Source organism: Musa acuminata, chromosome BXJ2-11 (assembly GCF_036884655.1).
Source record: "Musa acuminata AAA Group cultivar baxijiao chromosome BXJ2-11, Cavendish_Baxijiao_AAA, whole genome shotgun sequence".
Classification (NCBI taxonomy): Eukaryota; Viridiplantae; Streptophyta; class Magnoliopsida; order Zingiberales; family Musaceae; genus Musa; species Musa acuminata.
This window is the reverse complement of record NC_088348.1, coordinates 24,482,036-24,554,124: the sequence shown is the minus strand read 5'-3', so window position 1 is coordinate 24,554,124 and position 72,089 is coordinate 24,482,036. Positions and strand designations below refer to the sequence as shown.

Sequence of the window (72,089 nt, the reverse complement as noted above, 5' to 3'; positions counted from 1 at the left end):
TAAGATGGTTGATATGAATTATACATCTTATATTATTAACATTGAGTGATTCAAGGATAGACCTCAATGATTGTGAAGATTATCTTAGAAATGATTTATCAATCGAGTCTTAAAAAGATCTAATATACAGCTTTGTTTAGTAAATCATAAAAGCAAAATTTTAATCAATAGTAAATGCTTTAAAATGACTTAAAAAGAATCAGATAAAGAAAATATTCTTTGTATATATGTAGTTGGAAGTCAATGCTCAAGCATATGTCGGAACATATATCAGTTTTATAATTAAAATATTGGGTATATATTGGAGTTAACCAAAAATAAAAACACTAAAGGATTACAAAGAAAGTAATAAGATATCCGGAAGGGATAATGGATCATATGCTCACATGTATGAAATTATATCAGCTTGAAATGATGGTATTTTTCATATACTAATTATATAAATTACCTCGATAATAGGAAGTCCACCTTACGATTAATATCTATATTGAAGGGTAATTTATTATTATTATTAATAGAAGTTAATTTGTGGCATACTTTGAGGCCACTGATCAAACTTTTTGACTGTGAAAGTTTATCTCAGGACTTGGTATAGTCAGACTCAATTGCCAAGTCGTTGAAGATATTTTATGATATTGCAGTAGTTTTATTCTCTAAGAATGACAAGTACTATTGCATCTCTATGCATTATGGTATAAAGTACTTGATGGTTAGAGAAGAGGAGTCCAAAAGTATCCAATATCAATTAATTACTTGAGTTCCATTGTATTGATTGCTGATCCATTAACTTAGGACTTACAGCCTAAAGTATTTTGAAAGAACATATTCTTATGATTGGATTTATGAGCAACCCATAAAGGATTTGGTGATGTATGTTTGAGTGGATACTATAATTGACATTCTTGCTTACGTACTTAAAGTTATTTGTTTCTGTTATCCTGTTCACAATTATGTATGTACATATTATGATTGAATGTGATGACATGATTGTCTTAACATGACAAATTATAGGGGTCATTTTGGACTGCATTAGAAAAGACTAACAATATTGTAGTACATAGAAGGAAGTGTGACACTGATGACATACAACCGCTATGATTCGTATTGTTAGTCAGACTTAATGTAGTATTATTATATTTATTAGACTTATTGGCCTATTTTTAAAAACTCGTGTGCGTATATAGTTTTTCTAAAATTTCAAAATCCAATTGGGTCAAATTATTTTAAAATAAATTTTATTTATTTATTTTAATTTTAAGTCTTTTTATCTTACCAATTAATGGGTCAAATGGAAAATTGTTATATTATTTGACCTTATTTAATTAGGTAAGATATGTTATAGATATGATTGAATTCTGATTATAGTTATTGGTCAATAGAAAAGAAGTTTATATTATAGTAGGATTCCTTAGGGGATGCCCTTGATGGGAGGAACTCTCCTAATAATTTATCCTAGACCCTCTGCTCTCGCCTATAAATAGACATGACCTCTAGAGGCTAAAAATACACATCTCAATGCAGTTGAGAGATTAAATTTTTTCTTTCAATCTCCCTAATCCATCAATCTATGTGGTCCTATGAAAAGATAGGAAGAGAAAAGAAGAAATGTCTAGTTCTCCTTGTAGATTGTTCTCTTTGCAGATTGATATCTCAGATCTAATGATGGTACGCCTATAGGTTTTTTCTTTTGAACAATAATAAAATGTACGCATCGTAATATATTATTAGATATAATTTTATTTGATTTCAATCCTAGCATAAAAGTTTTTTCACATTACAAATAGCATAATTATAAATTTTATGCTAACAAATATAACTCCAATTTAATCTCTCAAACTAGTAATAAAAATTAAAATATATGAGATAATTGATAGGATGATCGGCTTCCCAATATGAAACGAAGAAAGCCACATTAAGAAAATGAGTGCACATACTATGCTTGGATGAATAGAAAAGATTTGTGCTTGAGAATATTAGTATTTTCGTATACATCTTATCCAATAAAGAATATTATTATTGAAATCATATGCATGAAACTCATATGAGAAAGTATCTGACCGTATAAATAAACTCTTACATTAGTTGACTTCTTTTTTCATGTTTACATAAATAATACCATCATAATTAAAATACCCAGAGATTATGTATTTTAAATATGATAAATACCCAAAGATTCTGTATTTTAAATATGATAATGTCAAAAGTCCATCCTTCTCGTAGTAGCCATTTTGCCAACTTCTCTTTAACATTCGCTATTTATTGTTTACCATCTTTGTTTGTGCTCTATCTCTCATTGTTCTCTTATCCTTCTTCTCACTCAAACACTCCAATACCCTCAACCGTGCCTCGAAATAATTTTTCTCTCTCAGGGCTTGATGACATTCTTGATGATGGCATGGGAAAGGTCGCTAATGTCCCTAATGATTCATACGTCGATATAGTGACAACTAAAACAGGTAGTTCCCGAGAGAGAGAATTTATTCTTCAAGGAAGAGAACAAGGAGAATCTTCATGCGTGCCTCCCCACATCTCTTATCCCACCTGAACTCGATGATATTTTTGAAGATATCATCGATGATGACCTATAAGAAGTTGACTATAAAGGATCATATGTGCCGGACATCACTATCGAAGAAGTTGTTAGATTTTGTACCCCTTTATAATTGGATATGATATATAATGTAACTAATTGGATTCTGATGATATATATTAGCCAATAAAAAAAAATTATATTAAAATAGAATTCCTTACGGGATACCCTTGATGGGAGGAACTATCTTGATAACTTATCCTAGACCCTCTGCTCTCGCCTTTAAATAAATAGAACCTCTAGGGACTAGACAAAAGATGTTATGCATCTCATAGAGGATTCAGTTGAAGGATCGCAGTCTCTCTCTCAACTCTCATCTTCCTAACCATCAATCTAAGTGGTCTTATGAAAGGATAGGAAGAGAGGAGAATAATCTAGTTCTTTTTGCAAATTAATAGTGATCTTGGATCTAAAGGTGTCTTTGCAGATCACACAGAGATCTCTTTTTCAGATGGCATCAAAAGGTATGCATCGTAAAACCAAATCTAATTTTATTTGATTTCAATCCTAATATAAAAGATTGTTTCCTCATTTAATATAGCATATTATAGATTTTATGTTAATAATTGGTATCAGAGCCTAGGTTTTTAAGATCAAATATATTAGATATATTATTTTTATTAACGAAGCTTGAGTGATCCATATTTCATTGATCTGTACTCCTATCTATTCTGTTTTGTTGCTTGCTTGCTGGCAATGTTAGATTTGTTGTAAACACGATCTCCATGACCGCAAAGCAACAATGGTCAACCGCCGACCTTGCTGTGTACGACCAGTGAATCTGTTGGCGACAGCGACTATGCCAAGTAGCGTGCGCACCGCAGCAGCCGTCACAGCAGGCGGCAACCGCGTCTAAGCGGCACACGCACGTGAAAATCACAACGCCCATGCGATGACCGCACACGGGCAGAGCTCACATCCATGTAGTGGCTGTATGAGGGCAGACAACCGCCCAGGTGGTGGCAGCGCGTAGGTAGGCTACGCCCAAGTGGCAGCCACGCATGGGCACAAGCCACACTTAAGCAACGGTTGCGTGCGGGTAGGCCGTGCCCAAGCGACGACCACACATGTGCAAAGGCAACGTCGCGGCATGGGAACCGTGAATGCGCAAGCGACGGCGGCACAGTTAGTAGGATTTTTGACATATTTATAATTTTGCCCTCGAGGCTATTTTTATCAAATTACAGTTTTGCCCTTTATAAATTTCATAATTCCAATTTATGTCTTGTCAATATATTTACAGTTTTACCCTTATAAAATTGGAAATTCTAATTTATATCCTTAATTATAAAATTGATAAATGTGATTTATTATAATTATGATTGAATTTGATCATGATTATATTTTTTTATTCTTTGATTGGATTTAATTTTTGATTAAAAAACTATAAATTATGGTTTACTTTTATAGCTTTCTCATATGAAATTATTGATTATATTTTTACATGTGATAAATAAAATATAATTATTATTCTTGGATATTCATTTGGTTATTCACATGTATATATTTGAAATTATGAAATAATGTTTATCCTTCACATAAAGGCATGATTTATATATTATCACGATTATCATATAAGTTTTTTTTTTACTGATTAATGTTCAATAATTATTATGATTATTATTCTATTATTAAACTAATTAGCATAAATTAAATTAAAAAAATTTGATGAATATTATTTGTAACTCATCTCCCTAAGTTTTATCTGACTTGTAACTACCAAAGTGACTTGGGATGATAGGCTTTTAGGATGTGAATTACAATAAATATTTTATCATTTATATGATATTTTAAATTATATTTTATATTATTGTATTGGTCTTATAGCCACCAAAATGACTTAGACCAATAACTTATAAAATAACACTAAGGAATCAGTCCTAAATGACATCAAATAAATAATATTCACAATTGTACATATAATTAGGAGATTTAGATAATCCTAAAAGAGAATCTATTTCAAATAATTATGTGATAAGGTAGGATGATATTATTTTAGATATCCTTATAATTTAGGGTTGTATACTCAAAGATAACAATACTATTACATAAGGATGGTATCAGTCCTCTATAGATGATCTTGAGTTAACACTAGATATATCAATATTTACCCAAAGGTGTAATATAGATGATATCAATAGTTCATCAAATTTTGAAAAACTTAAAGCATTAATGTTATTTTATATTTTGTAATGATACTTCCGTCCATACATTCTTATGCTTTTAGTATCCATGTACTATTTGGATCAAATTATTCAGAATGGTTAGAGCATGTGTCATTTACATTGGGCATATTAGATCTTAACTTAGTATTATTTGTTAAAAAGCCCACAGATTTGACTGATGAAAGTACTATAGAATAAGTTAATAAAATAAAGGCTTGGGAAAGATATGATAGGCTTAATTTAATGTTCATAAGAATGATGATTGCAAATAACATAAAGACTTCACTACCGATTGCAACTAGTGCACGAGAATATTTAAAGGTTATTGAAGACAGATTTAAATCTGCTGATAAGTCATTGGTTGACACACTAATAAAACAACTGACTATGGCTTGTTATGATGACACTTGAGGATTCAGGATCACATCCTCAATATGGCAGATAAAGCTTCAAAACTTAAAGCATTAGACATGAATGTTGATGAGTTTTTCCTTGTGCAGTTCATTCTCAATCCCCTTCCTTCTTAGTTTGGCCCATTCAAGATTTACTATAATACAAATAAGGATAAGTAGGACTTGAATGAGTTAACTAGTATGTGTGTTCAGGAAAAATTGAAATTAAAGTAGGAAAGTTCATATAATGTCATGACTAATACTCAAGGAGTTGATAACAAGAAAAAAAAATTGAAGCATCATCCATCAAAGAAATTTACTAAGTCTAGAAATGTTAAACAAATAAAAGTTTTTATGGTAAAGTGTTTCTTTTATGGCAAGAAAGGACGTGTGAAGAAGAATTGCATTAAACACAAGACTTGGCTTAAAAAGAAATATATTAACTCGATCTTTGTATGTTTCAAATCAAACATTATAGAAGTTCCTTCTAATACTTGGTGGATTGATTCTGATGATTCAACTCATATTACTAATAATATATAGAAATTTTTTTCAATCCAGAAATCAAAAGAACATGAAAGATTCATTATTATAGGAAATCGTCTCAAACTAAAAGTCATATCAGTGGGGACTTATCTTCTACGCTTAGAGACGGGTCATCTAATGGACCTTGTTGACACATATTATGTTCCTACTATTTCTAAAAATTTAGTTTCTCTATCTGGAATTGATGAGTTAGGATATTGTCTTTCTTTTGGTAATAGTAAACTCAATATATTTTGTGATTCAATAAAAGTTGATTCTGGAATTCTATGTGATGGTTTATATAGAATTAATTTGAATATTGAGTTTACAAAGACATTATTGACCATACAATTAAATGTTAGATTAAAATATAGTTTTAATAATGAAATATCTTCTATATTGTGGTATAGACGATTGGGGTATATCTCCAAGAAAAGAATTAAAAATTAGTGAGATAATATTTTGAAACATTTAGACTTCACTTATTTTGATGTTTGTATAGATTACAGTAAAGAACTCCTTGAGATTATTCATACTGATATCTACGGACCACTTTATATTCCTTGTTTTAGTGGAGAAAGGTATTTCATCATATTTATAGATGACCTATCTAGATATGACTATGTTTATCTAATACATGAAAAGTCTCAAGGCTGTTGACACTTTTGAAGTGTACATAAATGAGGTCGAGAAACAATTAGATAGAAAAGTTAAAATTGTTAGATTTGATAGGGGTGATGAATTTTATGGCGGATATAATGAATCTAGTCAAAATATTGATTCTTTTGATATATTCTTAGAACAATTGGGTATTTGTGCTCAATATGTATTATCAGGTGTGCCATAGCAGAATGGTGTTACTGAAAGGTGAAATCATACTCTTATGGATATGGTTAGAAGCATGACGAGTTATTCCTCTGTACTTGAGTCAATGTGGGGTGAAACTCTTAGGATAGCTATGTATATCTTGAATAGGTTTCCTAGTAAGTCAGTTCCATTAACTTCATTCGAGTTATGGATGGGTAGGAAGCCCAGTTTGAGATATTTATATATTTGAGGGTCTCCTGAAGAGATAAAAGTATTCAATTCACATGAAAAGTCTCAAGTCGTTAACACTTTTGAAATGTACATAAATGAGGTTGAGAGATAATTAGATAGAATAGTTAAAATTGTCAAATCTGATAGGGGTGATGAATTTTATGGCAGATATGATGAATCTTGTTAGAATATTAGTCATTTTGCTATATTCTTATAACAATGGGGTATTTGTGCTCAATATGCATTACCAAGTATGCCATAATAGAACGGTATTGCTAAAAGGTGAAATCGTACTCTTATGGATATGGTTAGGAGCATGACGAGTTATTCCTCTGTACTTGAGTCAATGTGGGGTGAAACTCTTAGAATAGCTATGTATATCTTGAACAGGTTTCCTAGTAAGTTAGTTCCATCAAATTTATTCGAGTTATGGATGGGTAGGAAGCCCAGTCTGAGATATTTACATATTTGGAGGTGTCCTGAAAAGATAAAAGTATTCAATCCACATGAAAAGAAATTGGATCCAAGAACTATTTTTGAATAGTTTATTGGTTATTTAGAAAAATCCAAGGGATACATATTTTATTATCTTAATCATAGTATGATGATAGTAGAATCTAGTAATGCAAGATTCCTAGAAAATGATGAAATAAGTGAGAGTGAAAAATCTCGAAGGATCAATTTTGATATTGAGGATATTCAGGTTAATTCTCTCATATCATCTTCTATTCGAGAAATTATTATTTCTCAAATCAATAAAAGTATTGACGAGGGTGAACAACAAAATAACATCGAAGAACTCTCACATGATGTTGATGTCACCACTGATGATCTTGTAGAACAATAACAATTTGCAACTTTGAGAAGATCAAATAAAATGAAACATGTAATTTCTGATGATTATATGGTATATCTATAAGAATCAGTTTATGATATAGAAATAAAAATAGACCCCTTATTGTTTTCACAAGCCATAGAAAGTAACGATTTTGAAAAATAATATGATGTAATGAAAGAAGAGTTAAAATTAATGGTCTAGAACGGTGTTTGGGAACTCATTGAATTACCTAATAATTGTAAAAGAGTCGGTTGTCAATTGGTTTTTAGGACAAAATATGACTTAATAGGCAATATCAAATGATATAAAGTCATACTTGTGGCTAAAGGTTTTTCTCATAAAGAATGCATCGACTATAACGAGACTTTTTCTCTAGTTTCTAGAAAGGACTCGTTAAGAATCGTTATGGCATTAGTAGCTCAATATGATCTTAAGTTACATCAAATGGATGTGAAAATAGTATTTCTGAACAGGGATCTGGATGAGAAAATCTATATGGAACAACCTGAATGATTCATAGAAAAGGAAAAAGAAAGTTGGGCTTGTAAATTTAAGAAATCAATTTATGGCCTTAAACAAGCTTCTAGACAATGGTATATAAAGTTTCATAATACCATTACTTCCTTCGGATTTAAAAAAAAATACCATTGATAAGTGCATATATCTGAAGGTAAGTGGGAGCAAGTTTATTATATTAATCTTATATGTGAATGATATTTTACTTATCAGTAGTGATATTAGTTTATTGCACAAAACCAAGATATTTCTCAATAAGAACTTTAAGATGGTTGATATGAATGAGGTAGCCTATGTTATTAGCATTGAGATATTCAGGGATAGATCTCAATGATTATTAGGATTGTCTCAGAAAGAATATATTAATCATATCTTGGAGAGATTTAATATGCAGTTTTGCTCAACCAATATATATATGAAAATTTTAGTCAAAACCAATGCCCGAAAAATGATTTAGAAAAAAATCAAATGAAGAATATTCCTTATGGGTGCATAGTTGGAAGTCTATTATATGCTCAAACCTATATAAGACCAGATATCAGTTTTATAGTTGCAACGCTGAGATGATGCCAAAGCAATCCAGGAATGGAATATTAGAAAGCTGCAAAGAAAGTAATGAGATAACTATAGGGGACGAATGATTATATGCTCACATATAAGAGATCAGATCAGCTTGAAGTGATAGGATATTTAGAAGCTGATTTTGTAAATTGCCTTAACAATAGGAAGTCCACTTCAAGATTTATATTTATGTTAGCTAGTGGGGTAATTTCTTGAAAAAGTATAAAGCAATCGCTCATTGCATCATCAACAATGGAAGCTAAATTTGTGGCATCTTTTGAAGCCACAAATCAAGCTTTATGGTTATGAAATTTTATCTTAGGACTTGGTGTGGTTAACTCAATTATCATGCCCTTAAATATATTTTATGATAATACTACAGTAGTTTTCTTCTCTAAGAATGACAAGTACTCTAGTGGTTCTAAGCACATCGAGATAAAGTACTTGGTGGTTAGAGAAAAGTCTAGAAACAACAAGTGTCAATTAAGAACCTGAGCACCACTACAATGATTGTTGATCTATTACTAAAGCTTTATAATATAAAATATTTATAGAATGTATTGTTAGAATAGAGCTTGTGAGCAAACTATAAAAGATATAGTGATACATGTTTAAGTGGATGCTATTATTGATATTTTTCTTCCTTAATTAAAATTATTTGTTTTTGCTATCCTGTTTATATTTATGTTTATACATATTATAGTTGAATATAATAATAAGATTATCTTGACAAGATAAATTATAAAGGTCATTATAAATTATATTAGGAAAGACTAACAATGTTATGATACATAGAATGAAGTATGATATACAACCGCTGTAACTTGCATTAATAGTTATACTTAATATAGTATGTATTATGTTTATTGGACTTATTGGCTTATTTTAAAATTTATGGTCATGTATAAAATGCTTTTCAAAATTCTTTGAAATCCAATTAGATAAAATTATTTTCAAATAAATTTTATTTTGTTTTGAATATCTTTTATATCTTACTAGGCTAAGTGAGAGAATATTAGATTTTGTGGTCCTTTATAATTGGATAAGATATATAATATAATTAATTGGATTCTGATGACATGCATTGGCCAATAGAAAAGAAGTCAATATTAAAGTAAGATTCCAGACCTCTAAGGACTGGACGAGAGATGTTACGCATCTCATAAAGGATTCAGTTGAGAGATTATAGTCTCTCTCTTAACTTTCGGTCAAAGGATAGAAATAGAAGAGAAAGAATTAGTTTTGTTTACATCTTGATAGTGATCTTGGATCTAAAGACGGTGTCTTTGCAGATCACACAAAAATCTCTTTTTCAAATGACATCAAAATGTACTAGCATTATTTTTAAACGGTGATCCGTGGCACAATACACTGACGACTCATGAACAAGACAAGATCAAGGAGGACCTTTTGAAGATTTTATTTGGAAGAGGCTGCCTAAGAGGCAAAGTCAATTTTTTTTGGCAAAAGGTCATGGTCTCGCACCCTCCAATGAGGTTCCTCAAGACGAAGAAGAAGTGCATGCGTTGTGGGGCATTCAAGACTCCAAGATGGAAGAAAGGACCCATCGGACCGATGCAACGCTTGTGGGATTCGCTTCGAGTATGGTCGCCTATGGCCTTAAATGTCATTTTGATGTCTTTGTAAAGCGTCTACAAAACAATCAAGAAGTTTAGTTCTATTCAATTTGATGTCCGTCTCTTATACTATTCTAAACAAATTGTCATAGTATTTATGCTTTATCATGACTGAGTTTTCTAAGTGGGGATGTCTTTAAGTTGACTACTATCTTTATGCACTATCTCTTATGGTAACATCTTTGTTTCACATTTTCTTAATATAACATTTATATGTCTGGTTGATATGTCACCATACTATCTTAAACTATTCCTTCATATTTTATTTTCTATGAAAATTATACCTGATTATTCACCAGTGAGATTATTTCTTATCTTATATTTTCTAGTAATTTCATACATCCACTCAATGTTTTCATTTTAGTGACACAATTTGTTTTTAGATATTATTTCTTGAATATCCAACACAATGATCTTATAAAATTATTATTTTAATCTAAAAGATATAGAATAAAACTCATAATACTCCTCTTCATTTTAATCATGTCATTTTTTTACTTTATCAATAATATCTCCAATATTTTTTCTATTTTTTGAATAATTGATCTAAGATACTTAATACTTTTTCTAAATAAAAATTTGTATTCATTCAACTTAACAGCACTAATACTTGGTGTTATTAAAATTACATCTTATATGTTCAATTTTAGTCTTACTTAATTTAAGATGTTTTTAATTTTCAAGACTTGTCTCCATAACTAAAGTTTAGAACTAATTTTATTTAAACCCATCTACTAAAATAATATTATCAATAAATAAAATACATCAAGGAGGTTTATCCTATATATTCTTTAGTAAAATCATCCATTAGCAATGTGAAGTTGAGGACTTAATATGAGCTATTAATATGGTCATATACTAATAGAAAACTCATTAAATATATTGTATATAGTTTTATTATTAACATCTAAACTATCAAACATATTTTATATAACACTAATATGATTAATAGATATATTTTTTTCTAATGATAAGATTGCTTCTTTATAACTTGAGAAACTAACGTTCTAATGGGAATAATATTTTTAAGTATTTAAAAATAAGACTATATACATTGACTCTTCTCAAATCCTGCATTGGTGGAAGCTTCTGGATGCATCTTTTTATCTGTTTTTCCGCAAAGCTCACCATAATCACTAAAAATTATATATCTTTATTAAATCAATAAAATGATATGCATATCTTTCTTCTTTCTGTATGTAGATTTTCAGTCATTGGCTTAATAAATAACATCAATTGTTAATCTTTAGGACAAAAACCTAAATTTATTTTCAAAAGTATTTGCTTTACACCAAATACGGCTTTTAGTCACAATATGAGGATTTCATAGTATGGTTTATAATCTCAATTCCAGTATAATTAGAATAGTTTTAGATATCTTCCTTATTTTTTATCAATTGAAAGTTCTTCCAATATTTATTAGGTATTTTTCTAAATATTATGTTTTAAAAAAGGAAACTAATCAATCAAATTATTCCTTGATTTTCTAAACTCTTTCAGGAACCAATCGATGATTACTAAACCTACCACTGTTATCAATTTTTAGGTCTTAGTTATTTGTCAAATTTTCACTATATATTTTAGAAACTTAATTTCTCCATCTTTCCTTAGTTTTGTTATGTATCTGATATTACCTAATCGTTGCTCTTTCTTTTTATAGCCTTAGCAATTTGAAATGTATACTTCTCTCCATGCCTAACTTATATAAAAGTCATTATATGTTTTATGTCTTGTTATATTGACAGTTTTCCTTTTTTTTTTTGGGTCTCCAATTCAGATGTTATATTCACACACGCACACACACAGCCCTCCTGACCAGTTTGTTCATAGGCTCAATGATTTGTGCGTTTCCGGACGTTGCATCTGTTATTTAGACTTGTCTATTTGAGGTGGCATGAATTCCATGTTATATATTTGTCTAAGAAAACATATATGGTAAATAATAACAACGATCAGAGTGGCGCAGCGGAAGCGTGGTGGGCCCATAACCCACAGGTCCCAGGATCGAAACCTGGCTCTGATATGAGACTGAGATATATAAGACTTTTGGAGAAAACATTTTACAAGTGTCGGTGCTTTTGACGAGCCCAGAGAGTACTTTTGACTCCGAATGGCTTGCGAATCTCCCGATCACATCCAAGTCGGATGTGTATAGCTTCCGACTGTTATAGATCGTGAACGGGCGGCGCAACTTCGATGTTTCGGATGACACTGGCCGGAAGAAGCGGCCCTCGCAGAGACCGTCGATGGGGAAGGCTGTGCAGATGCTAGAAGTCGTTTTGGGCATACCACCGGCTCCGAAGGCAACACCAGCATCACAGTTTTCAATTGGTAGTGACAAATGATATTAATGGTGACAAATGACGATACTATTAGGGGTCATGGGTGGCTGTTATTGATAAGTAGAGCAACTACGAGAGATGAGAACCACTCGACAACTGTATCGAAAATGAGTACGATAATATATTCAGCGTCAAATTCATAGACCCATATTTTTCTACCATCATCAAATACATCCATTAGGATTTGAACACTTGTTAACCTTCCAAAACTCCCCTTCCTTTTATGAGCCCTCCATCTCTTCCTTTTCATGCCCATGTTAGAATTGACGTGAAGTAAGGAGAGTGACAAGAGCTCTAACAACTTCAATTTTGGATTGAGCAATCCATCCAATGGGTCAATAATGAAACGATCATCATCTTTGTCATAAATGTCATAGCGACCACCACCACATGCATTGATGCCAATATAAATGCAAAATGGCAAAAGGGCTCCTCGATAATTGTGTCCAAGTCGACATAGATATAAAGTTTCCCTCATCTCTTATCGTTGTTGTTTTCATCCATAACAGTCACTCGCGGATCTAATGATGTCAGTATCCGTCATCCTCAATTGAAATATTAAAATTATTATTTTATTTTTTATTTTTATATTTTTATTATAAAATTGATGTCTTCAAATAAATTGATCTAAATGTTTCACTTTTATAACTATATAGATGTTGATAAAACTTTTTAAAGTATAAAATGCTAAAGATAACTAACTATATGAGATAATATATAATTAGTCTATTTTATATAATATTAAATTTATAGTCATATAATATAATATGATGTGATTCTCATCATATTAATCAAATTTATTTGATATAATTGAAGCTGATTGCTATATTTGTAAGAATAGCATGAATGTAGAAACATGAATGATCTAAGAACTGTTAGTATAAAATCTATAATCATGCTAAAAAAATTTTATGCTAAGATTGAAATCAAATAAAATTAGATCTAACAATATATTACGATGCATACCTTTCTTGTTGTTCAGAAGAATAAACCTTATCTGATCTACAAGCGCTCCATCGTCGGATCTGAGATATCAATCTGCAAGGAGAACTAGATCCTTCTCCTCTCTTCCTATCTTTTTACAGGACCACTTAAATTGATGGATTAATTTGATGCTTCAATATATGTTACCAATAATATATATTCATTAAAATAAAAAGAAAAATAAAGAGGGATAAAACCAAAAGAGAATGAGATATTTATCATTATAGAGAATCATCTTGAAGTGAAAGCGATATTAGTTTGTATTTATCACTTATATCTAAAAATAATTCAATTTAATAAATCTTGAGAATCCTATTCTTATAATTCTGAGAATTTGAGTTTTTTACCTAGAATTGTTAGAATATTATTTCCCTTTTGGTGTTGTAAACTTATTGTGATTCAATAAAATTAACCTTTGAATTATGTATAATAGTCTTTACAGAATTAATATTAATCTTAAGTTTACCATGATCCTATAATTAAATATTAAAATAAAATATAGTTTTACAAACTCCTTGATGTTATGTTTACCACTCTATACTTTCGTCTCATTAAAGAAAGACATTTTATCACCATATAAATAAACTGTTGAGATATGATTATATATATCTAATTTATGTAAAGTCTGTTTATACTTTTGAAATATACATAAATAAAGTCGATAGATAATTACATAGAAAAGTCAAGATCATCACATCTGACAATGGTGATAAATTTTATGATATTTATGATGAACTCGATTATAATTCTTTTGTTAGATTCTTGGAAAAAATATGGTATATGATTTACCATATGTGTTATAGCAGAATATGATTGCTGAAAGATATCATCGTACCTTATAGATATGGTTAAGAGCAATGATAAGTTATTCTTTTGTACCCAAATCAATGTGAGAAGAAGCTCCAAGGATAACTATGTATATCTTAAATAGTGTTCCTAGTAAGTAAATTACATGATTTCTTTTAAGTTATAAAATAATAGGAAACCTAACTTAAGATATTTACATATTTGAGATTGTCCTATGAAGATAAGGATCTTCAACTCAAATAAAAGAAAATTCGATTTAATAATTATTTTTAAATATTTTATAATCTATTCAGAAAAGTTTAAAGGGGTACATATCTTATTGCTCTAATCATAGTATGAGGACAATTAAATCTGATAATGCAAGATTTCTATAAAATAACAAATCAGTGGGAGTGAAAATCTTAAAATTCAATTTTGATATAGAGAAGATACAAGTTGATATTCCTTTATTATTCTAGAGATTGTTGTTACTCAAATCATTTAATGATTTGATAAAAGTAAACAACAAAAGAACATTACTAAACTCCCACATTATATTGATACCATTATTAATGGTCTTGTAGAATAACCATAATTGACAACTTTAAGAATATCTCAAAGGGAAGGAATCATATTATTTATGGTTATTATGTTGCATATCTATAAGAATTATATTATAATATAGGAATCAGAATGGATCCCTTATTGTTGTCATAGGTCATGAAAAGTAATGATTCTGAAAAGTAATATGATGCAATAAAAGAAGAGTTAAAATTAATAACCAGAATGGTGTTTGATAAATTTATCGAATTGTTCAATAATTGTAAAATAGTCTATTATATAAATATGACTCAAAGAACAATGTCGAATTATATAATGGTCAGACTTATGGTTAAAAGTTTTACTCATAAAAAATGTATCGATCATAATGAGATTTTTAATAAACTCGTTAAGAATCATCATAACATTAGTGACTCATTATGAGTTTGAGTTATATCATAATGATATGAAAATATTTTAAAATATTGGTTTTATATATGGATAATATTTTGCTTTACCAATAGTGATCTTGGTTTATTATACTAAATCAAGAAATTTGTCACTAAGAGTTTTAAGATGGTTGATATTAATGAGATAACTTATATTATTAACATTGAGTAATTCAAGGATAGACCTTAATGATTATGAAGATTGTCTTAGAAATGATATATCAATTGAGTGTTGAAAAGATTTTAATATACAGCTTTGTTCAGTATATCATAAAAGCAAAGTTTTAGACAATAGTAAATGCTTTAAAATAACTTGAAAAGAATCAGATAAAGAAGATATTCTTTGTATATGCACAGTTAGAAGTCTATGCTTAAACTTGTGTCGGAAAAGATATCAGTTTTATAGTTAAAATATTAGGTATATATTGGAGTTACCCAGAAGTAAAAACACTAAAAGACTATAAAGAAAGTAATAAGATATCCAAAAGAGACAAAGGATTATTTGCTCACATGTATGAAATTATATCAGCTTGAAATAATGGTATTTTTCATATGCTGATTATATAAGTTACCTCGATAATAGGAAGTCCACCTTATGGTTAATATCTATATCAATTAGAGGGGCAATTTATTATTAATAATAGAAGTTGATTTTGTGACATGCTTTGAGGCTACTAATCAAATTTTTTACTGTAAAATTTTATCTTAAGACTTGTGTAGTCAGACTCAATTACAAAGTCATTGAAGATATTTTATGACATTGCAGTAGTTTTTTTCTCTAAGAATGACAAGTACTATTGCATCTATATGCATTATGGTATAAAGTACTTGATGGTTAAAGAAGATGAGTCCTGAAACATCCAATGTCAATTAATTACTTAAGTTTTACTGTATTGATTGTTGATCCATTCACTTAGGACTTACAATCTAAAGTATTTTGAAAGAACATGTTCTTATGATTGGGTCTGTGAGCAACCCATAAAGGATATGATGATGTATGTTTGAGTGGATATTATAATTAACAATCTTGCCTATATACCTAAAGTTATTTGTTTTTGTTATCCTGTTTACAATTATGTATATACATATTATGGTTGAATGTGATGACAGGATTGTCTCGATAAGAAAAATTATAGGGGTCATTTTGGACTGCATTAGGAAAAGCTGATAGTATTGTGGTATATAGAAGGAAGTGTGACACTGATAGCATACAACCGCTATGACTCATATTGTTAGTCAGACTTAATATAGTATTATTATAATTATTAGACTTATTAGCCTATTTTAAAATTCACGCGTATATATAGTTTTTCTAAAATTTCAAAATCAATTGGATCAAATTATTTTTTAAATAAATTTTATTTATTTATTTTTTATTTTAAATTCTTTTGTATCTTACTAATTAATGGGTCAAGTGGAAGAATGTTAGATTATGTGACCCTATTTAATTAAGTAAGATATATCATAAATATGATTGGATTTTAGTTATTGGCCAATAAAAAAGAAGTCTATGTTAAAGTAGGATTCCTTATGAGATAACCTTGATAGGAGAAACTCTCCTAATAACTTATCCTAGATCCTCTACTTTCGCCTATAAATAGACAGGACCTCTAGGGGCTAAGTGTGCATCTGAGTAGCATCTCAATACAGTTAAGAGATTAAGGTTTTTCTCTCAATCTCCCTCTCCCCTGATCCCTTAATCCATCAATCTTAGCATAAAAGTTTATGCTAACAATATTACAGATAGTATGATTATAGATTTTATGCTAACAATTATCAATAATATCTATAATATTTGATTTGAACCATATAAATATTATATTTATACCTTTTCATTTCAAATCAAATCTTATAATCGTTTCTTTGCTACATAAGTAACACTTTATTGTAAGGATATTCTTTTATGAGTCTTGAGCTTATAGCTTTATCATTTATTTTGAGGATATAATCTTGAATTCCTTAAATATTATCATTTTAAGATATCAACTAATGACTTATCAGAAAATTTAAATTGATCCTTAAATATTCTCATGCGCTAGTTGTAAATTGTACTGAAGTCTAAGTATCATAAAATTGAGTCGTTACCTTTCTTGATCAGTCATCTCAATTATTTATCCCACAGAATTTTCAGTAATTAAGATTATATTCTATTCAATTAATCTGATCAAGGTCTTACTCACTCAATATAACTTGTATGTGCTCAAGCCATTTATTTCAGAAAATATAGGGACATTTACAAAAATATAATAAAGGAAGTATTACTATAATAATATAATATTAATGTTTTGAGTTTCCAAAATATAATGAACTATTGATATCATCTATATTTTACTTTGGGTGAAATATTGACATATCTAGTGTTTACTCAAGATCACTTATGGAGGACTGATACCATCCTTGTGGAATAATATTGCTACCTTTGGGTATATAACCCTAAACTACAAGGATATCTAAAAACGATATCATCCTACCCTATCACATAATTATTTGAAATAGATTCTCCTTTAGGATTATCTAAATTTCCTAATTATATATGCCATTGTAAATATTATTTTATTTAATGTCATTTAGGATCAATTTCATAATGTATTTTATAGATTATTGATCCAGGTCACTTTGGTGGCTACAGGACCAATATAAAAAGATAAAATACAATCTAAAATATTCCATGGACAAGAACTTTATTGTAATTCATATCCCACAAACCTATCATCCTAGGCTACTTTAGTAGTTACCGATCAGATAAAACTTAAGATGATAAATTATAAATAATATTCACTAAATTTCTTTATCCTAATTCATGTTGTCATTATGAATATTATTTTATTTAATATCATTTAGGACTAATTTCAGAATGTATTTTATAAATTATTAGTTCATGTCACTTTGGTGGCTATAGGACCATTACAAAAATATAAAATATAATCTAAAATATTATATAAATGATAAGACCTTTATTATAATTCACATCTCATAAGTCTATCATCTCAGGCCATTTTGGTAATTACAAGTTAGATAAAACTTAAGAAGATTATAGTCCAATAATAGAATAATAACCATAATAATTATTGAACATTAATGCTAAGCAGTTCAATAATAGAATAATAACCATAATAATTATTAAACATTAATACTAAATAGTTCAATAATAAAATAATAATCATAATAATTATTAAATATTAATTAGCAAAAGAAAACTCATATGATAATCATGATAATATATAAATCATGCCTTCATGCCTTTACGTCAAAGGTAAACATTATTTCACAATTTCAAATGTATAAATATGAATAACTAAATCAATATCCAAGAACAATAATTGGATTTTATTTACCACATATATAATCAATAATTTACATGAGAAAATTATAAAATAAATCATAATTTATATTTTTTAATCAAAATTAAATCCAATCAAATAATAAAAAATATAATCATGATTAAATTTAATCATAATTATAGTAAATCACATTTATCAATTTTTATAATTGAGAATATAAATCAAATTTCTCAATTTCATAATGATAAAACTGTAAATATTTGATAGGATATAAATCAAAAATATACGATTTATAAAGGGCAGAACTATAATTTGGCAAAAATTAGACCTAAGGGTAAAACAATAAATATGTTGACAGAACATAAACTGGAATTGCGAAATTTACAAATGGCAGAACTATAATTTTGTAAAACCCTAGCCTCGAGGTCAAAATCATAATTATGCCAAAACCCTAATCAACCTTGCCGTCGTCGCTTGCGCGTGCGGTGCTGCTACTACGGCGGTTCCAGCCTGTGCCACTATGTGCGGCGCTGTCGCTGCTTGCACGCGGTTGCTGTGGTGGTTCCAGCCTGCGCCGCTGCATGCAGCACTACTGCTGCTTACGTGTGGCCGTTGCGGCCTTTCCTACTTGTGGATAGTGCGCACGGCTGGCCGCGGCTATTGCTAGTGCGCGATCACTACAGCGGTACCTGCCCGCGTGCAACCGCTGTCGTCACCCTTTGTCCACCGGGGGCAGCGGCTACCGCCATCTACAGCCACCACCCTTCCACAAGCACTGTGTTCACAAGCAGTGCGGGATGCCCATGGTGCCGCTATCGCTCACAAGGGGTGGTACACGACCCTTCGTCGACAACGATCAACAGAGATGATCGTCTCAATAACATCGATAATAATAAACAGTAAATTCATCGATATATTGCTAGTGATAGAGCAAATCATATAGAAAAAATAGATCAATAATATCCGACGAATCATTCAGGCATCGTAAACAAAAATAATAGATCTAATATATTTGATCTCAAGAACTTTGCTCTAAAACCAATAGTTAGCATAAAATCTATAATCATGCTATCTGTAATGCAAAAAATATTTTATGCTAAGATTGAAATAGATGCTACTCAGATGTACACTTAGCCCCTAGAGGTTGTGTCTATTTATAGGTTAGAGCAAAGGCTTTAGGATAAATTATTAGGAGAGTTCCTCCCATCAAGGTTATCTCCTAAGGAATCCTATTTTAACACGGACTTCTTTTCTATTGGCCAATAACCATAATAAGAATCTAATCATATCTATAATATATCTTACTTAATTAAATAGTATCATAGAATGAGATTATTCAATCTTGCTTATTTGATATGTATTTTATAAGATAAGCAATTGCCCACTTTCTAATTTCACAAGATAATTCTTCTAGCGCAAAAAAAATGAAAAAAAATCCCTTTAAGCTTTTGTTAAAGGGAGATATGACAAGTAAGCTTTCGTTGACATGTCATCCTCGTATAGTGATACGTCATCTCCGCTTATAGTCTACTCAGATGATTCAAGTTTATGAGGCTGACCTGTTACTGATTGGAAAGTTGATTTAGTAAATCATTATCCTATATCTCTAAATTTGACACATAATTTTACCATCTTATTATTGGCTGGATAACATGTATCATCATTCCTGGTGTTTATCACGATCTCAATCTGATGATTATTTGTTCTACTATAAAAAGATCCTCATATATTTTTGACAATAAGTATTATTTGACTAAACACATTGATCCAATCCTTTCGGTGTATATAAACATAAACATCAAAAGAAATCTAATACTGCTCCTAAAGGGTCTCCGACTTTTTTTTTTTTTTTTGTTTCTTTGGCACTTAACCTAAGACATTAGAAAGTGCATCTTGGTTGACTCTTAACCCTTCTCCGTATCATATAATCAAAATCTATTATAATATTAAAAATTTAATTTTCTTCAGAAAAAAGATAAAATCAACTTTTACATATGATATGTCATGTAATTATTGATTTATGAGATTCTCGATAAAAGAGGTCTTTTCTTCCTAATATTTTTTTTGAACATAACTTTAATTTAGTATGATTTTTAATATTCGTTTAGGAATAATCGTGGGTTGAATTTCCTTAAAATATCCATATTTCGTCGGAATTGTACTCGAATATTTTTTGTTGGGTTTAATCTGCCTTCGTTGTAACCTTTTCTTTTAATATTAATTATATATATAATTTTGTAAAATGAAAGACATAATTGGGTTCCATGGTGTAGTGGTTAGCACTCCAGACTTTGAATCTGGCGACCTGGGTTCGAATCCCGGTGGGACCTTTTTTTCTAAGCTAATTTCATGATCCTTTTCTTTGTAGCAGCAATTAATGTATTATAAGATACATATGCCTAATGCTTAGTACACATATTTCCAATTTGATCACGGAAACATTTCATCTATAAAAGATGGAAGGTGATATGATCCGTTCCTTCATATAGCAGCAATTGCTTTGGGAGACATATTATGACTACCACTCCAAATTGTGTTGTGTTGCGCTAAGAGTTGACGCGTCACCGACCAGCCGACGCTGGGCAGGCAAAGCAGTGGAGATGAGCGGCGGAGAGAGGAGCGCGAGCGACTCCAAGGTGGAAACCATCTCAAGGTTGGCGCAGTGGAAGATCGAGAGCTTCGGGCCCTGCACCTATCGCCGCTCCGACGCTTTCAAGATCGGCATCTGGAACTGGTTCGCTTCTCCCTCGACCCCTCTCCTCTGCTTTCTCGATTCAACATCCTCTCTTTCTTGCATTCATGTTGGGGATTCAGGTACTTATCCGTCGAGAAGAATCGGTACGTGCACATCCGGTTATTCCCGGAGCCATCCCGCGTCTCCAAGGAGCAGCCACCCGTCGCCAAATTCGTGCTCCGTGTCTCCAGCCCTGCGCCTGGTCGCCGCCCCTGTATCTCCCCTGGTATTCCCACCTCTCTCGAGGATCTTTAATTGCCTTGTCTTTTGGTCTTAGATCGTTGGATTTCTTGGACTAGGCGTAATTACTTGTTAAAGGTGGAATTTTTAGGACTGATGCAGGTAAATTCTTAATCTAGGTGTAAATTGGTTGATTCCTTTGCCTTTGGTTGTGCAAATTAAAATTTCGGCGCGGAAAAGGTGAGGTCACGCCATTAAAGATGTGAGTTTTTAGGTTGAGGACATGGAAAAGAGGCGAGTGCGAGATTAATTAGCTTGGTTGGACTTTGTTCCAAGGATTGGACATTCTTATCTTAGCAAAGAAGGTTGACCTTAAGCCCATGAACACTTCAGACTGATCTCCAGATCTGAATCCAAATAGATGAAGCTTTCATCTCAACTTAACGGCTTCTTGGAACAAACATGTGATTTTTTTTTTGTTGAGGGACATGGGAAAAAGGCGAGAGCAAGATTGATTAGCCTGGATGGAGTTTAATGGAAAGATTGGACACTCTCGTTTTAGCGAACAAGGGTATCTGAACCCAGGTAGGTGAAGCTTTCATCTGATTTTTGGGGGTTCTTGTGGTTCTTGGATAAAACAAGGGGATATACAACAGTCTTTAACTTTTAGGAAAAGTTTCTCCAGTCAGCTCTCAGGGCCTGCTCTACAAGCCTTCTCTACAAGCAACCTTGAGCTGGCTGTAAGAGAATCATTTCTGTGACAGATTTCCACTTCAGGCAACCATGTTAAAGAAAATTACAGACAGAAGGAATAGATAAAGAAGCTTGCCTCTGTTGCTTTCTTTCTTTGCTTCTCCCTTTCCTCTGTCTATTCCTGGCTCACCTCTTTATCCTTTTTTTTAAAATTGTGTTCCTCTTGGAGTTGTGGGATCTGAGTTTACTTCATCGAGTACATAAAAGGATTTTGAATACTGATACAACACACAAAATCCTACAGGTAATCATTCAAAACTTGCAGTAATGAGGTTCTGGGCTGTGCTTTCATTGTGAGGCTAAATGCGAATCATAATATCTATTATATTCAAATATCTATATTCACTATGTTGGCAAAAGCCAATAATTCTGGCCAGGCCCTCATGTAAAGAGACTAAGGACCTTAAAGTCCTTCCACATATTAATGTACAAATGACATGATTCATAATTAGAAATGGGAAATAAATGTATTGATGGATCATATGGAAAGAGAAATTAGGACACAGCTTTTGCTATACGTTACAAAGTAGTACTCATACACAAACAATCTGTAGGATCCGTTCTTACCAATATCAAATTGTTTTGTCAAATTCAATTTCATGGTCACTACGTCTAGAATCCATTTCCACCCTGCTTGTTCTAATCCCTTGATCAGGCGATTTATCTCATGTACCTTATGTTTGGACTGAGGGTTGTCATTCCAATGACACACCTTCTGCTGGCCTGTGAATGGCCAGTATGTTTGTACATTATTCCCCACCATTGTGCAGACATAGGCATTAAAGTGTGACAAAATAAATGGAGAGAGAGAGGAGGAAGCTAACTTTATGATCTTCGCTGTTATGAAGTTGCCATTTCCACCTTGGATTTGTTTGCCACCTCTGCAAAACTTTAGAAAGAAGGTCAAGCGGCCTGTAATTGAATTTTGCATGTGATCCAGACAGGCTTTTGCTAGATACATGGTTGAACCATTTGATATAAATAACTATGCCAATTAATCGTTTGCCACAAAAAAAAAATCAAGCAGACTAAGTGTCTGAAACATTTGCTGAATGGAATATACTAGGGGTAGACCCTGTACATGAGGATGAACCATGGTCTGGACCTGTTTTTCAGGTTAGTTTATGTTACATTTTTAGTTATAATTTTCTTTTGTAAAATCTTCTGCTTTGTACATGTAACAAAATTAGGGTTGTTTTCCTGGTTTTGCATCTTTCAACATCCACTGACTGATTAACTTGAATGTAGTTAATGAGAAGCTGATCCGGAGCAGTGAAGATTTTGCTTGGGCCATTGATTCTAACTTTCTTGGGCGTTTTACAATTGATGTAGAGTTTCTGGACTTGAAGATACATCCCCTGGATGTAAGTGTTCTGAGTTGCAGATTTTGTGGGTTTTTGAACCTTTATCAGCTGTGATTATATATTTTCTTTTATATTTTTGGAGAACAAAAGGACACTTACATGAAAACTTTGTGAGAATTGAACTAAAAATTTTTTCTTAAACAGTAGATTTATTTCCAATTACAGGGTGGTGAAGCTTGTTCAATATGGCCTAATGAAGGGATGTTGCAGTCTCTTTCAAGCAAAAGCACTTTGCGATGCCTCTCTCGTATGCTTGAAGATGGTATTCATGCAGATGTTACTATCAAAACATCTGATGGTGTGCTGAAGGCCCACAAGGCTGTGCTTGCTTCAAGCTCTCCCGTTTTCGAAAGCATGTTCCTGCACGATCTCAAGGAAAAGGAGTCCTCCACAATCAAGATAGAGGACATGTCACTAGATTCATGCTCAGCTCTTCTTGGTTACATATATGGGACAATTAAACAGGAAGACTTCTGGAAGCATCGCCTTGCATTGCTTGGTGCAGCGAACAAGTATGATATTGCTGACCTCAAGGACTGCTGTGAGGAAAGTCTTCTGGCGGACATCAATTCCAGCAATGTCCTTGAAAGGCTCCATGAAGCATGGCTGTATCAACTCAACGAACTAAAAAAAGGGTGTTTGATGTACTTGTTTGATTTTGGTAAGATATATGATGTGAGGGATGAAATGAATAACTTCTTTCGCCATGCTGATAGAGAGCTGCTTTTGGAGGTGTTCCAAGAAGTCCTGACAGTTTGGAAGCCTTAATAACATGTCGTGGTGAGATCGTCAACTCTTTGGAATTTTCCAGGACTCTGATATCGCCTTGCTATGGTAGAGGTTTTTTCTAAAGTCATTTAAAGTATGTTTTTTTATTGTCCAATAGGTGGTTTTGTAAATTCATATATGCTTTTCCTTGCATGGTTTGCGATGGTGGTTACCATGTAACTGGGTCGTGGTGCTTTGTATGTGTTAATTGTCCTTTTCGTTGTAATGAATTCTGATTCTTTGTGAGAATATTGTTATTATTGTTCGCTAAGCATGGCATTGTTAATTACAGAATGTTAATTGGTAAAATGTGATCATTATAACTGGAGGGATTTCTCTTGGTTGTGGGTTAATGCAAATGGAAATCAATCATGTGGAATGAGGACAGCATGTGTTATCATATGCTGTATGGTTTGAGTACATATGCCTTGCTAGTAGGAGTTAAAACCCCACATTCCATATTGAATGTTGGGAACCTGGTTTAAGCAAATGATGAACTCAGGGAAAATCTCCTGGGAGTGATATTCTTTTATGAAATTATTCTGGAATCATTCAGAATTATCTTGAGAAACTGTCAAAAATATAAAACTTTCTCTTTTCCTACTCTGCTCTATTCTGTGTAACATTCATTATATCCAAAAATATATCAAAACTCTTGTCTTATACATCTTTGCTACATATTTCATACAATACCTTGAAGATCATTCGGCAATCAAAAAGAAATAAACATAAGTTTAAACCATAGTTAAAAAATTATTTTAATTTTACAGCAATTTAATTATTAAAAACCACATATATCATAATTTATAAGTATATTTATAAATTATAAAATAATTAGATGATTCGTTTCATAGATATATCAACTATAAATGAGCTCTACTCGTGAGTTAACAAACGATCTCATTAATAAATTTATGAATTTGTAAAGATATAATATATGATATTAATGATTTTATTAGTGAAATCATATTATCCTGACTGTCTCATTTACAAAAAAAAAAAGAAAAAAAAAATAATTTGAAGAAAGTTATAAACCATTAGTCTCTAATACCGCAAGTTATATATTTAAAGTCCTATTTAAGGTCTAAAACAAAAAAAAAGACATACATATTTTTTATTTCCCTATTTTAAGCACGTGTAAACTGTATCAATTTAATCTTTAAATAATTAAACATAAAAAATAAATATTAATTCCTCGAGCACGGGATCGGTCTCCGTCGACTCCGATCTCTCCTTATCGTAAATTGTGTTCAGCGGCTTCGCAACCAACCCCAGCATCGCCGAAGCATGCTCCGCCAGTTCTCCGTCCTTCCGCCGCCGCCGCTGCCCTCTCGCTCTCCTCCGCTCCGCCCCGTTCCTCGGCTCCTGCTCCCCTCCGATGGCTGCTCGTTGAACCTCCTCCACTCTCGCCGCCGCCGCCGCCGCCGCCGCCCGCTTGTGATTGTCCTCCGTTCCGGTGGCGGCGACCGGTGGAAGCTCACCGATCTCGATCCAAGTACGTGGTCCTCTTCGGAACCCTAAAGTCGACGCTTCGTTTCGGGTTTGCTGATCTGTTCTTTCGGTTTGCTTCTTGATAGATGCGGTGCAGGATAGGCTCCGATCGTGGCTTCTCAAAGCGCGGACGCTGCTCACCGAGGTAGCGACGCCCATCGTGAAGCCCGGGCAGGGGCGGAAGCCTGCCACCGCGCGGGAGCTGGAGAACATGGCCGTCGAGGAGGAGGTCTTCGTGGCCTCTGAGATGACAGTGGATCGGAGGACGACGAACGGCTTTCTTTCGTTCGCCGCCGTCGTCTCCATCGAACAATTCGCTAGGTGAGCCGGAAGCCTTCAGCTTGATCTTTCAAGATGTTGATGTGGTGTCCTGGTGGTGGTGGTTTTTAGGTCTCATCGCTGAATTATGCTCTGATTTGTGCAAGGTTTGGTACAGGATGAACGGTCTGACGGGGCGGAAGATGCAGAAGATATTTGAAGCGCTCGCCCCGGAGACCATTCGGACTGATGCTAGGAGCCTGGTGGAGTATTGCTGCTTTAGGTACCTCTCGAGAGACAGCTCTGATATCCACCCTAGCTTAAAGGTCTGTGGGTATATAGTCCTCTCCCTCCTTGGAATGATTGGGTGAATTAAAATCGACTTCTTTTCTTAAGCTTTACCGTTCCCTTTAATAGTTTATAGTAGCTTATTAGTCTAATGCCCAGACTGAACTGGCTAATATTTATAAATGGTCATTTTCCTACCGAAACAGAACCAGCTTCTTTTTGAAGGCATTGGTTGACATTAATCACCATTTCAGGAGTTCTCTAATGTTTCTGGCAACAGTTTTTTAGCTGTTATCCAACTTTGTGTCTATTATTCATGTTAGTTACTTTTCAAATCTTGATTGGTGAACTGCAGGAGCATGCATTTCAGAGGCTTATTTTTGTGACTATGCTCGCTTGGGAGCAGCCATATACCAGGGATGGCGGATCACAATTTTTGCAGGATACTTCTTCTTTTCAGGTTTGTTTTGTCAACTACTGCATGTTTAAATCATTTCTTTAAATCTTTCTGACATGCAAAATGCTGGGTAATTGCAGCATCTGAGCACCAGTAGACTTGCTCAAAACCTGCTTCCTTAGTAGCAAGAAACAACTCTTTTATTATTTAACCGTAAGAAAGTCCTACCTGTGGAAATGGAGGATCATCATATATTATTACTTTGCTTCTTTGTTATATCACCTAAATTTCTAATGGTCAACATTGTTGTATTGCTTCTTTAACTTAAAATTATCTAACTAAATTCTTCCTCAATCCTGTATGTTTTCACATTTGATTAGCCTAACACTTTCATGAATACTAATTTTGGCCTTAAACAAGTCCATTTGAAAAATCAAAACAAGAATTACTTACTATAAGGTCTGCTGTTCATAAGATGAATGAAGTAGTTTTGCCGTCTGATAAACAATGTAGTATCATCCTTGCCTTTGGTAAAATTATTTAAAATAAGAAAGGAACTAAGCCTTTCATACCAAGCTCTAGGAGCTTGTTTCAAGCCATAGAGAGCCTTAGTCAATTTGAATACATGATTAGGAAGAAGAGAATTTTCAAATCCGGGAGGTTGTTCGACATATACTTCTTCGGAAATAAAACCATTCAAGAAGGCACTTTCGACATCCATTTGAAATAGTTTAAAATTATTACTACTAGCATAGGCAAGGAGCATCCTAATGGCTTCTAATCTTGCCACAGGAGCGAAGGTTTCTTCGTAGTCGATACCTTCTTCTTGGTTGAAATCTTTGACCACTAATCTAGCCTTGTTTCTAACCACAATACCATTTTCATCTTGCTTGTTTCTAAAGACCCATTTAGTACCAATGACTAAATGGTCACTAGATCTAGGAACAAGCTTCCATACTTTATTCCTCTCAAATTGATTCAATTCCTCTTGCATTGCAATAACCCAAAAATAATCTTTTAAGGCCTCGTTAATGCATTTAGGTTCGATTTGAGAAAGGAAGGCGGTGTTAGCACAAAAATTCTTGAAAGAAGAACGGGTTTGAACCCCTTTTGATATATCTCCTATAATTAGCTCCTTTGGATGAGCATCTATATACTTCCATTCCTTGGGTAAGGAAATTTCGGAAGAAGGTGCATCCAAGTTGCTATTTTGAGGAGGGGGTTCATTTAAATTCAAATTATCAAAACCAAGATCATCATCAAAATCATTTTTCTTTAAATCAGAAATTTCATTAAAAACTACATGAATAGATTCTTTTATTACTAAGGTTCTTTTGTTAAAAACCCGAAAAGCCTTAGAAACGGAAGAGTAACCAAGAAAGATGCCTTCATCGGATTTAGCATAAAATTTTCCTAAGGCATCCCTTTCATTCAAAATAAAGCATTTACAACCGAAAACTTTAAAATAGGAAACATTTAGTTTTTTGTTATTCCATAATTCATAGGGAGTTTTTGATAGGGACGGTCTTATTAGAACCCTATTCATGATGTAGCAAGCCATATTTAAAAATGACCAAGGCAACAGAGAAGTCCTTTTTTAATGTACTCTATATTGCTTTTAATTTATTAATTCAAATGTTTGGTCTGATGTTTGCTTATACAATAAAGGGCTGAATGATCCATCCTTCTTAACAAAGGCCGGATTCCTCGCTTCAGTTCACAAACTGTATATTCCTTTGTATGTCCTTCAATACAATTCATTTTCAATTTTGCGGCCGAAATGAAATTTGATAGAAAAGGATGCATGTATATTTTGTAACCTTTTCCTTTAGGTCTTCAGGATGGTATCACACTCAAGGAAATCATGCAAATTTTTTAACTAGTAATTAGATTTGAGTTTTTACAATTTTCTTACATTTAATTCATAGGATTGGGATTGGCCAAAACAAAGAGCAGAAACTTGTAAAGAAAGATGAAAGGTTAGATATGGTAGAGTTAATTATAAACGTAGTAAAATACTTATTTAATGCATCGTTCATTTATAATAAAATACTTATTCAACACATTCTTATTTAATACATTGTTCTCAACTGATCTTTCTTTCTGAATTATCTTGTGGAAAAAATTTCTATTTTCATGCTTGTCATTCAGTGTATGCTGGGATATAGCTTGAGCTGAGTTTTGCTAAAAGTTTGTGTGTATGCTGGAATATCAACTAGATTATCAGCATTTTTATGATACTTTTGCAATAAGTTTATTTAGAAAATTGTGTACAAATTTGTTGTTTTTTTATTCTCTAGAACCCTGGATAAGAAATCCCTCTCTTTGCGTATGTCACAGGATTGCAATGTTTATAAAAGCGCTAGGTGTGTGCCTAGGCACCTGCTCAAGCGAAGCGAGACACTCCAAAATATTAAAATTTTAAAAATATATATTACAATTGATAAATATGATCATAAGATAAAAATGCTACATCAAATTGAAATTATACAAAGTACTAAATTATCTATGCAATGTATTTATATTAATGTGATATATGTGGCTAAACATAAATATGCTAAACAAGTTTAATTGATGGAAACCTATGCTAAAAGATTTCTAACCAATGCTAAATAGTTCTAAAGAGTGGATCAATATGATGCTAAATAGTTCTAAAAAGAGAACTGAGAAGAGGTCTAACCAGTGACTATAAAAGAAGGTGGGGAAGGAGAGGGCAGCGGAGGAAGCTGCGGACAAATGAGGCGGCAACAGATGAAGGTGGCAGTGGCAAATGAAACTACAGACTAAGGCAGCGGTGTCGGATGGAGCTACGAACAAAGGTGACGGCGGCGGATGTAGGGTTTCACTTCGAAGACAAACTGCATCGTGCGCGTGCGCTTGGGGGTGGGTGGAGAGGGGGAGGGGGGGGACAAGTTTTGAGTTAGGGCACATTAGTTGGTTCTATTGAACCAACTTACTGGCTCAATCAAACCAGGCACGAACCCTGACTTATCTTCACTGGGGCACTCGTCCAAGGCACTTGATGTCTCGACGATGCTTCATCGAAATGCCTCACTCAGAGGTTTTGCAAGGTGCTTGGGCAAGCCATGGATTACTTACCAGCAGCCTTGCTTCTCTGTCCTCTCCTTTTTTGTTCCCTCTCTTTCTTCCTCTTCCTCTATCTTTTCTTCCCCAAAGCCATCACATCCAGAGGCAGCAACAACAATAGTGTCTGCAGAAATGACAAGTTCAATGATTCATCGGCATACAATAAGTTTTCCCATCCTTGTCGTCTTCTCCCATGATGCATACATGTGTATGATGCGTACATGTGTAAGCCGTTGACAGTGGCACTTTCTATTCTGGTCCATCCTTGTCCATGTTACCCCTCCCTTCCAGCAGATTGCCAACACAATGAATTGGCTAGAAATCCAGCTATGGGATGATAAGAAACAATATATTATTAGTCATGCTAATATAATTAGTCTTATATATTGTTCATGCTAAAATTTATTTATGATAGGAAACTTGCAAAAGACAGATCTGTGGATAATTCATGCATGACCATTGGGGCTACTGGATTATATATGAGGAAATTTTGGATGGATGTTTAGCAAGTTGAAATTTTAACTTGGTCTACTGTAAATTTAGACATGAAAATTTGTTCAGCTGAAATATTTTCAAGTCAAGAATCAATCTTCTCTCTAAAGATTGGTAATTTTTAAATAGGGCCAATTAGTTGGAGAAGATGCTTTTGTTCGAATAGCTCCAGCTGTTGCAGGTGTGTCTGATGTATCAACAGCACATTCTCTCTTTAAGGCTCTGGCTGGAGATGAACAAGGGATTTCTTTGAGCTTGTGGACTACATACCTTGCCGAACTTCTGAAGTAAGTTTGGCCCCAGTTATTTGTGCTTTACATTTGTTTACGACTACATGCTTTGTCCCTTGTTTTCTTTAGATGTTTATTATTCTTTGCAATGAATGTTTATGAAGTAGACAATTAATTGTTCTCATTGCTGGTTGAAACTTATATCCTTTTATCTTCATGTTTCACTTGATCTGAAATTGGGGTTCATACATTTGCAATTCTTTCTTGTTTGAAAACTTGCTCACAACTTGTTTTTGGTATAGGGTACATCAGGGAAGACAATCATATGAAAATGGAGATTTCGTGTTGCCATATGAGCAACTTCTATGCATAGGTTCAAGCAGGAAGCGGCCTGTCTTAAAATGGGAGAATAACATTGCATGGCCTGGAAATTTGACTTTGACAAATAAAGCGTTATATTTTGAGGTAAAACAGCTATTATGTCTTGATGAATTCATCAATTCAATACATTCTTTCTCTGCCTCTCCTGCCTGAAGGTTTTCCTGTGCTGATCCTGTTTTTTTTTTCTTCATTGGAAAGCTTGTGTGAAATTGCATCATGCTGCTGTATCTTTGGATTTTATTACCATAATAAAAGCTTGTGAAAAGATTCAACTCTTAAGTATGTGTGTTATGATTTATATACAGGTAATTAAACATACAACTAAGGAGAAGGAAATAACTTAAGCTTGTAGCATATGTCCATTTGATAATATATTACTGTAATTTGGTGTGGCATGACATCAACTTTGTGAACTAGAAAGGTGAATTCTCACAGGGATAAAACACAAAAAGATAAAAAAAAAAGTCTATAGTTTCCTTCTTAAATAAAAATCACTAAGTTTTGATGCCTCATCTCATACCCTAAGGGCAAGTCATAACATTATGGAACTCTATGTATTCCTTTAATATCACCATTAACTAAATACATGATTTATTTTTTGGATAATGGGGAACAGCATTATTTGCCTACATATAGAAGATAGCATGCATCATATACATGACAAGCATGATCAGAAGGTGAAGCTCTGTTGCGAATGTGAAGTTTGACCAAAAGGCTCTGCTTTAATCCACAGCAAACTTTATGCTAGATCTTATAGGAACATTTAGTTTTCTGACTTAATTATACTGAGTATGCCAATATTTAAATCTGTTTGTGATCGTAATATCTGTTGATTTTCTGCTTTCTCTCCATGTTGATCCTTACTAATGGATCAATTTTTCTAAATATTGTTCTCTATCTTCTTTTCCAATGGTAATTGCTGTTACGTTATCTCATCCATTTCTGTCTAATGACTTATTCTTAATTTACTGTGATTAATGAGCTATTTTCCTGTTATATCACTATTATATTGATGTTGTAATATGCTTGGCTATGGTTCAGAGTGCTTCTTTTAAATAACTTCGGTAATTATGAAAAATTGTCCAAGTGTTCATAATCCAGTGTTTCTGTTGCCATCGATGAACTTACTGCTAATCATTATTAGAAAAGATCATAACTATGAAATTCATTAGCACAATTTGGATAAATAAACCAATACTCCTAATGATGATTATGCCTTTGATTTCTGCTTAGATAAGTAACATGGAGTAAGAATCATCATATACGGTTACCACTATTTATTGTTACTATTGTGCAGACACATGGTCTGGGCAGGACAATTAAACAAAAAAATGATCCAACACCAACAAAAGGCTAAGAAGCGCTCTGTGGTTATATCTAGCATTTCTATCGATTTTGAACAAAAACATAGAAATATAAAATACCATCAAAGGTGCATCTCCAGTAAAAATAAGAAAGTAAAGAAAGATAGAAATAGAAGAGCTTTTACCTGCCATTGGCCTCCTCCCTGACGGTTCTCAAGTGGTTAACTGCTCAGTGGGTAGCTGGTCCTTGACAGCTGCAAGGATAAGCAGGATGAAGCATGTCTACTCAATATGTATGCTTCATATCGAGAAGGGGGCTTTGTTGGAAATTTGGAACTCTTGCTGATTAAGGATTGTAGGTGGTTCCAATTTCCAATACACGATTTAGATCAAGAATTGCTGAAGCATTTATCTTATATGCCAGACTCCTCAATGCTTACATGGGTGACATTAGGCTGCATGTAGTAACCAAGTTTTCCTTACAAGTTAAGATAAACTTTTATGTATAAACTACAATTGAGGTGCAGTTTCTTATTTCAACTCTTTTGATTGTGCAAGCCTTGTGTACCCCAGTAGTCTTTTTATTCATCAAACATCTAATAGCTCAGATATCTTGAATTTAACAACCTTAACGTTAGCATACATAATGTTATTTTCTCACTTGTCATTTCATCCAGTTAATTTCCTATAAAGATATTAGCCCAACTGTTTTCCCCATTGCATTGATATTGGCAGGCCATTGGACTGACAGGTACTAAAAAGTCAGTGAGACTGGATCTCACATGTCATGGTTCACGGATTGAGAAAACAAAAGTTGGACCATTTGCATCCAAACTTTTTGATTCTGCTGTATCTGTTTCTTCCGGTTTGAAGTGAGTATGCTTTTCTATGCTTATGCATCTTTAATTCTTTATCCACCAAGCATCTCATATGCAACTGTATATGGATCATACATTAAGGTAATCATAAGCATAAGACCGCACTTTATGAGTTGAAAATGGTGCAGAGACTTATACTGCATGAATATGCAAGATCCTGTAAGTTGAGGAATGTAGTATAGATATTTGTGTTAGTTTTGCATTGAAGTCTGGTTCTGGTGTGGATGATAATGAATATGAATGAACATAATCAATAATATGATTTTCACAATTCTCAATTATCATATAACTAAATCTTTGTTTCTACAGTGAATCATTGGCTTGATTCCTTAGAGGTTGTGCTATAGTTTTCCTTGTTTATAGTAATTCTTTTCCTCATTAGAAATGAGAAGGTTAGGGGGTGGTCCATGTGGATATTTCCCACCCTTTGGGAGCTGTTGCGTATCACATTTATTCAAGATTCATTTGAGAGCTTGTAATTTATGATATTCCAATTTGTTCTTATTTTTTAAATGGATCCTGTAATATACAGTAATTGCATTATTGTACAAGTACCAGATATTTTTGTGGATCTGACACTCCCTGTTATTGATCAGCTCTGAAACTTGGATCCTGGAATTTGTTGATTTTGGTGGTGAAATGAGACGAGATGTTTGGCATGCTTTTATACGTGAGATTATTTCGTTATATGAGTTTCTACGTGAATATGGACCAGATGATGATGATCCATCAATCCATGATGTATATGGTGCTCATAAAGGAAAGAGAAGAGCTATTAGAAGTGCAGCAAACAATATTGCAAGGCTACAATGCCTTCAGTTCATTAGGAAATTGTCAGAGGATCCAGCTAAACTGGTTCAATTCTCATATTTACGGAATATACCTTATGGTGATGTTGTTTTCCAAACTTTAGCTGTAAGTTTTTGGGGTGGGCCACTTGTAACAAAATTTAAGCATACAAATAATCTACCAGTTCAGCGGATGAAATCTGTTGAAGACCTTTCTGGTAGCAATGTTCACTTGATTGACATAGATGGTAGTGTGTACTTGCGGAAGTGGATGAAATCTCCAAGTTGGTCATCTAGCTCATCAGTCACCTTCTGGAAGAATTCTTTGGTTAAACATGGGATTGTATTGGCTAAAAACCTAGTTGTAGCTGATTTGAGTCTCGTAGAAAGGGCAGCATTGACATGCAAAGAGAAGAGCCGAATAGTGGAGAAGACTCAAGCAACAATTGATGCTGCTATGATTAAAGGAATCCCAAGCAATATTGATCTTTTCAAGGTATTAGTTTCTCACTCCACAAACTCCTTAGTGGTGTTATTGATAGACCACTTGCTGCATACTGTGCTGGCTAAACTTTTATCATGCACTATATGCTATGTTGCAAAATTACGGGCATGGAGAAACTTAAGTGAGCATGTATAATTTATGTGACGATCAGAATTTCATCTTATCCTGAAGATGTACCAAATACATTAAGAGATTCTGTAGTAATGTATTTTAAAATACTTAATTTCATCTAGTAGCTCGTATCTAACAAGTATTATCTCCAAATCTTGATTGATGCCCAAGTAAATACTGCATATTAAAGTAGCATACATTACATATCATTCACATTTGTTTTGCTTTTTCAATTTATTTTACAATCTTGTAGTTTCTTTTATTTTCTCCAAAGTTCTTTAGTCTAATCACAGTTAACATTGGTAGATGAACCATGTAAGCTAGTTGAGATTACATAACTTGGCTAGTTAGTATTATGTCCTGTTAGTAATAAACATAATTTTTAGAATTGTCGTGACAACCAAGCTTTGGGTCACTCTGTTACTGGTTGGACCACTGGGTTACTTGGTCAGACCACTTGCTTATTAAATATATCTATAAAAACTATTTTTAATTTTTTAATTTTTAAATTTTTCTCCTTTCTTCTTCTTTTCTCCTCATCTCTTTTCCCTTCTTCCTTCCTATACTCCATGCTCTTTTTCTTCTCCTTCCTTATCTGTCTCTCTCCTCCCCCTCCACCGCCCCCCCAAACCACCACCCCTACCCCTCTTCTTCTTTTTTTCCCTTCCCTTTCTCCTTTCCTCCTCTTTTTTTTTTTTTTCTTATTTCTACTCTTCTCCTCCTCTTGTGCATGAGAACAAGACATCCATGGGAGACCGTTCAGGCTGATTACTCAATTTGTTAACTAATGGTGATCAGTGAATGCAATTTCATCTGGACTGGTACATGCTGGCCAGTATTTACTGGTCCAGACCTAAACCGACATACAAACCATCCTAATTCTAGGTGGTCCAGGCCTGGACCAGGTGGTAAGCCCTTTTTCTATTCTTTTTAACCCTATGCATGTGGACTTGCATCTCGTATGCTGCTCGCCGTCCTTGACCTATTGGTGGCACTCCTCTCCTATTCATCCTTTATCGCTGCCTCCTCATCTTCCTCCATCACTGCCACTACCTCCTCTCATCATCCAGCACCTCCTCCTACCTACCTCTTCTTCTTTGCCACCACCTCCCTCTTCTTTGTAGCCTCCTCTCCTTTTTACTTAGTGCTGAAATTGTACTCGTTAATGGTGATATTATTTAAATACTGCTAATTTAATTTAATTTGATTTAAAGAACAAGGGTATTATTGACTTTGGAGTATATTAAAATCTAGCCAGTTTTGCCAGTTCATTAAAGATGCATATTGTGTAACTCTCATACATTTCAATTTTTCAGAAACTTCTACTTATGATCCTAGGGCACTACTGTGAGAAGTTGTCCAGAACCTCAGTGACCAATTGATACACCCACTTCCATGACATTTTCTTGCAGAGTATCACTTCCATGTATCTGCACCCACCATTTTTCTCACCAATGCCTACTTGAGGTTAACCATGTTGATAAAGGATTACATACCTGATGTTTCCCGTTGATAACTATGTTGATAAAGTTGTCCAGAACCTCAGTGACCAATTGATACACCCACTTCCATGACATTTTCTTGCAGAGTATCACTTCCATGTATCTGCACCCACCATTTTTCTCACCAATGCCTACTTGAGGTTAACCATGTTGATAACCATGTTGATAAAGTATTACATACTTGAGGTTAACCATATTGTGTAACTCTCATACATTTCAATTTTTCAGAAACTTCTACTTATGATCCTAGGGCACTACTGTGAGAAGTTGTCCAGAACCTCAGTGACCAATTGATACACCCACTTCCATGACATTTTCTTGCAGAGCATCACTTCCATGTATCTGCACCCACCATTTTTCTCACCAATGCCTACTTGAGGTTAACCATGTTGATAAAGTATTACATACCTGATGTTTCCTCTTATGGTTTATTTGTTGCTTCTGTCAATTGTCATTCAGTTGTGTTTTCTCTTCCATTCTCTGTTATCATCATACTCCAATAACATGGGAAATAAATTGTTAAGCTGACTACAACAACTTTGTTGAAGTTAAAATATGTCACTTATTTCCTATGTTGTATGCTTCTTTTAGTTGAATAACTTGTTCCATTTTTCTGGATCCTCAGGAGCTAATGCTTCCTTTGGTAGTCGTTGCCCAGAAATTTGACAAACTTAGGCGTTGGGAGAAGCCACGTGTGACTATATCTTTCCTTGTTTTTGCCTATACCATCATTTTCACGTAAGCGTTGTCAGTTTCATTTATTCTGAATGCTTGGAAATATATGTTGTTTTTGCTGCTGAATGTTTACTGATAGGATCACCAAAAAAACAAGTTCTGCTTGAGTGCAAGCCCAGGCTGTCTCTGAACATGCCTTCCTATGCATAGGCATTTTAATTGTCTTTAGTATAGTTTACCTGTAAATTCCTACAGCAAAAAGTTTGGGCAAATCATCTATATGCTTTCAATTTCTATTACTTTTTTCTTTGTGAATGCTTTTGTCAGCATCTTGATCTTTTTGCACTCTGATATTTCTGTCCTTCCCTAAATGGTGGTCTAGTGCAGGATCCGATCAATGCCAGATCTAGGGAAGTTGAACATGTCCAAGCTTACCTCTCAGGCAGGGAAGCTACTTCTATGAATTGAACATTAGCATTCATATCGTAAAATAGCGACCTTATCTGATGCCAAAGCTTGCCCTCCTGTCGTGTTTTAATCACATGATTTGTGCACTGTAGCATACACAATATGTTGAGAAGAATGCAGTTTGTTTGTTTCTTTTTCTTTGGCTTTTTTTTGTTGCCATTGATTAATTAATGTTAATAAAGATTGTAAGTAATTCCACTCTAAGAAATGTTTCAACTTGTTTCTTTTTAAAAATTATATCAACATTTACTGGCACAATTCAAGGTATATTTTGAATTATTTCCTGTTATATGATTCACTAATATGTTTGGGAAGAAGTTTACAATGTCTGATTGCTTGGCCATGTCTGTTGCCCTTCCTTTCAAAAAACTACTCTAATGACCACTTCTGTTGTCCTTCCTTTCAGAAATCTACTCTCATATGTACTCCCAGCAACACTAATAGTTATGGCTACCACCATGCTATTACTGAAGGGTCTCAAAGAACAAGGTCGTTTGGGGAGGTTTTTTGGTAGAGTTGTAATACGTGATCAACCACCCTCAAACACAATCCAGAAGATTATTGCTCTTAAAGAGGCCATGGCATACGTGGAGAATTATCTTCAGAACATAAATGTTATTCTCTTGAAGATTAGAACTATTATGCTATCAGTTCAACCTGAGGTATGCTAAGGCAGCTTTCATTATTTTTCCTAATGTGATTTGAAGAAGCTCTACAGTATTCTTCTTGCACTAGACATGTTTATCGATTTAATTCTAAATTGGGTTCTGGTACTACAAAATTCAAGCTAGTTCAGTAATTTGTGTATTATCTACCATTGAAAACTTCCTATTTAACTGCCACTCATATAACATATCAATGAAGAGCATAGTCAATTAAGAAAAATGCAGTTGTATATATGATGTGTTTGGTATCAATTTTGGTATTTTCTTTTAGGACACATCATATTTGTATTCTTAAATTTAAATTTCTTCATTGTTAATCCATATGCTAACACTAGGTCATCAAACACATGATAGAATTTCTAATGCAGTTTAAAATGTTTGTTTGTTCCTTGCTCCATAAGTTATTTGAGGGAACCAATTTTTCACCTCAAAAACCCTTTCAAGTGCACTTTGCTGAGTATGTAATCAAGTAATTGCTGCAGACAATGTTGACTAAATTTTATGCTTTAATACTTAGCACCACCGCATTTTTTCATTATGTGCATTCATTTTGCCCTAGTTTATATTTTCCAGCTATTTCACTCTTAAAGCATGTAAATCCTGCTTTTTCTTTCTGGCAAGACATTAAATATTTCAAAATCAACATGAAGTTTCAGAGCAAGCTCATCTCATACCACCAATCGAGTACCACAACAGAGATGAACACCAACAAGTGTACCAATGTCAGGAAGAAATCTTAATGGTCCAATAAAAGAAGGCAACAGGAAATGGTAGATAAATTTGCCTGAGTGACATCCCATGAGTATATCCAACTTATAGGTTACAGCACTAGATGGACTGCCCTGTGGATGATCAGAAATCTATGTTTCATAACAGATACTGCTGATGGATTTCAGCATCTTATATGTGATTCGAGTCTTTAGAATACTCCTATGCATCTTAAATACAACTGAACTAGCTACCATCTGCATAATACCTTGAACAAAATTTCATCTTTGAAACCTAAAATGGAGTAGATTTCTTGATACTTCTCAAGCATTTGATCAGCAAATTTGATTTGTTTCTAATGTGTAGAAAACTCCACCTTTCACGCCCAGCTGAATGAACTAATTGCATGTTACCTTAAGCAAATTTTCCATTTTTGAACCTTAAAATTGATAAGATTCTTAATATATTTCTAACACATATCTGCTTAGTGATTGCTACAAAAACTAAATTTTGACATTAATGGATCTATTTGGGTTTCTTGCAGGTAACATTTGAAGTTGCCGTCGTGCTACTTGGTTCCGCAATCAGTCTCCTTGTGATTCCTTTCAAGTATATTCTTGCTTTCATTATCTTTGATCTTTTCACTCGTGAGCTACAATTCCGAAGGGAAATGGTGATGAAATTTGTGAGCTTTCTAAGGGAACGGTGGGCAGGCATCCATGCTGCCCCTGTGGTAGTATTACCATACGAGAGCCCTGAAACCGTCACGGAAGGAGTCAACACAACCGATCCAGATCGCATAAAGTCTGGGAGAATATTAGGAAATGGGAGTGCAGCGAAGTCATAGCATACAGATACATGAAATGTAAAATGAAATACCCTTGTGTGTATATTATAATTAACAGGCATTCATTAAGGATGTGCAAACTTTATTCTGTAAATGCATGCAACTCTTCAATTTTTAAAGATGTATAGAATCATATTTTTTTTTGTCCCTTCCCAGTAGAATGAGGATAAGTTGGTTCTATTTCCATGGGATATTAACGTGCAACATCCTCATGCAGTGGGTATAATTCAAGTTTAAATTCGGTATTGAAACATATAATTCAATATTGGTACGAAATGTCATTTATTTTTAACTTTTTTACATAGTTTATTCAATGATATCAGATGGTATAAGTCAGTATATTGATGAGTTGCAGAAACTGATATCAGGTTGAGATTTAGAACTTTGAATGACATCTATTTCTTCCTCGGTTTCTTCACATTGTCTCCTTGATCAGCACAAGTTTAGATTTTTCGAATTTTTTTATTCAAGATATTCTTTTTAATCATAAACTTTCAGTGCATCAACACAATGTGTTGAATCAAAAATTTTCATTTTATACATTATTGAGATTTACTACCTTAAGTTTTCTTGTAGGAGAACGAATAGATTTGACTCCGTTTTAGAATTCACATTGACACCTGCATCGATAGGAGATAATACTTGATGTTTGGCTCTGGTCCACAGAATTAACTCTGGGTCATAGTCTCTCGACCTATCTATCACATGTTAATAGAATTCCCAACTAAAATAGGAATAGGAAAATAAAAAACATCCTAAGAAGACTCTTGATGCTACTTGACATAGGTCGGTCTCTCTCTCTCCGTTTGAAAGCAACAATGTCAGTCTAATAGTTTGATCCCATAATGAATCGAAACTTCACCCTTTAAATCTAGAGGCAAATGAGCTACTTAAAAAAAAAGTTCCTCTTACCCAATCTTGACCTGATTCTACTATCAACAAAATTAGTGCAACCCTTGGATAGAGCAAAAGGGTCAAACTCATCAAATTCCTAAGGATTAATGTCAATATCTTGGTTACCAAAAGATATGTCGGGAATTGACCCGATAGTGGAAAACATCATCTCTATATCAGGTTGAAGTCCTAACGTTAGAGACCACAAAGATTTGTATTAGATTGGTTATAGACTATCAAAGAAAAAGGTAGAAAAATCATTATAGATGTGTCAAACATTATAATGGTTAAAAAACCTAATAACAAATTGAGAATGTGTGTTACTGATATTGATTTAAATAGTATCTATTTGAAGGATAGTTACCCATTGTCTCGAATAGGCTAGCTAACCGATTCCATATCAGGCTAAATAGTTCAATCTCATGAATACCTTCTTGAAATATAATTACTTGAATGATTTTTAAAGACTAAGAAAACACATTACTCGAATGATTTTTAAAGACCAAGAGAACACATCATTCATCACGAACAAGAAAGTCATGCCCTTTGGATTAAGAATCATTTGTATCGCACGCTAGAGAATTTTGAACATAATATTTAGTTACAAATCAGATGAAATTGTTAGGTTCAAGAGCACTAAGAGGGGGGGTGAATTAGTGCAGCAGAAAACTTTCTGCGATTAAAACGAAACTGCATTCGAATGATAAAAATGATTTCTGTGTGAAAGCCGATTCTAAGATTACTTTAACTTAAGATCAAGCAAGATGATGTTAAAGTCAATCTATGAAGGCAGTTTGCAGTTATGATGTAAACCAGAATATAAGCGCAAACTGAAATACGACGTTCGTACGAAGAAACTGATTTACGTCTAAATGCTGATTCGTAAATCACTTGATTAGGCGAGATGCAGTTTAAGCAAGGGTATAAAGGCAGTTTGCAGTTATGGTAGAAATCAAAACGTAAACGCAATCTGAAATATGATGATCGTACGAAAAAGCAGATTTACGTCTAAACACTGATTTGGAAAGTGCAAGGCTTGAAACCCGATCGTATATGCGCAGAAAGCAGTAAGCTTTAGAGGAGGTTTGCAGTAAAGATAATATGCTCAAAGTAAATGCAAACCGAGATTTAGAGTGGTTCGGTCAATCTTGACCTACTCCACTTTTGGCTTCCTCCACCGACAAGGTCACCGACGTCAACTAGAGGCCTTCCTTCAATAGGCGAAGGCCAACCACCCTTTTACAGTTTCACTCCTTTTGACAGGCTTAGGAGACAACCCTTACAGAATTTTCTCTCCTCTCTTTACAACTCAGAACTTGGAAGAACAGAGGGAGAAGAACTTTTGGCCTTTACAACAATTTTGAGCTCTAAGAATCACAGAAAAGGATCAAGATTTCGGTGTTAGTTCTTGCCCTTTCAGTGCTGAATGGGTGGGGTATTTATAGGCCCCAACCCAGTTCAAATTTGGAGCTCAAAACTGTCAATTCCCGGAATTCCGGGATCAGGCGGTTGCACCTCCTGACTGGAGCGGTTGCACCGCCTGGCAGAGCTCGAAGACTGAGCCTCTGGGCAGTGCCACCTCCTGTCAGGGGCGGTTGCACCTCCTACCAGGGCTCGAAGACCGAGCTCAGGCGGTTGCACCTCCTGACTAAGGCGGTTGCACCGCTTGGCAGAGCTCGAAGACTGAGCTCAAGCGGTGCCACCTCCTATCAGGGGAGGTTTCACCGCCCAGTCTTGCTCGGAGACTGAGCCCAGGCGGTGCCACCTCCTGGCTGGGGCGGTTGCACTGCCCAGTCTCACTCGGAGACTTAGCCTAGGCGGTGCTACCTCCTGGCCTGGGCGGTTGCACCTCCCACAGCAATCAGGGTCCGAATGGGTTGATCCATTCGGCCCAATTTGGGTTTTTTAGGGGCCCAATTGCCCCAAGATTAAGTTAATGGGATCACCTCCCATTTCCAACTTAATCATTGTGCTAACTACGATATTTTCTAAGACGTTTACTACAACTTGCTCCGGTGCGTCAATCGCTTCTTCCGACGAGCTTCCCGCGAACTTCCGTCGATCATCCGATGAACCCTCGGTGATGCTCCTGCAGACTTCCGGCAAACTCCTGGACTTGCGACGATCCACTTGGCGAGTTTCGACGAGCTTCTTTGGCAAGTTTATGGACTTCTCGGATTTGTTCCCGCAGAACCTCCGACGACTGTCCGAACTTCCGTCGAACTCTCGAACTCCCAACGTGATCATTGTCTTGACTCCGGCGCAACTCCTACTGCATGTCTTACTTTCATCGTAGTTAATCCTACACATGTAAACAAAACTTTGATCGAGACAATTAATCCTAAGCAATTAACCAAGTTGTCCAGCATGTCATTGGTCCCTCGACGCTTCGTCCGATTCTTCGGCGCATCGTCCTTTCTTGCGGCCTATTGCCCAATCAGCCAGTTGGCTCCACAACTCCGATATCCTTGGCACAATACCCACTCTTCTTGGCCCGATGCCCGAGTCCACGGCCCGAAGCCTTCTGTCGATACGTCGATCGATCCACCGGCCCGACGTCCAATCTTCTTACATGTTCCTCCGGCACAACATGATTTTCCTGCTTTAATTGTCTCATCCTGACCGAGGCATCCTGCGTCACTCAAAACGCAGATTAAATCATAAACATATATTGAGTAGTTTCATCATCAAAATATGAGATTCAACAATCTCCCCCTTTTTAATGATGACAACCACTTGATGACGGAGTTAAACTTAACTCCCGGAGTTTAAACAAACTCCCCCTATTAATATGCCATATTGATAAAACCTTGAATTCAAACTGAATTCAAGTCATTGCAATATTCATCATGAATACTTACAACACGTCATCATGAACTTATGCATAAACTTATGCATAACATCATACTTCTCCCTCTTTGTCATCAACAAAAAGGAGAAGTACCACAATCAAGCGTTTGTGATATTGGTTCAACTCATTGCATGAAAAACATAATATCATGTTTTATCATCATGCAAGTTTGCTATTATCAAACATGTAAAATTGCGATGTAAGCTTTTGATATCATAACGCAAACATTTCAAGTGTTTATCAATTGTAGCATTTCATCACATGGTAAGATATCAACGCGTAAAATTACGATACAAGTTCTTGATATCTTAACGCATGATGCAAACATGGCATAATGCAAGTTTGGCAATCATAGCATCAATTCATATATTTCTCCCCCTTTGTCATCAACAAAACGGAGAACGATATAAGCAAATTTTAAGCATAAGTGCTTATAATTATTCATGTCATAACTAGGTTCATGTCATTTTCCAACAGTGAGTGATAGGATATCAATTATACAAACATCTCAAGGAAAACATGACATGGAGATAGCTTTGAAAACTTCTTCCTTTTTTATCTGTTATTATCTTTTTGCATGAAGGAGGAAGACTATTCGTGATACATGCTATTTGTGAGTTTACTTCGAGTGAAGTTAGAATCGATGAGAGATTAAATCATGCTTCATTTTTACAAGGATCAAGATATGTATGTGAAATAAATCCTTGCAAGTAAAAACACTTTCATCCATATTCATCAAATTCATTTCTCAAAAAATATTTTTCACATGATATGTGTACGAGAGATGTATTTGCTAGTTGATTACATATGTCAAAAATCAATGATATGAACTAAACTTGATATGACATATGCTTGTTAAGTTCGGAAGGGAGTAAACTTGATATGTTCGGATCAAGAGAATTCGAGAATGAAATTTGACTCTTTCTTGCATTCGGACAAGGTTTTGCTATAGATATTCAATTACAATCATGAAGGTAAAGCATGCTTGTTATCATGGAAGTTTTGTATTCAAGCACATAATTTCCAATATGTAATTGTGTAAAATCAGTATGCCAATCAAGTGATTTGATCATTCAATCAAGAAAGTTCAAAAAATAATTTTAACACGTTCAATCATTAGGACGTATTTTTGCCATAGTTTTTCAAATACAATTATGAAGATAAGGCATGCTCATCATCATGGTAGTACGATGGCAAGTTTACAATTTTAAGACACGCAAGCTAGTAATTTTGAGATGTTCAAGAAAGCAACTCTTGATTCTTGAAATATAAGTTTTGCTATATGTGCAAGTTAACTTTTTGCTTCTGCAAGATATCATTCCTTGGTGATGTTCAATATAGCAAGTTCTACATCATGCAAGCTAGTGAATCTTATAACATTTTAGAACATGCATAATCACCAAAGCATCATAAATTTTAATGATGTGCAAAATTACAAATTTTGCGTGTTTGCATTTGTGCATCTTGAGATTTGTAAGATAGCACTTCTTGGTGATATTCAAGATAGCAATTCCTTTTCTTTTGACAAGTGTAATTATTTTCTTTCTCCTTTTTTTTTTTGAATTATATGAGCTAGCAAATTGGCTTTCAAGCATGTTTTGCTCCCCCTTTGTCATTGTCAAAAAGAAGGGAAAACCATTTACGTTAATTTCTAAATTATGACAAAGGTAAATAGCATTGATGAAAATTCAAGTCTTGAATGTCAAAACAATTATTTTATCATGAATATTTCATCATTGCATGCATCATTATCATCATATATATTTTTAAAACATATAAACTCATTATTATATGATTCCAAATCATCATTCCTATTATTTCAATCATTGTTTCAATCATCTTTATAACTTATCATGCACAATATGTCAAACCATCTAACATGATACAAACATTTATTTTCAATTCATTCAATTTGACAAATCATGATCATGATTTTGATAAAACTCATTTCAAATTTAAATCATCAAAATCATTTTTATGGCTCATAAAATTTATAACATAAATAGATTCATGATTTCATTGATAATATATTTTTCCCCCTTTTTTAAGTGTTTCATCTTAAGTGATCGATTTCATGTAAGCATGCCTTTTCATTTGTGTCAAATGAAAACATGCATCAACGTTTAGGATCGTAAAATGAATTTCATCATAAAACCATCAAGACCAATAAGTCACAAAAAATCATCATGTATAACTTTAAAATCTCATGCATAAAATCATAAATCATGGTATCCAAATATTTAGTGTTTTTATTACATCATTATGCATCATTGAGTATACAATCGTCAGCATGACACTTACACTATTTCATATAACCATGCCTATTTTATTTATGTCAAACATGCATCAGTTTTTAAAGCCACTGTTATTATCATGAAAATCGATAATCCATAATTATCAAGAATCATCATACATAATTTCAAAAATATATACTCATTAATCATAACTTCAAATTAAACATGATTTAATATACTCAAAATCGAGAAATAACAATGGACATCACCATGATACACATTATTACTTCTTAACCATGATTTCATATTTTCAATCAAAATCATTTTGTTTGTTTATCATAAAATATGCAATATTATCATTTTCGAAATTACTAGCATGATCATAATTTTTTTTTAAAAAAACATTAAATTTTCAGGAAAATTAATTCTATACTAAAAAAGAAAATACATTATGAAGAGCATCATGTAATTTCGAAATAAATTAAGGGGGTTTTAATTACCTCATCGTTGAATGTCGTTAAGGCGTAGTTTGCCACCTCGCCTTTCTTGATTTTCTCCTCGTCTTCGGAGGAGCTCGATTCATCCCACTTTATGTTCTTCTTCTTTGGCCTCTTCCTTCGTTCAAGTTTATTGTTTATTTTAGATTTTTGTTTAATAAACTTATTAAGATTTAGTGTTCGAAGTTCAAGTTCATCATTGTCCTCATCACTTGAGTCATCGCTCAAGTGGTATTCATTTGTCCAGAGTTCCAAATCCTTCCTGTTCTTTGGAAGGTGATTTTGTTCATCATGTTCATCATGTGCATTGTGCACCATTTCATATGTCATCAATGAACCAATTAGTTCTTCAAGTGGTAAGTTGTTTAGGTTTTTAGCTTCTTGTATTGCAATTACTTTTGAATCCCACTTCTTAGAAAGAGAACGCAAAATCTTGTTTACGAGTTCAAAATCCGAAAAACATTTTCCAAGAGCTCTTAAACTATTGACGACATCCGTGAAACGAGTGTACATGTCGTTTATAGTCTCGCTTGGTTGCATTCGAAAAAGCTCAAAATCATGCAATAAAATGTTAACTTTCGAGTCTTTGACTCTACTAGTTCCCTCGTGCGTGATTTCAAGTGTTCGCCAAATGTCAAAAGCCGTTTCGCACGTAGAAATCCGATTGAACTCATTTTTGTCCAAAGCGCAAAATAAGGCATTCATAGCCTTTGCGTTTAAAGAAAAATACTTCTTCTCCAAATCCGACCATTCGTTCATCGGTTTAGAGGGAAGTTGAAAACCATTTTCAATGATATTCCATAAATCCAAATTCATAGAAATCAAGAAAACTCTCATTCGAGTTTTCCAATAAGTATAGTCCAATCCGTTAAACAACGGTGGACGAAAAACCGATAAGCCCTCTTGAAAGCCATGAAGAGCCATTTCTCTCGGGTGTAAATCCGAAATGAGAAAAACCGGGCTCTGATACCAATTGTTAGGATCAAGAGCACTAAGAGGGGGGGGTGAATTAGTGCAGCGGAAAACTTTCTGTGATTAAAACGAAACTGCGTTCGAATGATAAAAACAATTTCTGTGTGAAAGCCGATTCTAAGATTACTTTAACTTAAGATCAAGCAAGATGATGTTAAAGTCAATCTATGAAGGCAGTTTGCAGTTATGATGTAAACCAGAATATAAGCGCAAACTGAAATACGACGTTCGTACGAAGAAACTGATTTACATCTAAATGCTGATTCGTGAATCATTTGATTAGGCGAGATGCAGTTTAAGCAAGGGTATAAAGGCAGTTTGCAGTTATGGTAGAAATCAAAACGTAAACGCAATCTGAAATATGATGATCGTACGAAAAAGCAGATTTACGTCTAAACGCTGATTTGGAAAGTGCAAGGCTTGAAACCCGATCGTATATGCGCAGAAAGCAGTAAGCTTCAGAGGAGGTTTGCAGTAAAGATAATATGCTCAAAGTAAATGCAAACCGAGATTTAAAGTGGTTCGGTCAATCTTGACCTACTCCACGTTTGGCTTCCTCCACCGACGAGGTCACTGACGTCAACTAGAGGCCTTCCTTCAATAGGCGAAGGCCAACCACCCTTTTACAGTTTCACTCCTTTTGACGGGCTTAGGAGACAACCCTTACAGAATTTTCTCTCCTCTCTTTACAACTCAGAACTTGGAAGAACAGAGGGAGAAGAACTTTTGTCCTTTACATCAATTTTGAGCTCTAAGAATCACAGAAAAGGATCAAGATTTCGGTGTTAGTTCTTGCCCTTTCAGTGCTGAATAGGTGGGGTATTTATAGGCCCCAACCCAGTTCAAATTTGGAGCTCAAAACTGTCAATTCCCGGAATTCCGGGATCAGGCGGTTGCACCTCCTGACTGGAGCGGTTGCACCGCCTGGCAGAGCTCGAAGACTGAGCCTCTGGGCGGTGCCACCTCCTGTCAGGGGTGGTTGCACCTCCTGCCAGAGCTCGAAGACCGAGCTCAGGCGGTTGCACCTCCTGACTGAGGCGGTTGCACCTCCCACAGTAATCAGGGTCCGAATGGGTTGATCCATTCGGCCCAATTTGGGTTTTTTAGGGGCCCAATTGCCCCAAGATTAAGTTAATGGGATCACCTCTCATTTCCAACTTAATCATTGTGCTAACTACGATATTTTCTAAGACGTTTACTGCAACTTGCTCCGGCGCATCAATCGCTTCTTCCGGCGAGCTTCCCGCGAACTTCCGTCGATCATTCGATGAACCCTTGGTGATGCTCCTGCGGACTTCCGGCAAACTCCTGGACTTGCGACGATCCACTTGGCGAGTTCCGACGAGCTTCTTTGGCAAGCTTATGGACTTCTCGGATTTGTTCCCGCAGAACCTCCGACGACTGTCCAAACTTCCGTCGAACTCTCGAACTCCCAACGTGATCATTGTCTTGACTCCGGCGCAACTCCTACTGCATGTCTTACTTTCATCGTAGTTAATCCTACACATGTAAACAAAACTTTGATCGAGACAATTAATCCTAAGCAATTAACCAAGTTGTCCGGCATGTCATTGGTCCCTCGACGCTTCGTCCGATTCTTCGGCGCATCGTCCTTTCCTGCGGCCTATTGCCCAATCGGCCAGTTGGCTCCGCAACTCCGATATCCTTGGCACAATACCCACTCTTCTTGGCCCGATGCCCGAGTCCACAGTCCGAAGCCTTCTGTCGATACGTCGACCGATCCACCGGCCCGACGTCCAATCTTCTGACATGTTCCTCCAGCACAACATGATTTTCCTGCTTTAATTGTCTCATCCTGATCGAGGCATCCTGCATCACTCAAAACGCAGATTAAATCATAAACATATATCAAGTAGTTTCATCATCAAAATACGAGATTCAATAGAAATATGAAAGCCTACGTGGACAACATATTATATAGAGTATGGCAATCGATTTATATCTAGTTGGCCTAGTTGAAACTTTTGCATATCTTAAAAAATTTAAGATACAACTAAATCTGACTAAGTATATATTTAGCATCAATTTGAAAATGTTTCTCAAGTTCATTATTTTTCAAAGAGGAATTAATGTGATCCCGAGAAGATAAAAATCATTCGAAGAGATGAAGATGCTCATGTTGGTGAATGAAATATAGAGGTCTATATTGCATACCATAAGATCGAGTTTTTTCCCATCTAAAATCAAAGACAAGTGCTTCTCTTATCAAGTAGCCCTTGACCCCCTTTGTTGTCAACTTGCTCCTTGTTTGAGAGGTTTGGGGTACTTAGAAACTAATCTACGCCTTATATTGAACGAGATGTAGTTGAAATATCCAATTGTTGAAAAAGTTACCTTATGTCTTAATCATGGTAGCTCTGAAGCATAGGTCATATTTTGAAGCATACACTATCCATAGCCACTTTGGTAAATCCTCTCATAACCCAATGCCTTAGGCAAACTACTTAAGTGGCCAATCGAGCTTGGGGGTTTTGACATTTAGCTTCGAGAATGATGATTAAGGTTTAGGCACTAACATATTTTATCTCGAAACTTACCATATCAAAATCCCAAGGATCCTTTCCTAAGTCGAAAAGGGACTCTCTTTATGGATGAATCGGTCGATCGGCAAAATTGTCTCTTTAGCTTAAGCTTGTCGTCTATTCAACAAGCTCATCCTTAACCTAAGAAATTTACAAGAAATCAAGGCTTTCATCGATGGCAACGATGGAGCATGATATCAAATTCACAAGAGCATTAGCCTTTCGTTCTCCTTTCAAGATACTTATAATATTTTTAACCTCACAAAATAAGTGTTTATCATATTTATTTCCATTAAGTACCTCATCATAGTGATGTCTTGGGCCTCAAAGTCACATCTCATTTGGTTTATGATGAGTTGGTAGTATTATACATCCAATCATGGTACCACATTATCAATGATCATCTTTAATAAAGATCCATCAGTCAACTATATCTAAGATGTCTTCTCCCAAGCGAGACACAAAGTATTATTAACTAAGATTATTAAACAACTATGTTGGGAGCATATTGGCAACCAAATTCTAGAAGGTTCTTCACCAAAGGTTAATATTGGCTAACTCCTAAGAAGGATGAAATGACTTATATACAACTATGTGACCAATGCTAAAGATTTGCTTGAATTAAACAATAATTAACAATTCCTTCAACCTATTGATTGTGTTCGATTCTTTACAGAATGAGGAATAGACTTTCTTAATACACTTTCACTAACTTTGAGTCAGTATAGGTTTTTAATCATTATAGTCCATTATTTCATTAAGTGGGTGGAGGCAAAGTTGTTAGCCTCCATCATAGAGAAAGAAGTTAAGAACTTCATCTCTGAATGAACATAATCACTTAAGATCCCAAGAATAATCAAATAATCATCACAAATAATGAAATATAGTTCAACAATTGACCTAGAACACATCCACTTTGGATGCATAGGGATGACACTTTAATGCACTTGGTATATCTCCGATTTCAAGAAGTTTTATCTCTAACTATAACTTAATTCATAATATGTTTCATGTCGAGAAAAGCATGTTAGCACATGTTTCTCACTATCAAAACAAAAATACATATCTCATTTAAATTAAAAAATATATTTTGAGTCAGAAATGTCTTAAGCAAAGACTTTGGATTGTCGTTGAACTCTTTCTTTATCTTTATCTTTACTTAGGCATCCTTAAGATGCTCGATCCAAAGATCCTTCTACATTTAAAAGTTTGGGTACTTTGCCAAAATCAAAGTTATAGATAGATTGTATCTATGCTTGTAGGATACCAACCTCATTCCGAGCAGCCCCTTCTTAAGACTGACTGACTCCTTATAGGTCAAGATGGCATCCTTATTTCTTTTTGAGTGAAATGCCTCTTTGGCTTATAGACACTTCGCTAGCTCATGACTTGGGCTTCCAAAGCTTGAGTATAGCCTTGGTCCTCCATTTACTTGGTTATGACTTTTGTTGCTTTGAGTATGTCATGTTGCTTGGCGTAGTCACACCTCATCTACTTTGTGCTTTTCTATGTCTTAACAAGGCCTATATTTGGTTGAGTTATATTGACTATGTCGATGATCACCTTTTAAGCCATAAGATTAATCATACTTGATTTAAAACTGACTTGTACCAAAAGAGCTAATACTGCTCAAAATATCGTGAACTTATGATATTGTGCAGAACTTGAGCAGCTTCCACTTTCCCCTATTCGAAAAATGATATTATGAAGGGTTATAGACATAGTCCCTCTAATGCCTAAATTAGATTCTGACGTAGATAGAGTAGAGAGAGTGTATTTCACCTTGAAGTACATGCTTGTGATCTTCTTTTATAGTTGATCCTTCCTTAGTCACATTAGTTAAGAAAATATTCCTCATAATGAATAATATTTTTTAATTTTATTATTGTGACTTATCCATTCGATTGGCTCTTTATTGATTTCAATGTGTGGCAGTCGAGCTCTAGATGAAGGAAAATATTCTCTATATCTATGGAAAACCTCCTTGCGATTGGCATAGGCCTTCAATTCAATCACCAATTCATGAAGTGAGTCCACCTCATACGAAGAATTGATGATGACCCTCCGAGTCATATATGTGGTCAATCAAGCCAATTAGATATAAGTTGCCTTGCAAGGAATATGTCTTTCAGTAAGATTTGTAAAAGCTAACAGGAAAAATGAATTGAATAAGATAGAGGCGAAATTCACTCGAACAATATGCTTAGCTAACTTAGCAATTAAGATATCTAAGAGTAAGGAGTAGACCTTCTTAACTATATGAGAGACCAAGGCGTCTCGAAGATAGTATACAATTTTCTTCTCATCTTTCTGTGGCTCGATGATAATTGAAAGATTCTATCTTAACTACATTATTTCCCTTAGGTTAGCATTGGGAAGATCTACAAATATGGAGATCAATGAAAGGGGTAGGTCGTTATATGCAAAGCTCCTTTACTAATTATCACTTTGTCTTCTTTTGGACCATATTAGCCTTGTATGTTTTAGACTCAGGGCATGAGTGACTCCTTGAGGCATAAATAGGATTTGGCATTAAGACACCTTACGTTTTACCAATGACACCCTCTTCCTTGGCTATGAGTCACTCGAAGTCGCTTTGATGGGATTTTTGTAGAGTTTCTCCATTATCTTAATAACCTTTTTCACAAATTGGGCCTTCTCCCTAACTAAGATCTTTGCCATGTAGCCCTTCCTCTTGAGAGCCCGAGGCTAAATAAGATTCATATTTGTCTCAAAGGACAAGAAGAGTGCTAGCAAAGCATTAGCAGTTGCATAGGATTCCGTAACAATAAAATTATAAATGCACGTATCAATAAAGAGATGAACTTAAGCTAGCTCGAACATGTCATCCCTCATCCATCAACTTCATGGTTAAGAAAGATGATAGAAATTCTACTTGTCAGAATATTTATCCTTTCTTTTAAAGGTTAGGTGTAGGGTCTGATCAGTCAAGATTGAAGTCGTAGTCTCGTCCCAAATGAATAAAAAAGAACAAACCCTATCATCTCTTATTGAAGCTCGGGGCTTTCTTGACCTTGAACCCTTCTCGAATCGTAAGATAATACTTATTAATCCTTTTGTTGATCCTAAAGCAGAAACTGGAAAGGTTTGATGTAGGGTTTATGTTGACATGGTAAAGCTCCCCGATGAATGCAACGAGATAGCATGACAAATTAGATGTCATTTGAAAAAGCAATATCCTCCATCATTGAAGGTACATCGAGATTAAAGGTAGAGGGATATTGAGCCCCACCTCCAATTCATCATATTATATGCAAAGATATTTACACATCGACGAATATGGTCAAATGCTCAACTAAGGCATAAATTTTCGCACTTAAGGTGAACAAAGAATCTAAGACAAGAAATATAATAACTCTTAAGAAATGCAAGAGTCTTGTTCATAGAAATCTTTGATGACCTGAAGGTCTCTCTCAGTCTTCGAAGAGGAAGATGAAGACTCACTTCCTAACCCTGAGCTTCTGGAGGTCAAGATTTCCAATCCTTTTGATCAAATAGGAGCTAATAAGTTGGGTACATGAAGAACCACTCGAAGCTAGAGGATCCGAAGACACCCGACCTAAGGAGAAAAGGGAAAGCTTTAACTTGAAATTCTCAACACGAAGGATTGGGAGGCAAAAGACCCAAAGGGCATAAGTGAATCCCTCTTATAGTGAGGCAACTATATACAAGGCAAGGAGATCTTTCAGATATTAAATGGCCTTCCAAATTTCGAACGTCATTTCACCTTTGGCTTTCCGCCTTGAATTCCTTAATCTTCATAACTTCCCACCTCTTCAAATTCACCAATAATTATCAAATCCTACAGATAAAATAAAGATATGATATATGCTGTCAAGCTAGAGATTTGACCCATATTATATTATTAAAGGACGTGACTTGCTCCAACATGGAATATATAACATAATAAAAACATCAAAAATGCAACCAATGTACCCTTCTAGGGCATTAAATATCAGAAACACATGATGCACCCTCCTTGAGCAAAGCTTAGAAAAACGTCGATGCAGTATTCTTACACAAAGCATCATAAAGTGTTCGATGAGCCTTTTTGATAAAAGCATCAAAAAGCACCTTGAGCAAAGCATCAAAAAACCTTTAATGCATCCTCGAGTAACTCTATCGAAAAGCACTTGATAACACTCATCAAGCAAAACAGCAAGAAGCACCTATGCTCCCTCCTTCGAAAAAGCATCAAGAAACATATGCACTCCTCAAGCAAATCATCATAAAACACCTAATACACCCTTCTCAAATAAAGTACTAAAGAGTATTTGATGCACCATTCTTAAATAAAGTACCAAAAAACGCCTAATATGATATTATGGAGCAAAGTATTAAGAGGTATCAAAGTGCACCCTCCTCGTGCAAAATATCAAGAAGCATCCAGATGCATCCTCTTCAAACAGAGCATCAAATAGCTTTTGATGCATCCTCCTCGAGCATAGCATCGAATAGCTTTCGATGCATCCTCAAGCAAAGCATCAAGAAGTGTCCGATGCATACTTCTTGAGCAAAGCATCAAAAAGTACATGATATGTCCTTCTCAAGCAAAGTATCAAAAAAACACCTAATGCATATTTCTTAAGAAAAGCATTGAAAAAAAAATGAAAAAAAAACATGTAATACTCTTATCCAAGAAAGCATTGAAAAATGCTCTCACTCGTAAAAGCATCATTGAAAAGCACCCAATATAACCTCCCTAAGTAAAGGATCAAGTAGCTAATGCACCCCCTTTTTAACAAGACATTCAAACAAAATCTTCCCTGGAACATACACCACCAGGTGCCCCCTAGGCATAACTGTAATATCAAGCCTCTTAGAATACCGTCGCACTTCAACGCCACCCTCATCAAAATCTACCACATCAGCAAGAATCAGAATGCCCAAATATTTTTCAATTCAGGAAACATTTTCCCTCAATGCTTGCAAGAATCAGAATGCCCAAATATTTTTCAACTCAGGGAACATTTTCCCTCAATGCTTGCAAGTAGCACACCCATTTCTTAGACTCTCACTCTACACCCGACATGGGCCTTGTTGCACGAGAAAGCATGTTGACTCCAACTCGAGATTCGCGTCTCAAGAAGGGCTCTCATATTGCAACAAGATTTTGACCGTAAACCACTGTGAGCTCGAGCCGACCTTCCATCTCAGCATTCGCCACACCAACAGCTAACAAGTTGTAACCTTCAATTAAAGAGAAAGAAATTCAAAATATTTCGGATGCTTTTAATAGATAGATATATGGTTTCACCTTTCAGCATTACGGAGTGTGAAAACTCTCTCGATTCTCAATAAGAAGCTAAAGCATGATCTCAACAGGAAACTGAAAACTAATGTATGGATTAACAGAGTTAGCATACATGTCAATGAGCAAATTCGCCAAAATGCATATAGCCAAAAGGCTCTTGTTATTCCACCTCTGATGATGAATACGGAAGAAGAATAATTTTGAGAACCTCAAAAGCAGTGTCTGTGTGATATGCAGCCTTAAACGGAAAGTTTGTCCAAAACTCTAATCCACCAATCACTTGGGGAAATATGAATCTTGACCTAGCTATGGAACATTGGAGGCTTGATGAGATATGACACGGACAGTTGCCTTAGAACTACTGATAAGAAGCAGATGCAGCACCTGGTCCATATCCTCCACCTCCACGGCCAAATCCAGGCCTGCCACCAGCACCCTGTACAGTGTGGAAACGAATTTATAGTTACCACATCTCCGTATAAAAAATAAAGCATAAATTACAATACACAAACTGGGACCACAAACGAAATTTCCAGTATATTAAGGCAACTATTAAACCAAGAGAGTATTCCAAAATCCACAATCCTGTGGAACAAGTATCGCATGCTCTGCATGTCCAACCTAGACTTGCAGACAGCTATGGAGTAGTAGCGAAGAAAGTAAGAATACTTTGTAATTTCAACCACAATAGTCACAATACGAAACACAAAATTGCATATAACTTTGTAGCTGGTATAAACAAATGAAAAGCATTTTCTTATTTGCCACCAAGAACAAAGCTTCTTATACAGATTAATCTGAATTTTTCCAAAAGAATTCACATCAAGGATATGAAACTTAGCAGCAAATACAAGATTATGACATGATGGGATAGGTATTAAGTAGTCCACAACACATGGACACAGGAATTAACAATTTATAATTTATGCCCATTGATAGTAATTGCTTAAATTTATATATGAAGATATGATTCATGTGATTTATAACCATCATATATTTGCCTCACTGGAAATCTAACTGATCCACAAAACACATCAAATTCAAATACAAATAATAAGAAGACATTCATAGTCTTAATAAGAGAAACTACAAGATCAGCACCTATCTCCATATTCTTCATTTAATAATCCCAATGGAACTTCTGTAAGTATCCTACAATAATATTGTATTAACATTAACAAATAAAAGTTGATGCAGATATCCTAATATGTGTTCAAGGATCTGCTACATTCATACTCAATATAGACATGGCAAGCATTTTAAAGTTTGTGCATCCTACATCAGGGGCAAAAGTTGAGCACAAGGAAAACCAAAATTAACAAAAAGGAGCGAGCTTTTTTTTTTGCAGGGGTTGGAGTAGAAACGAAAGAGAATACCTCAATCCTCCAGTATAGGCAAAATTGCATCAGTTCAATGTCATAGTTCTACCAGACAGGATTAGATATAAAATATTTCAGTTTTTATTAGATTTCATAATGATGCTAAGGATAAAAGATGATACCTACTCAAAAGATGATGACAGTTTTGTGTTGTTAGTGTGTGCCATGTGCTCATATAAAGAATTTGGAAAGGTTTACATGAGGATGCTAATCATTGTTCCCAAACAAAGGTGATGTTCTTCAACATCACAACATCAGCCATTTTCATTGGGATTGTTATGAGTAACTATTATAATAGAACCATCTCCAAGGAAAAGCCACATATGCTGAAGTGGTGAAGCCTATGTCATCTACACACCCCTTCATTATTTCATTTGCAAGACCAATATCTAGTCAACCCCTAATGAAACTGAAAGATATAGCTAATTAAACCAATAATACGCTCAAACTAGAAGAACAACAAAAAGATAGCCCGATGGGGACAAAGCACTAAGATATCCAGATACGAAAGGATCAACCATTAATAACAAAGACTGAACAAACCAAAGAAACCAAAGGAAAAAGGTTGGCAAGGAACTGTCAGGTGAAGAACAACTCCGATAAATAAATACAACTAACAATATCTCTTTTTATCAATCATGAGAAAATACAGAAAAAAAATGTGCTTCGTCTACTTATAAGCTGCAAACCAGAGAAAATTTATCCCACTCTGTTTTGCAGAAATTTCAATATACAGAACAAAGACAAGCAAATAATGCAACTATATTAAATTTTACCCGGAAAGATGGTTGGAACTCAGCAGGTGCACCACCCTTGTCCCCTAATTCACCAGGCGGCCCAGCGCGAGGGCCACCTCGGTACCCATCCCTGTCTCCAAACCTTGGCCTATCTCCTTCAAACCGGGGCGGTCCCCTGCAGAATCGTGATGATGATCAACACAAGCTACGTACTGAAAAAAAAGCAAGCCAAGCCCTTATCGAAAAAGCCGCAGTAGCACCTGGGGCGGTCGCCAGGAGGACCAGAGCCAAATGGGCGGGTCGGTGGTGGCCTTGAAGACTTCTTCAGGGTTGCAGGAACAATCTCCGATGGCAGGTTAAGAAATGTTCTCAGGTACTCAATGCCATCATTCGTAAGGTACCAGTAGTAGTGCTGCCAGGCAAAGGTCTCACGCACATACTCCCTCGATTTGAAGCTCTGCATGAGCTTGATCACCTGGAGGTTCGGAACATCGATCTCCGGGTGCTTCGCGAGGTTATAGTCCTTCTTCGCGTACAGCACCCCCTCTATCAACAAAGAAACCAAGTAAAAAATGCAACCTCTCAAATATAGGCTTCGACCCAAACAAGACGGCATGGAGAGGTTGCGAGAGAGAACAGCGTACCTTGGAAGAGGTATTTGCAGATTTCATGGCGGTTCTTATTCGGGATGATCTGAGAGAGATGAACAGGGAGGAATCAGGGGAAGAAGGAACTTGGATCGAGGCGTCAAAAACAGATATTGGCGAGGAAACTGAGAGCTTAGGGTTCTTACCATGGCTTCGGGCAACAACCGGTCTCCGCAAATGGAGGAGGGTTCTTACCAAGCGCCGCGGAGGCGGCGAGAGGGGATAAGCAAAACCCTAATCCTTGATTTCGTTAAGGCGACCACAAATGGGCTGGGTTGGGCCGATACACATAGATACATATATAATATATGTGCGCGGTAATCTGTATTTTTAATCACGCCAATAGAATTGGAGGATCTCAAATTAATTAAAAGGATTGCAAAGATAAATTCTTCATCCTTTTTAATTCCTTGAAAACTATTATCTTCTAGTACGTAATTATCTAAAACCGTATAATTATTTTTATGACACGTGATCGTAAAGAGAACTTCCAGCATCGTTCCGCGGAAGTGTAAACACCAAGATAAATAACAATGTAAAATACAAAGACTATTTATAGGGCAAAATCATGCAGTCAAATTCTATTTTTGATTGTTTTTCCTTGGAAAAAAAATTCTATTTTTGATGTAGCCAAACATTTCCATCTTTGAATGTTTCGACTTTTCACCATTGTCCAACAAAAACTTAATATCACATTCCATTGTTTTGACAATTGGTGGATGGGGGAGTAGTTAATTACAAGAAGGATCAAATCTTCAAAAACACTGTGCTTAGCAATTAAGAAACATTATTGCTACTTCTGTGGTGCAATCGAAATAATTCTCATTTTTGCAACAATCAGGAAAGGCGTTTCTTAATCGAATTAGGATTGTTGCTACAATTATAATAATATGATGGGATATTTTTGACGAATTCAATAGGGAAAGTATTCGTGGTATAAATACGAGTTATCAATCATATACATGATATGACAAGCTCATTCTGTCTAATATTGTGTCGTCATTTTGTCTAATATTGCAGGTTCAAAATACATAATTATAGGCCAAAAAAAGGCTACGGGCACTATTCACGCTGTTAGAGAAATCAAATTCCTTGCACTGCTAGAGAGAGATATCAAATACGTGGAATGCCTAGAGCCATTATCGAAGACATAAAGCGGGCAAGAAGTCTCAAATGGGCACTGGCTTAGCAGATTAAAGACATTTGAGAACTTACCTCTAAAATGAATGTAATTAATTTTAATTACACAACTAAACAGTCAACTTTTTGGCTCAAATTGGCTTCTTACGGTAGATCTCAAAAAATCTCCTGCTAGGGAACTGATGCTAAATTGTTTTGTTTTCAGTTTTATATCGAACTACCTAGTGAATATTTAATGAAATAGTTCTACCTTTTTTCTCAAAAAAAAATCTATTTTTGAAAATAAATTGCAATTAAGCTACAGCCACTCGAATCAAGCAGTTAAGTTACAGAAGTTGCAACCAGGAATCCATTATAACATCAAGGACTAGCAGTCTTGTGTGTTCCTAGGAACAAAAAAAGCAGATCTTTATCCACTTAGAAGAGCTTCATTAGAGCATATGATAAAACCGGAAAACTAAATACTTATTAAAGACCCAGCCGAAGAAAAAATACAAAATGAATGACAAATATAGACTGTCAGCACTCACATATGGATCAACAAGAGCATTAATTCTTCACTTGGGTGATAATACAACCACATCCATGTAGTACTACTTAGCAGAAAGATTACAGGGGCAGGATATTCTGTAGTTACTAGAAGGAATAATGATAATAGTGATACAACCGTACCTATGTATCCAAACAGGAGTTTACACCATGGATTGTGATTGCTGTGATGGAATCAGTCCTTTCGGGCAATTTTACAACAATGTACAGCATTGGTTGGTTTTCCTAGCCTGCTTGTAAAACATCTGTTCATGAGGAAACAGATGGATCCAAAAACAGTCAGTGCAATACAAGTAACATTCTGTTCTTGAATTTGAAACAGGTGCGTAAAATGGAAAAATCCCAACCAACTTTGCAGAAATAGCTTTAGTAAACAACATGAATAAAACATTATGCAAATGTAAATGTTCTTAAAAAGACCAGCATACTCTCAAATCTTGCTTAATAATGTGGATAGCATTAACTTGGTTAAACAAAAAAGAGAACAAAGCACTGGAAAACTCCATAGGCTGGGAATACACCCTAAAATAACTTGTGCTGTTTTTCAACATGGAGAATGAAGGTACCTTTTGAGGTAAGCTGGTTTAGAACAGCAAATCTTGCTTTTATTATTCTGTTTGGGAGCAAATGATATCAACAAATATTTGTGTATAGATTACCTATATGTTTGATAGTAACAATGCACTTTGTTTTTTGGCATCAATAACAACAGATCCTCAAATCCTAATGCATGTGAATGATTACCTGTGATGCTGCACTTAGATCTGAACTCTTCTCGACTAGGCTATCCAACTTCTCTCCTCGTGCAAGCACACTATCGATAGTCTTATGCTGCATCGATTTCAAGTATATGAGGGTTAACTGGTCAGTATAGGGCCTATACACTATTAATAAGTTTCCTATAAGCTTCCTGCAAGCAGTTAAAACAGGGGACAATGTCCATTCTCTCCTCTTCTATAATAATATCATTTGTTACTGAGTTTAACATTCATGAGATGCAAGAATATAAATGGATTAAATTTTACATGGAGAGCCACAATGAGCACAGTTCAGTACGTACATAAATATACCCAGGATCATGATTTCATATTCTCATTTCATTTTAATTGCTGGTGCCTGCAGTTCCAATATATGAATCACAAAAACCATATTACTATAGATTATTATAATAATAATATGCTCAATGGAGGTCATCCTAACTGACAGTAACCATGCGGACCTGAACAAAGGATAATTAAAATCTGTAAATTTGATGCAAACAGTAGACTCAATTTTAGAGTATCGGTGATGAAGTGCAAATAAGAAACTAATTAACGTGTTTGTCCTCAGATCACCTATTGGACAATAAAATCTAAACTTCCATCTCCTTTTGGTCTGATCAAGTATAAAAAACTTGAGTACACAAACAAAAAATAGAAGTTGGAAGGAATGTCTAAGGTAGTCTTGCAAGTGAAATCCAAATGAAAATAAAAAGAGCCAAAGGGACATAATTGGAAATAGCAAACTGTTGTCTTCAGATCCATTATTAAAGAATAAAAACTTCTTTGCATGCTTGTGCGGCTAGTTGGATATGAAAACTTTTACAAATCAAACATGCAATACCTAGTTATTATTCAAAGCCATTTTTTAACAGACAGCACCAGCAAAGAAAAACTTAAAATGAGAAACTCTGGTCTTTTATCTATGCTTCAATCAAGCAAACTCCATGACATGAAAAAGAAAAGAATAAGAATTCACAAATGAAGGCAACTTAAATTTATCATAAGGATTACATAAACAAGTACTCCTCCCTAATAACATCAGCACGGTTCATATCTAAAAGGAGAATCCAGCAGATAGCTGTGCCAGTCAGAGTTTAAACAGACATACCGGAAGGCACAAACTTGCACTTTCCAAACATGATGTCATCTCTATACAGCAGAATTATAAAAGCTCCTTAATCTCTAGTCAACAATTCTCTCTCTTTGTTTTCATTTGTAAATAGATGTTTGGACAAATAAAGATAAAAAATGAATAATCCTTCTTGGTCAATATAGCTTCTGTTTTTGTCAGAAAAAGTAAAATGCTAAGCAATATACAAGGATCATGATTCAAATCTTCGGCAGCATCTAAGCTTGTGCACTAATATACTTACTAGAAGTATCTTAGTTTCATCCAGGTCCCTCTGAATTTTCAACAACTTGTCAGCCTCTGCAGGATCCTAATAAAAATGTAAAAGAAAGTTTATCATAGAAGCTTGCAAATATTAGTTTACAATGTAAAGATTATGTGGCACTAAAATGGAAAAGAATGAAATTGTTGGACCAAAAGCTAACAGTTATTTCAGAAATGTAACTGCTGTGCTAGTTACTTCAGCATTTTTAGAACAATAGTAATAGAAAAGAAAAAAAGAGAACAAGCTTATAGTTTACAATGCAAAAATACTTCATTGTGAACAGAAGTAAAAGAAGAAGATTTATTGTGTAAGACTTACGGTAAGATTGATGTACAACCAAATACTGGCCATAGCTGAATATTACAATTAAAGAAAAACACAGACCTGAAATTTAGTGAAGGCTTCGGTTAGAAACGGCCATGGTTGATTAGAATCTGTCTGTTGAACACTCCAAGAATCCCCAAAAGTCTTCTGATATTCATCTAGTACCTTCATACATTTACAATTATGTAAGACTTATGTGAGGTGAAAAGCTGCATTAAAAAGTTAATTAAAATGATCATCTTACCCTCCAGAACCAACCTAAGTCAAGGTGAACCCTGAAACCTAAATGTTAGGACAAGACTAATTACTTATAACTAACGCCAGAACTTGTTATGAGGAAATAATATCTTAAATGTATTGGTCAAAATCGACTTGATCGTTGTCAAGTGCATACCAATTCTTTTTCATTAATATATTGCACATGCCCTAAATAATATACTGAAGTATTTTTTTTCACTAGATCATTCTTCCTTCTACTCTACTCCATGGCTTCAACAAGACCATTGCTTTTTCACAAAAATATTTAAACAAAGGTAACGATCATTAATTCTTCTTTTACCTTTTCCTTCCATGGCCATTGCCCAAAGCTTCAACCAACTCATCACTTCAAGCTATCACATAAAATTCATGCTCGGAGGTGCACACTACAAATATCCCACATGCCCTTTTAACAAAAAGGTGTACAAAAAAGAAGCATGAAGAACCAAAAACAACCATCTTTCAGATCAGCATTCAATTAAGTTGGTCACCTGGGTTTAATGGCAGCCGTCTAAACCCACGTGCATGTTCTTGTCCAGTATGTACTTTGTGGCGTTTTTCCATGCTTCCAACACAATGGATACATAAATAATGGAACTTGAATAAAGAAAAAATTGGAGGGGAATAATTTGTCACAGTAAACGCTTATAACAATCAATGGGGCACATTATAAAAAAACAGAAGATTTTTTTCTCCAAAAAGAAAGTCTTTTAGAAGAGATGCTGAAGTACACAAGGATAAAATTTAGAAAAATAAAATTACTCTGATAGAGGATGAAATATAATTTACAGGTACGTAGTATCAGAGATGAAGCAAATCCAAGAAGTATTTGTACTGGGAGCAGGACAGTTTTCGGAGTAAACGTTTGTGAAGAACGAGAACGTAGCAGAATCCAGCAGAAAAACAAAACCGCACAGTATGCAACAAGGAGACGATTGACCACCTTGTTTAAGAGAGAAAATGCACTTCGGACTGGATAATGATCGTCCATAAATGCCAAAGCACAAAGACCATTCCGATTGTAAGAGTGTACCTTGTACTCTGCGAAAGGTTAGAAGAAATCAGAAACAATTTATTAAAACATTCGATCACAAAATCAAAATAAAAACATAAAAAGATTATCTATAAAGATCATCTTCACAGCGGTAACAACTGCCGTCTCACGAAAATTCAAAAGAAAACCTTACAGAGTTCAGCAAATTAAACGGTACGTGTCCTACGCTTCAATCGCTCGGAAGATATAATTGGAACCCTAAATATCGTCTAATAGAAGAAATGATATTGGTGAATTCTATCCAAGAGAAGAAACACCATAATTTTCTGACTGATTGAAATAAACATCTAAACGTGTTGCGCTGCAAAATGCCCAAATCGGACGAAACGAAGCACACAGAAAACTGGGCCGTATCAAAGAAAGCTACGACAGGACGAAGGGAGATGAAGCTAGATATCTGGGAGGAAACCTTCGTGCTGAACGGACTGGCGCTGGCCCGGGGGCGTGCGCTTGGCGACGGTGCGAGCGACGAAGAGGATGAACTCCTTGGCGGCCGTCCTCTGGAAGTAGCCGAAGTGGCTGACGTCGGAGGCGTTAGCGAGGACCACCGGATCCGACGGCCCTGAGGATGAGGAGCAGTCGCCGGCGGTTCTCAGAAGGAGGAGGGCGGTGATCTTCATCTTCGATCCGCCTATCCTCACAGGGAAACCCTAAAATGGGGCGAACAGCAGTCGCCGACTGTCCCCAAGAGATCGCATTATCTTTGCTTGTCGTCGATGATGCTGAAGCGAATGAGAACAATAGAGGCGGAGGCACTTAAGACGAAGATCGAATAGGTACGAGCTTTAATTAAGCAATTATTTAATCAAATAATTATTTAATGAAATTGCTACGTGGCAACTCATTTGACTAATTAGTCCTACATGGCTTGATTACGGAATTTTTTTATCATATTTTTTACTTTGAAATGTGCCAAACTCATCGCTGCTGTCGCCACGCTGTCTGCAGCCGTCGGCAGTACGCCTCCCTCCTCCGGCACCGCCACCTGCTCCATTCTACTGCTGCCGCTACCGCCATTATCGCCGCCATGGTCGCAGCGACTAGATTGTTCTGTTTGCGCCATCGTTGCCCTCCGCCGCTCTTAGAGCCGCTGCCCACGCAGCGGTGTACGTGGACATCATCTCTGCAGCTTCCGCCTCGTTCGGTATCACCCCGAAACTTCGTCCATGTCATGTCGAGCGATTTCACCCAACTTCATCACTCGCGGCTTCGGCGTCGTCCATGGCCTGAGTCATTATCCGTGACATCCCGAGTCAGTCGCAATGTTCTCGTCGGCCGCAATTTGAAGACGGCTGTCGCGATGTCCCCGCACAGTGCAACGTCAAGGTTGACTGCAAGTCTCCGTCCACCGGATCTTCAAGTCGGCCGCAACGACTTCGGCCACCACAACTTCAAGACGACGACGACGTCTCCGCTTGGTGCAATGTCAAGTAGGCTTCAACGCCTCTGCGTGCTGCAACATGTCTGCGACATGTTCCAAGTGACCAGTCTCCTTATGCTGCTTCCTCGATATTGTTGCTACTATGCTACTCTATATAGCTACTCCTCTTAACTTATCCTATAAGATCAATCTCACTTATGCATATTTTAACCAAATACTGGTATTAATTTACATTCCAAGAACATAACCATTAATCACTCACTTTCTCTTGTGACTCAACCAATTTGCATACGTTCCTACTAAGCCTTTTTTTTTTTCTATTTTGGTCCAAGATTGATGCAATCACTACTATTAGGAATGAGTATATAAAGAAAAATAATACTAAAGAGGATTATCTTGATCATGGTAATATACTATAATGATTCTCTATCATAATATTGTTTTATATTTATTCCAAACTGACAAAATCATATAAATTTTCTTATTTTGTAATGTACTATAGTGTCTATATCTACCCTCCCACCGCGTAGACTTACCCTCTGTTGTATCTCTCACCCTCTTGTGCACATCATCCTCCTCCACCTCTCCGCCTGTGTCTTTGTCTCGTTTAATAGACATCTCTCTTTCTTTCGTCTCTCTCTTCCATGCAACGATCAGATCTGACCGAAGTCTACTATGGGCCGGCGGTGCCCTCGAGCAACGCTTACGGCAGCGCTCGCCGTTGCTCCAGCTGCTTCTGCTGCAGCCGCGGCCCGGGCAGCCTCTCGGCTTTCCTTGGCCTCACCATCCTCATCCTCGCCTTCATCGTCTTCGTGTCCGTCCTCATGTTCGCCTTCATTCCTCCCGGCGTCGATGTCTACGTCAACGAGGCCTCCCTCGCCGAGTTCAACTACAGCAGCGACAGCCGCAACCTGAAGTTCAGGCTCAGCCTCGCCATGAGCATCCGCAACCCCACCGAGCGGATCAGCATCTACTTCGACAACGTGGAGGCGCTGGCGAGCTACGATGGCTGCCTTTTCGACTTCGTCGTTTTCTCCGCCTTCGACCTGGGTCACAAAAGCACGGCGAATCTCTCCCCGACGTTCCAGGGCGCACAGATCCTGCTGGGGGACTCGGCGGCGACGACGTACGCGAGGGAGAAGGGCGAGGGCTACTACTCCATCGACGTGAATGTGCGGGCGAAGCTGAGGCTCAAGGGGTGGGTCTATAAGCTCCGTTACAACCGGCCAAGTATCGCCTGCAGGTTGAAGCTTCCGGTGCCGGGGAGCTCCGGCACCTTCAAGGCCACGGAGTGCCCCGTGTACTACTTTTAATTTGACGTGCAGTAGTACATTGGTATACTAGAAATGATCTCTTAACATAGTCAGTCATACTGATTTCAAGCTGAGTTATACCCATAAATGAGACTAATTCATCCATTATAGATTGATTCAACCGATTCAATCATTACAGACCAAAAATATATGGATAAAAGTATTTTGCAGATTTTTAGATCCTTTGCGATAAAACTTCAAAAGAACAGACACCTTCAAAATAATCATTATTCAATATTTGTAACAGTAAAAATATGATTGTCTGTCATTCAATAATAATAATAATAATAATAAGGGCAAATTTCTTAGGAAAATCCATTGTTTGTTTCTTTTTTCTCCTTAGAGAGCCTCTATATATATATATATTTCAGGTGGACTCTTAGAGCCTCTATTTTGTTTAAGTCAACATTAGATCGGTACTAAATAAATATTAGTCGATAAAAAATAATAATTAGAAATTAATGTTAAAATGAAAGCCAAGTATTATAAAAATAAAAATTATGATAAGGCAATATGATATTATTGAATATAAAGGTAAAATAACATAATAAATAATAATAAAATCATTAAATATTAATTTTAAAAATTCTTAAATTTTTAGAAACCCTTGGAAGTGACTTACAAAGCACTAAATAACCATTTATATGTTTAAAATTTTAAACTATATAATTTTTACTAATTTTAGTCCTTAAAAGATGAATTTTATGTTATTTTTAAAAGTTAGCCAAATTAAGTTTAATTAAATTGAATATTATCAGAGAGTTTTCTTAAGTTTTGATAAAAAAAAAATTTGAAGACCTGAATTACATTGTTTTTTATTTGGGGTTACATAATTTTTGCTGTCTCTTAAAAAACTAGTATAATCTCATTTGGCAACAGTCTAACTCACCTCCAATTTTTTTATAAAAAACCAAAATAAAAAAAAATAGAAATGACTCACAAATATCCAAATGATCAATTTTATATTTTAAAGCTTTAATATAATTTTTTATTTATTTCAGCCTTTAAAAGTTTGAAATTTTATCATTTTTCATTTTGTATAATCCAATCCGAATTTACAACCACTTGAATTTAATCATATAAGAGTTACTGAACTTAAAAAAAAAAACAATAAAAATCAGAGTTACACTGTCTTTAAATGGGTTGCACTATCTTTTGGGTTCTATTTCAAAAAAAAGTGTAACTCGCCTCCTAATTGTTTTAAAAAAATTAAATTAAAAAAAAACTTCGAAATGACTTATAAAGAGGCCTAAGCAATCTTTTTAAAATTTTAAAAAATATTTTTTTGTTTATTTCAGCACTCAAAACATGAAATTGTGTTATTTTTAAAATTTTGTCAAATTTAAGGTGAATTTACATCCACTTTCAGCCAAATTTAACTTGAATATTATCAAAGAAGGTTTTATGTAGTTTTAAGAAAAAAAAATTTAAGGCATGAATTATACTGTTTTTGAATGTGATCACATTATTTTTTGTCTTATTCCAAAAACAATGTAACTTGGTTAAAAAATTGTTCAACTCAAATATAATTTTTTTCCAAAAATTCCTAATTTTTTAGAAACTCTTGGAAACAATATAGAATAGCATAAATGATCACTTTTCTACTTTTAAGATTTTACAAATAAGTACTTTTATTTAATTTAGACCTTAAAATCTTGAAATTATGCATTTTCTTAATGCCCTAAGTTATCCTTTTTAAAATGGGGTTATATTATTTGTGAGTCCTATTTAAAAATAGAGTAAATTCATTCAAAAAAAAGTGTAACTACCCTTCCACTTTTAAAAAAAAAAAATAAAATCATTGGAAAATCTTGAAAATGACTTACTAAGGCCTAAATGATCACTTTTATATTTTCAAGCCTTTAAAACATAGATATTTTTATTTATTTTAACTCATAAAAGTTTGAAATTATATTTTTTTAGGAAATTATTGAAGTACAGAAATTGTTGAAGTTCAAAGTGTTCAATGATAGAGAATCAAATGTCATTTGACATGCAGTTGTCTCACGAGATTTAGATTATCCTTTGTTCGTCTACGTGCACAAAAAGTCAAAATAGATAAATATAAACTTGTTTCTCATTCATTATGATAAAAAAGAGAAACACAAAGTTCCTTCACTCCCTTTATGACAAGGAGGGTAATCCTAAACCCCTTTTTCTTTATGACAAAAGAAGGTTTTTATAAATTTTTTTTCCTCCTAATATATAAAAACATATCCTAAATAAAGAAAGAGGGACTCACTCTTTTGAACTACTCAAACTCACATTTAGATACCTCAGATGACTAACTTAGCATTAGAGGGATCGAGTCGGGAAACCCTACTCGACCTTAGACTTCATGCTGGTGGCACCTCGGGAGCATGATATTTTTAGCTCGAAGATATATCGAATATTCTTGCGCATATAGGTCTGGACTATGTGTCAGGCCGACTAAGAGGATGTGTCTATCTCGACATTGGTCCCATAGGAGGATGTGTCCATCTCGACGCTGAAGCCAATAACTAGTGTCTATTTAGTGACCCAGGCCCCTCACCCCCGAGGATGAACTCGAGCCACCTACTTATTCCCGTCAAGATATTTCTAAACCTTGCCAATCATATGCAAATGCTCACGGACGTATTACAAGTTATTGCCCTTTTCCTACCTCAACTAACCCAACACATGAGATCACCATCTTAGCTATGATTGATGCCTTAACTGTTATTGGCACCGACACCATTCAGAGTCCTCTCGATCGATAAAATGCCAATATCTCAAGATTGCTCGAGGTTCATGGAGCTGCCATCCAAGGAAGCCCCTTATTCCCCAATAGCAAAATTCAATGCACCACTCCACTACCACTCTATTCCACCCAAGTCTGAAACTTAATTAGTGAAATCAATGGATAATTTCTTGAAGGTCTACTGAGGCAAATGGGCTAACATTTAGACGAGATGTCATGAAAATTTCAGTAGTTCAAGAAAGGGAATCCAGCTAATATTACCTTAGATTGATCCTCATTCATCTAGAACATTCAAGAGGAGGAAATCCCAACCAACTTTCATTTCTCATTGCTGGAACTTTTGATAGTACTATACAAACTTTTGATAGTATATATATATATATATATATATATATATATGTATATATATATATATGTATATATATATATATATATACATGTATATATATATATATATATGTATATATATATATATGTATATATATATATATATATACATATATATACATGTATATATATATATGTATATATATATATACATATATATGTATATATATGTATATATATGTATACATATATATACATATATATGTATACATATATATACATATATATGTATACATATATATATACATACATATATATATATACATACATACATATATATATATATATTATAATAAGGAATATAATGTGATAAAAGGTTTACGAATATAATAAAGAAAAAGAGTGCATATCATATCACATATGTTATCACTCGTATGATTGGCTTGCATGACACCTATGACTAGTAATGAGTTAAGTTGATAGGAGTTACGAAGACTAAGATGGGATGCACCTCACCCCATCCCCTCTACAACTTTTCCACATACTTCACAAATTCACTTTGTAATACTCAATGAAGTGATACCCTCGGCTTCAAAAATGATATCTTTGTCCTCTCCTTTGTCAAGTGACACCAAAGTGTATCAACTTAATCAAGTACGTATTAATAACTCACCATCAATTCTTATACCTCTATCACAACCTAATAATACGACCATGCCTGAACATCACATGACAACATGTTCTAAAAATGATATCTTCAAACCTTATCAAATCCTTAACTTTCATGCTACCAAATGCTCTCCACCTGAACTTATTGAACCTATAACTATCACTCAAGCTAAAAAATCTCTACACTGGCACAAAGCCATGTGTAAAAAATATGATAATGTACTACATAATATCACATTGACCCTTATGCCATTTCATTACATACAAAATATAATCGGATATAAGTAGATCTATCGAATTAAGCAGCACTCAAATAGATCTGTTATTAGATATAAAGCACATCTAATAGTCAAATAGTATCATCAATAATCAGGTGTTGACTTCGTAAAAGCATTCAATTTAGTTGTTAAACCAACTATTATCCTCAATATCTTGAGTTTTGCTATGACTTAATGATAGCATATATGTCAATTGGATATTAATAATGCTTTCTTACAATGGACCTTAACTGAATATATCTTTATACAGTAACCTCTTGACTTCATCCACCATAAATATTTAAGTCACATTTATAAACTATAAACTATGAAAAGCTATTTATGGACTTTACTAAGCTCTAAGAGTCTGATATACCAAACTTGGCTTGTTTTTGGCATTAACTTGCTTCATCAACTCTAAGTTTGATACCTCGTTAATATTACGATAAAAAAATAAAGGTATTATATATTTATTGGTGTATATGGATTACATTATCATTACAAATAATAATTCCATTGAGATCAAGTAATTTCTTAAGCAGTTGGCAGATCGATTCTCTATGAAAGATTTATGAACCATAAGCTACTTTTTTAGAGTGAAAGAAATATTTATCTTCTAAGACTTTTCATATTTCAAAATATATTTAAGATTTATTATCAAAAGCAAACATAAATAAAGTTAAAAAAGTTGTTACCCTGCTTTCTACTAATAAATCATTCAAATTATATGATGATAACTCTACCATGAATCCCATACAATACCGACAAAAGTTATCATAATTTATTTCTAATCAATAAATTATCTCTCACATATCCAGATATCTTATTTGTAATCAATAAATTATCATAATTTATATATCGGCCCTCCACTATGCATTAGTTTATAGTAAAATAAGTCTTACGATATATAAAATAGACTCAATTATGGATCTCTTCTTCGTAAACACTCATCATTTCATCTCCATGCCTTTGTCGATATTGTTTTAGCAAACAACATTGATGATAAAGTGTCTACGTTAACACACATTCTCTTCCTTGAAGTAAATCCAATCAATTAGAGTTTCAAGAAACAAAAAACAATCACAAGATCCACCACTATAGCTAAATATCGAGTCATCGCCACCATCGCGGTAGAACTTAATTGGGTTACCAATCTACTACATGAACTTGACATTACCTTCCAATCTACTCCTACAATACATTGGTGATGATATCGGTGCCACATACTTGTGCGTCAATTCAATATTATTATCATCAATTTTCACTTTATCAATAATCAAGTTGTCAATTATTAACTATGTGTTTCTCATTTATATACTTATGATCAATGTAAACTCCATCACAAAATTTGTTATCATATGATATTTTAATTATATCAATCTAAGATGATTTTTCTCGTAAGAAATTCAATTTTATCGGATCATGATAAAAGATAGAACCACGTGTGAAATGATATTTCTATATTTTTTTTATATTTTTAATTTATATATATATATATATATATGATTTGATATATTTGAGAATTAATTTGATTAGTTGATAGGATGGTATGACTATCCTTCCACAATATATTCATTATTTCTACAGCTAATTGGACAACGCGGGTCACGTCTATTCACTTCATTGGGAGGCAGTGTACGAAACGCAAAGATCGTACATGGCTTCCTTTCTCTCTCACCCCTCCATGGCAACCTTAGCCCTTAAGCAGATCCCCGTCCCCTCTCTTTCTGCAAGTCCATAAAATGCTCGAGCTGTTGACGGAAGCGCCTCCCTCCTCTCACCTCTGCGCACCGTCTAATTAGCACCCGGTGGCACTCCTGGCGCCAATCTATCGGTGACTTCGCTGTCACGAGGAGATTCTCCGTCCTCTCCTCCATGGCTAGAAGATAACTACACAATCTCTTCGTGTTTATGTCACCTGCGCCAACTCCGAACAAAGCAACTTCTGTGCTTGTTCATGTGGGCTTGGACAATTTGAGTCATAAGTCTAAATCAATTAATTAAAGATTAAAGAGAACGAAATTAAGGTGAGATTAGAGTAAGAGCGTGCAGCGTGCGACGGTGTGCAGAGGAGAGAGAAATAGAGAAAGAAAATAAGATTTCTGAGTTTTTCTGCTTGACGATCGGTGGCCAAATGTTGTCAGTTTCGGCCCAAATTTTATGTGGAGAATCCTTGCAGCAAACTCTACAATCCTAACGGTATTGATCTGCAGTTTACCCTCTCTAAGGTATTTTCCTACGATATCCACTCTGTGAGACCTAGAATTCTCTTATAAGGAAATCCATCTTACGTGATGAAGATATGCTATCCTTGAGCCAAGATCTATGATCTTGATGTTATTATGATCCTCTAGTTATTCTAGAGAAGACCTACTGTAAACCTGTTATCATTA

At 34.8% G+C, this 72,089-nt stretch overlaps 5 protein-coding genes and 1 non-coding gene across 9 annotated transcripts; 4 read left to right on the top strand and 2 right to left on the bottom strand.

The window, feature by feature from the left end:
- Positions 1-20,902: 20,902 nt before the first annotated feature.
- On the top strand, positions 20,903-20,974 carry TRNAQ-UUG (transfer RNA glutamine (anticodon UUG)). The gene has a single exon. It is a non-coding gene; the product is annotated as a tRNA-Gln (tRNA).
- Positions 20,975-21,089: 115 nt separating this feature from the next.
- On the top strand, positions 21,090-24,714 carry LOC135626418 (BTB/POZ domain-containing protein At1g21780-like). Its single transcript, XM_065131675.1, has 4 exons — positions 21,090-21,378; positions 21,459-21,604; positions 23,560-23,675; positions 23,841-24,714. Exons 1-4 carry the CDS (start codon positions 21,245-21,247, stop codon positions 24,441-24,443), a joined length of 999 nt encoding a protein of 332 aa, XP_064987747.1. The 5' UTR covers positions 21,090-21,244; the 3' UTR covers positions 24,444-24,714.
- A 936-nt stretch (positions 24,715-25,650) lies between these two features.
- LOC135626417 (uncharacterized) lies at positions 25,651-39,661 on the top strand. 2 transcript variants are annotated; one of them, XM_065131673.1, is made up of 11 exons: positions 25,651-25,938; positions 26,021-26,255; positions 26,371-26,518; positions 26,836-26,940; positions 30,586-30,743; positions 30,989-31,151; positions 33,107-33,243; positions 33,846-34,533; positions 36,781-36,893; positions 37,705-37,960; positions 39,216-39,661. In XM_065131673.1, exons 1-11 carry the CDS (start codon positions 25,731-25,733, stop codon positions 39,516-39,518), a joined length of 2,514 nt encoding a protein of 837 aa, XP_064987745.1. In that variant the 5' UTR covers positions 25,651-25,730; the 3' UTR covers positions 39,519-39,661. The 2 variants fall into 2 exon arrangements, with proteins under 2 accessions (XP_064987745.1, XP_064987746.1); XM_065131674.1 differs by lacking the exon at positions 25,651-25,938 and having other exon boundaries at positions 26,117-26,255; positions 26,360-26,518.
- A 14,752-nt stretch (positions 39,662-54,413) lies between these two features.
- Positions 54,414-57,804, bottom strand: LOC135626824 (small ribosomal subunit protein eS10z-like). Of its 2 annotated transcripts, none has more exons than XR_010492445.1 (6): positions 57,694-57,804; positions 57,545-57,593; positions 57,161-57,446; positions 56,940-57,075; positions 54,897-55,220; positions 54,414-54,720 (listed from the first exon to the last, which is right to left on the bottom strand). XR_010492445.1 is itself a non-coding variant. In XM_065132473.1 (6 exons), exons 1-6 carry the CDS (start codon positions 57,694-57,696, stop codon positions 54,626-54,628), a joined length of 621 nt encoding a protein of 206 aa, XP_064988545.1. In that variant the 5' UTR covers positions 57,697-57,804; the 3' UTR covers positions 54,414-54,625. The 2 variants fall into 2 exon arrangements, 1 of the variants encoding a protein (XP_064988545.1); XM_065132473.1 differs by having other exon boundaries at positions 55,169-55,220.
- Positions 57,805-59,220: 1,416 nt separating this feature from the next.
- LOC135627630 (VAMP-like protein YKT61) lies at positions 59,221-63,760 on the bottom strand. Of its 2 annotated transcripts, XM_065133754.1 has the most exons (7): positions 63,437-63,760; positions 62,917-63,014; positions 61,776-61,880; positions 61,371-61,436; positions 59,981-60,067; positions 59,803-59,849; positions 59,221-59,481 (listed from the first exon to the last, which is right to left on the bottom strand). In XM_065133754.1, exons 1-7 carry the CDS (start codon positions 63,645-63,647, stop codon positions 59,412-59,414), a joined length of 684 nt encoding a protein of 227 aa, XP_064989826.1. In that variant the 5' UTR covers positions 63,648-63,760; the 3' UTR covers positions 59,221-59,411. The 2 variants fall into 2 exon arrangements, with proteins under 2 accessions (XP_064989826.1, XP_064989827.1); XM_065133755.1 differs by lacking the exon at positions 59,803-59,849.
- A 567-nt stretch (positions 63,761-64,327) lies between these two features.
- On the top strand, positions 64,328-65,721 carry LOC135627551 (NDR1/HIN1-like protein 10). The gene is made up of 2 exons (XM_065133672.1): positions 64,328-64,457; positions 65,066-65,721. The coding sequence occupies exons 1-2, from the start codon at positions 64,328-64,330 to the stop codon at positions 65,719-65,721; spliced, it is 786 nt and encodes a 261-aa protein (XP_064989744.1).
- Positions 65,722-72,089: the final 6,368 nt, after the last annotated feature.

Coding starts and splice junctions, on each gene's coding strand:
- LOC135626418 (XM_065131675.1), top strand. CDS start 21,245: ATGAGCGGCGGAGAGAGGAGCGCGAGCGACTCCAAGGTGGAAACCATC. Junction 21,605..23,559: donor CCGCCCCTGTATCTCCCCTG/GTATTCCCACCT, acceptor ACTTGAATGTAG/TTAATGAGAAGCTGATCCGG. Junction 23,676..23,840: donor TGAAGATACATCCCCTGGAT/GTAAGTGTTCTG, acceptor TTCCAATTACAG/GGTGGTGAAGCTTGTTCAAT.
- LOC135626417 (XM_065131673.1), top strand. CDS start 25,731: ATGCTCCGCCAGTTCTCCGTCCTTCCGCCGCCGCCGCTGCCCTCTCGC. Junction 26,519..26,835: donor ATATCCACCCTAGCTTAAAG/GTCTGTGGGTAT, acceptor GGTGAACTGCAG/GAGCATGCATTTCAGAGGCT. Junction 34,534..36,780: donor GCAATATTGATCTTTTCAAG/GTATTAGTTTCT, acceptor CTGGATCCTCAG/GAGCTAATGCTTCCTTTGGT.
- LOC135626824 (XM_065132473.1), bottom strand. Junction 57,447..57,544: donor CTGCAAATACCTCTTCCAAG/GTACGCTGTTCT, acceptor CTTTGTTGATAG/AGGGGGTGCTGTACGCGAAG. Junction 54,721..55,168: donor AGGTGGAGGATATGGACCAG/GTGCTGCATCTG, acceptor CTTTAATTGAAG/GTTACAACTTGTTAGCTGTT.
- LOC135627630 (XM_065133754.1), bottom strand. CDS start 63,647: ATGAAGATCACCGCCCTCCTCCTTCTGAGAACCGCCGGCGACTGCTCC. Junction 61,881..62,916: donor CATTTTCTCTCTTAAACAAG/GTGGTCAATCGT, acceptor AAATGTATGAAG/GTACTAGATGAATATCAGAA. Junction 59,850..59,980: donor ATCTAAGTGCAGCATCACAG/GTAATCATTCAC, acceptor GCTCCCAAACAG/AATAATAAAAGCAAGATTTG.
- LOC135627551 (XM_065133672.1), top strand. CDS start 64,328: ATGTCCCCGCACAGTGCAACGTCAAGGTTGACTGCAAGTCTCCGTCCA. Junction 64,458..65,065: donor TCCGCTTGGTGCAATGTCAA/GTAGGCTTCAAC, acceptor TGCAACGATCAG/ATCTGACCGAAGTCTACTAT.